The following is a 72089-nucleotide window of genomic DNA, read 5'->3' as shown; positions in this document are numbered from 1 at the left end:
TGTTATTTGTCGTGTAAGTCGCCCAGTGCATTGTCGAAAACTCATTGCGGTCTAGGTGGAGCGGTTTACTTATGTCAGGGGTAAGTTTGAGAACTGGACCCACCATTGCAGAGAACTCATCAATGAAACACACATGAAGGAAATGAAGGCAATTTGAAAAAAAAAACAATTGCTCACTTAATCGCACTGTAATGTTTCCCGAACAGACTAATTAGACAACCCCATTTTCTGGATGAATGCTTTCGGCTGTTGTATTCTCTGAGAGAATTGTCGTCTTCTCTGAGACGGCCAGGTCTGGTAGCCCCATAGTGTGAATTTGATTTGATCATATTTTGTTTGTGTTCTAGGAGTTGTACTGAGCAGAAAGTGAGCCGTTTCACCTCGATCGATATTTTAGTGTAAAGGTAATAAACAATTTCAGGAGAAGGTATTTGATAGGCTGTGTGTGCTTAAAGTTGTTTAGGACCAGACGAGGTGCATCCAGAATACTGAGGGAGGAGAGCAGGAATTGCAGGGACACAGGACACAATTTTGCAATATTCCTTAGACTCGCGGTGGTGACAGCGGAGTGGAGAATTGCTATTGTAACATCCTTGTTCAAACAAACGTGTAAGGATAAGCCCAGAAACTACAGGGCAGTCAGTTTAACCTGGGTGGTGAGCTACCTTTCAGAAAGTAAAATTCCTGACAACATGAAAATTACCTCGGGAAAATGCGCATTAATAAGTAAAACCAGGATGGATTATGTTATGGTCCCAGCAGAGATTACCCTGGGACAAACCTAAACCCAGAGTGGAACCCAGCTTGATAGATTCTAACTTTTATTTGTTTGTTTAAACACGTGGAAAGTTGCTACTGTACAGAGTTATAGGAGTCAGCTGATCAACTTTTAGCTTAAAATAAATAAAACATTTATTCATCGAGAAAAGATGAATCATGTTACAATACTCTTTCACCCTCAATTATAACTTTACAGGTGGAGACAAATTTGTAAGGATAACGCAAGTTGGATAATCTATTTTATTCTTTAAATTACACAGTAATTACACAATCCATGTATCAATAGGCACCCTGTGGTAAGGCACACAAGACCCTGAAACGAAGTGACAGATACCACCTTAACCAAATGCTATGGATCTCTCCTCAACTCCCCACAGAAGCTTGTCAAGCTGTGAGTCAACCAGTTTCACTGCACTCCGCCTTTCACACGAGGATTGAAGCCATTCCCTCTGCCCCTCACTCTTAAATTCATTAACAGGACCTGTTTCAGGTTCCCATCCTTCCTTTGACCAGAACGTCTGTTTTGGACTTACCCCTCATCCACTCCCCTGGATTTTGGGATTTTTCTTTCGCTTGGGACTAACAACCTGCTCCCTTTTCCAGTCTCTCTTGGCAGCAACTTTCAAAAGCCAACCGAGGTCCGCAGCTTCCAAATCAAAACTGCAGTTTCTTTCCTCTGTGTGTGTCTGTGGAAGGGACCTGCCTCTTTGCCTCCCTCTTGCTAGGCAGCAGCCCAATTCTTCTACTGATGTGTTTGCTTAACTTCTTAAGTCGTAAACCTGATTAGAAATGCATGCACCTTTTTAAAACGAAACTAAAACTCCATTTGACCTTTCTTAACACACATACAGAAATACAAAGATAAAAACAAAAAGCTAAAAGCTACTGCGGATGCTGGAAATCCAAAACAAAACAAAAACAGAATTACCTGGAAAAACTCAGCAAGTCTGGCAGCATCGGCAGAGAAGAAATCAGTCAACGTTTCGAGCCTCCATGGCCCTTCGGCAGAACTGCAGCATAGTTTCAACAAGGGAGAAATATAAATATAAATATAAATATAAATTTATATTTCTCCCTTGTTGAAACTATGCTGCAGTTCTGCCGAAGGGCCATGGAGGCTCGAAACGTTGACTGATTTCTTCTCCGCCGATGCTGCCAGACTTGCTGAGTTTTTCCAGGTAATTCTGTTTTTGTTTTGTTTTACAGAAATACAAATCAAACTTAAACTTTAAAGCTAAAACTCATTCCTAACAATTGCAAATACCAATATAACTTCCTGAAACCTCTCTACTTCCTAACAATTTGGTAAGAACAAATCGTGTTATTTAACTTCAGTTAGTTTTTTTTTTGATGCGACAGCAAAGGATTTTGATGAGGGTGAAGCCCTTGACGTGATTTAAATGGACTTGAAAAAGGCATTTGATAAAGTGCTGGACAAAAGACTTCTGAGGAAAGTTAGAGCTCATTGAAAAGAAGGGACAATAGCAGCACAGATGGGAAATGAGCTGAGTGACGGGAACCAAAGATTTGTGGTGAACTGTTGCATTTTGGACTGGAGAAAGTTATCTTGTGGAGCTCCCCAGGTCTCTCAGGGACTTGTGCGATATCGGGAACTGGCGGAAAAATAGATTTCAGGCCCAAGGTCAACCATGATACCATCGAATGGCAGGGTAGGCGCGATGGGCCGTGTGGTCTACTGCTGTTCCTATTTCTTGCGCCCAGTGTCAGGGCCCCTGCCCTTCCTGTAATTGATCAGCCAGATCTTGTTGCAAGCTCACAATTCCAACATTTTCCGGTGATACAAAAGTTAGAAGGACTGTGAACTGTGAGGAGGATAGTCTAGAATTCCAAAGGGATCTAGAAATGTTGATGGAATGGGCGGAAAAATACCAGTTGAAATTTATTGCAGAGTAGCATGGTGTCATTCGTTTTTGTAGGTAGAGCAGGGAGAAGCAACACAAAATGAAGGTTTACAATTCTAATAGGATTGCGGGAACAGAGGGATGTGGGTGTATATGTGCATAAATCATTTATCGTCACAGGACAGGTTGAAAGAATGACCAGTAAAACAGCCAACGTCATGGGCAAAATTAATATAGCATGTTGTACAAAAACAATAAAGTTATGTGAAGCCTGTAGAAAACACTGCTTCGGCCTCAACTGGAGTATCGTATCTAACCCTGTGCTCCACAATTTAGCAAGGATGTGAAAGCATTAGTGAGATTGCAGAAAAAAATCACAAGACAGATTCCAGGAATGAGGAACTTAATTCACATTGAATGATTGGAGTTGGGAATGTGTTTCTTGAAGAGATGGAGTTTGAGAGGAGATTTGATAGAGGTATTCAAAATCACGAGATGTGTGGAATGGGTAAATATGGTTTAATCGTTCCATTGATGGAATGATCCAGAACAAGAGGACACAGATTTAAATTAATTTACAAAAAAAGCAATTACCACATAACAATTTTTTTTCCCCTTGTAGCATATGTTTAGGATGTTGAATGCAGTGTCTGAGAGTGTACTGGAGGCAGGGACAATTGAGGTTTTCAAAAGGGTATTGATCTTGATCTGAAAAGAAAAATGAGCAGTGTTACAGGGAAAAGGGTGTGGAGTGGCAGCAGGTGCGCTGCTCGTTCAGAGGGCCAGCCGAATCCAGACGGGCCGAATGTTCTCATTATGTTCTGTGATTCAATTACCCCATAAAGAATCAGGGAAGTTAGTCACGACTATGATCAATTGGTGAGCAGCAAGTGTCTAAGTGAGGTTTTCAGGGCAGTAAGTGTTGGAATTTCCTGGGACAGGATGTGACTAAGTGGCAGTTTCCTGGAACAAAACATTCGGCGAAATAGAACCATAGAAAAGTTGCAGCACAGAAGGAGGTCATTAGGCCCATCTTGTCCATGCCAGCCCGAGGACACTCAGGTGCCCTTTCTAATCCCAGCTTCCTATGGCAATTCGCCATCAATTAATGGAATTATTTAACAGCACAAAATGCAACATCCATCTGAACCTAACCGATGTAGTTACTTAGTTTAACAGACAAGTTCACTCAAAAACCTTCAATCTTCTGTCAATAGTATAAGACAGGCACTAGAATCACTTGACAGAGAACTTGGGAGACATGGATTTGTTGGTTGATCTATGCAAGTTGCTGATGTTGAGATTGATTCATGTTAATTTCACATAGAAATCAGTTTCAACTCAATGAAATCAAAGCACGTCCCCACTCATTCGGTGAGAGTGCTGTTTTCCTTGCAAACATTGCAGTGTTATTTATTGAAATGCTTCATCTTGCTGTTTTGAAACTTTGTTCTCTGTCATCTTTCTATTTTTAGTTCCTAACAAATCAACAACAGCTATTCACCCTGATAAATTACTTCTACACAGGATGTCTCGGTTGGTGGCATTCACAAGTTTATAGAGCCAAATTTAAATCCAGGGCTTGAGGACCAAAGTCATTATCAACACTCCCAGCAGTGGCTCAAGAAGGCAGCTCACCACCGCCTTCTCAGGGCAAATCTGAACTCTTTCCAATGTAAGTATATTCCCCCTTAAAGAAAGAGACCTAAACAGGACTCAATACTCTAAGTTTTGTACCATCAACGCCCTCTTCAGTTATCACAAGAATGTCCGAGTTTAAACTCCATTCCCCTTTCAATAAAGGCCAACACCACATTAGCCTTCCTAACTGCCTGCTGTACCTGCAACGTAGCTTTGTTTTGTGATACATGTACAAGGGCACCCAAGTCTCACTGCAGCACAGCATTCTGCCATCTCTCTTCATTTAAAGAATATTGTTTTTTTTTAATCTATCCCACCAAAGTGGTGATCCTCACATATTCCCACATTATTGTATCTACCAAACTTCTGTCCACCATCACAACCTATCTTTATTCATTTACAAAGACTTTACATTCTGCTCACATTTTGCTTGCCTACTTAAAGGGCTTTAGTACTTTGAATTGTAAACTTGTGTAAGGGGAGACGGAAAGACAGTATTTGCCATTCTTTTAACAATTACCTTAGATCTGTAATGCCAAGATAAATCCAGTTTTATGATTAAAAATATGAATGATTCAGAGACCAGAACTGAATTCAGAAAACGAAAAAATGATGTTAAGCCACTGACCCAGAAGTCCAGTCTGGCCAGTGAGGAATCTACCCCTGAACCACTGACGTTAACAAATCCGCTCGCTCCATGTGTCCAGATGGAAACCTGTCTGAAGGAACATACAGCCTGACAATGTGCAACAAACGGTTGGAAATTTCAGCAATTTCCTACATAAAAATGCCGAATACACTTGAGAAGTTCTCCAGTGGTTGTCACGCGTCGTTGTGAAATTTTGTGGTTGTCAAAACAGCTGAAGAAAAGCAAACCTTTGTTTTCTATTAGAGAAAACCTATCCAACGCAGGATGTTCCCTCCTTCTCGCTCTTCCACATTCCCTGCACACATTGGAGTCTGATCTCGCAGGCTTAATAGACGCAATCTCGGCTGTCTGTCAAAGGGCTAATCAGAACCTGTTTCTTTATCCAGGTAAACACCTACACAGAAATAACAACAACAACAAAAATATTGTAGGGGCTGATTTATTTATTTATGGGTGTGGGCGTCGCTGGCTAGGCCAGAGTTTATTGCCCATCCATAATTGCCCCCCAGAAACTGGCGGTGAGCTGCCATCTTGAACCGCTGCAGCCCCTGTGGTGTAAGTCCACCCACTGTGCTGTTAGAGAGGGCTTTCCAGGATTTTGAACCAGAGACAGTGAAGGAATGGCGATCTATTTCCAAGTCAGGATAATGTGCCGCTTGGAGGGGAACTTCCACGTGTTGGTGTTCCCATGTGTCTGCTGCCTTTGCACTTCCAGATGGTAACAGTCATGGGTTTGCCTGCCGATTAGGCAGACAATCCAAATGCTAAGAATTCATTACGAGAAAATCTTTTCCATACGTTATCTTTGGTTCCTTTTCGAATGAATTAAAATCTGCCCTGGTTGGTCACTGACCCTTGAGGCAGTGGGAACAGTTCATCTTTATTAACTATCTCTAAACCCTCTTGAGAGTTCTGTCTGTGGAGTGATTAAAAATACCGAAAGCCAGACGTGGGATTTGAACAATGAGGGACTGTAGATCAATGATAAGGGAAGTGATACTTTGATAATCAGATTAGGAAATAGTTTGAAAATTATGAAATCCGTCCAAACCTGTGCATTGCTGGTTCAGGAGCACAATGCGTCACTAGGGCGTGGGAAACTCGGATTAGATTCCCGAAGTTGCCGATTCTGTAACAGCGTCACAGTCCCTAAATTATTTTATTTTCTTCAGGTTACTTTCAGTTTGCTTTCTGTTTTAGTGCAGTGATCTTGTACTTAGGGAAATAAATTGATTTCAGCATGATGGGCGGATTGGTGATTCAGGGGTAGAATTCTTATTTTTCATCAAAGAAACCTGGGTTCGATTACAGTGAATGCATAACTCAATGTCTTCAATAATGGTTCAAGGATCAAATTTCCGGGACAGATAAATACCCATTTTCTCGCTTATCCATCATATATTTGATGAATACAAGTCTATAAAACTGAGATTTAAAATTAAAGTGCTGTTTCCCGATGGGATCTCTGAAATTCCCCTTTGCTGAGAGAGATGTTTCCTAATTTCACACCAGAAACGACTTGTTTTTTGACTGAGCCCCAAAGCCCCCAGACCCCTCCCCCTCCCCCAATTCCAAAATTCCCGCCATCGCTGAAGTTTCTCTCTCTGACACTATCGCCTTAACATGTCGCAAACCGCGATCAAATTGTTCATTAATTCGGGAAGAACGGCTTCCTTTGTTCGTGGTTTATATGAAGGGGCTGTTCTGTGGTTTATTTTCTGGAATTTAGCAGCGGTTGAGGGGAGGCCACGAGGCAGAAAGTGAGAGAGATTCAAAACACTACAGGAGAATGATGAGGAGAGGGTTCTGACAATAGGAACTGAGTTCCCGATCTCCCAATCCTTATTTTCCAACGAAGGACACAGAGTCGAACTCAGACCCTGAGGCCATGGATCTGGGATTCAGCGGATCATCCAAAAATCGAACTGAAAAATATACAGCCACGATATTTATTTACATGGCACTAACATCAGTTCCAGTATTACATTACTTGACTGCGTGGCCTAATGGATAAGGCGTCTGACTTCGATGGTACTTGGTGAGGGTATCAGAAGATTGCAGGTTCGAGTCCTGCCGTGGTCGTTTTATGTAGAAATCTGTTTAACTTCCTGAAAACCGCGGTCTCACTCGTCAGCTGAAGGTTCTGCGTTTCCTTCCTAACATAGCAGGGCTCTTTCTCAAAATGTCTGCTCTTGTTAATTTGTGCATTCATTTCTAACTGATTTTGTTTAACTGATCACGTTCGTTAAATTATTGATGTGTCCAACTGGAACAAAAGCTGTGCATCAATCGGTTTAATAAAATGCTTTGGGAGAACTCCAATCTTCTCATGAAGCGGCTCGATCATTAGCTGAATCTGCTGTCACTGGACTAACAATACAGAGGTGCCAGACTAATCTCTGCGGGCACGGGTTTAAATCCCAACAGAGCAGATTTAAATTAAAATATTTCGTAAATTTGGAATTAAAATCTCGGCTCAGTAATGGCGGCTATGAAACTATCATCGATTGTAGCAAAAACCCAACCGGTTCACGAATGCCCTTTACGGAAAGAAATCATCCGCCCTTCCCTTACCTGTCCTACATGTGACTCCAGACCCACAGTAATTTGCTTCACTCGTAACTTCAAGGATAATGTGAGATGATCAACAAATGCTGGGCTTGCAAAAGACGCCCATAGACTATGAAAAAATAAACAAGTGGGAAACAGACACGACATGACTTTCAGGATGTCTACCTTTTCCCTTGAAGAATGAAGACTGGAGGCTGGTCTCATACAGGTTTTTAAAATTATGAAAGATTCTGGGAGGCTGAATTTAGGGAAAATGGAGCAGAGAAGAGTAGATAAGTATGTGTCTCGCTCTCACAAACAAGACATAGGCTGACGGGTCGCATACAACGTTATACTAATTAACTGCGCATCGGCAACTCATAAGAGCGGTAGATAAATTCCATCCGCAATGTCTCCGCGGCACCCTCCAGATTCCGTGGGAGCACTGCCGAACAAACTGTAGTGTCGTTCTTGAAGGCAGCTCCACCAGCATTCAGGCCAAACTACTGAAAAATTAAGATAAAAGCAAAATACTGCGGATGCTGGAAATCTAGAACAAAAACAAAAATACCTGGAATAACTCAGCAGGTCTGACAGCATCTGCGGAGAGGAATACAGTTAACGTTTCGAGTCCGTATGACTGTTCAACTGATGAAAAGTCATTCGGACTGGAAACGTTAACTGTATTCAGACCTGCTGAGCTTTTTCGGGTACTTTTGTTTTTGTTTCTGAAAAATTAACTTGGATGGACTGCGCACTGTGTCCGGATAATCGAAAAGCGTCGCATCCGCCAAGTCCTGTTTCCTCAACTCTCAAATGGACAACATGCCAGGGGAGGACAAAAAAATGCTCCAAAGACACTCTGAAACGTTAATTCAAACGCTGCAGCATTTATATTAATGATTGCGAGGAACTTGCTTCTCACCATTCAAAATGACCAAAACCTGCCCCCCAAGCTGCAGCGCGCTGTGAGTCCCCAGGTCTTCATGATGAGGCAGAACGGCGGCTAAGAAGAAGTAACAGGAAGCAAATCTTGCACTCTGGATCTCACTACCTCGTGGGACATCCTGTCCCCATGTGTCCAAAGGTCTGTAGGCCGAGAATTGACCTGTTCACTCTCATGAAGACCCATGGCAGAAACTCACGGTCCTGAGTGGATGTCATCATCGTATCGAGGGACAGACGATAACCACTGCTTGTTACATAATACATATAAGAAGAGGTCATCTCCATCCATAGTATTTCTACAACTGTCCCTTCCCGAATAATATGAACAAGTCTCCTCTGTTGTCTCTGATCTGTCAACTTCACTGTATCAGAATGTGCTGCCATCTACTGGCCGCAACAGAGCGGTAGAAATTCACATTGTCAGTGTCGCGGAAACAGGTCAATGTGAGGAATTTGTGATGTGATGTGATGGGGCAGACATAGAAATGCAAATATGAAATACAATTTAGGAAACACGATTAATTAATTTATTCCCATTGAATCGGCAGCAGTTACAGGCCAACTATCGCATGGAACAACTGAGACGATTAGATAAACTGCATTTAAGGGAAGTCTAGATAAGTAAAGGAGGGAGAATGAATTTCAGGGATAAACAGAGAATGTTACATGAAGTATTCTAGGTGGAGGATCTTGTCGGGCAGTTTACCTGTTAGAACAAATGGCCCAGTTTCAGTGAGGTATATTCTGGGTTGAATGAATCCAGATTTGCAAAGTGTCTCAGGGACTGACAGACACGTAATGAGTCCCACACTCAAACTGTGAACAAAAGACAGAGAGATCCAGAATGAATCATTAACTCAGGCCTGGCATCAGTGACTGACTGATACACGTTGAATCGCACACTCTCACAGTATTCAATGGACAGAATGATACAGAATGATTCATACACACAGGCACATCATCAGAAACTGACAGATCCACGATTAATCCCGAAAACAAATCCTGTCCCATGGACAAGGTGATAAAGAATGAATCTACAGAGACCGACAGATGAACAATGAATTCCACACTCAAACCCTGTTCCAGAGACAAAGTGGTCCTGAATGAACCTCACACACATGCACATAGAATAGCTACAACAGAGAAGGGGACTATTCGGCCCTCTGTCTCTCCTGAGATGCTTCAGCAGAAACTCAGCTATCCCAGTCCCCAGCCCTGCCTCCATAGCCATGTAAACTTTTATCTTCAGGTGGCTGTCCAGTTCCACTATGAAAGCCCCGATTTTATTTTGCCTCTACCACATATCTCAGACAATGCATTCCAGATCCTCACCACTCACCAGGGAAGATGAATCCTCATGTCCACATTGGTTCGTTTAAAACCGGTGCTTTGCACCAATAGAAACTGTTTCTCACTGTCTAATCTGTCTCAATCTGTCGCTGCCTCGTCGTCCTGTATTCTCGATCGTCAAGCATTGTTTCTCAGTCTGACCCCATCCCTGCAACTTCGGAAAATCTCTTGGCCAACCCCTGCTCTTTGTTCGTATGTTCCATCAAATTACTCGATTAATCGGGATGAAGAACTTCCTTAAAGAAGCAGTCATTGGTTTAAATGAAGGGACCGAGCTGTGATTTAATTTCTGGAACCAAGTAGGTCCTGGAGGGAGCTCAAAGGCCAACGAGAGTTATAGAGAGCAGAAACATTCAGGGGAATGGTGAGAAGAGAGATAGCGAGCAATTGGGGCTGAGTTTCCGATCTCCATTTCTAAAAGACAAGAGGGCCTAACATAAAATTTGAGCTAAACCGATCGAGGGTGATATCAGGAAGGTTTCTTCACACAAAGGGCCGCGCAAATCTGCAACCCCTCTCCTGCTTTTGAACCTGGGGGTCAATTCGAACATTTAGAAACTGCATCTGTTAGTTTTTGTTTGTTTGTTTGTACAGTAAGTATTTTAAGGATTATAAAAACACGATAGATGGATGAAGTTCAAATACAGAACAGTCCTGAGCTGAACAGGATTGAGTGGAGAACAGTCTCCGTCCGTTCCTATATTCACATCTTCCTAATCCTGCACCAAACAAATCATCACCCATTCTATTTTTTCTTAACAGTCAAAGTTAATTTCTCCTCCCATCTTCATAACGAAAAACGAATTCTGGAGGGAACTGAAACTAGGTGCATTCCTTTGTTGAGAACATTTTCCTCTCACGATTAACGATTTCAGATTGAATACTAGAACCCCATCCACCGGTCAGTTACCAGTAACTGCTACTGACCCACAGAGAATCCTGTCACCCCTGCATTCTCTATATTTCCCCAGCTGCAAATTCTTCCATCAGCTTTGGGGAATATTTATCCTGAAAAATCAGTCAGATGATGATTTTGTTAAAAATAACCACATCCAATCAACCGGGCTTTTCCCTCTCTGTTATCCTCTTTCTCGGTGGCTGCATATCTTACTGATTGGACACAGGAGTTGATCTTTCATCAGTCCAGTGGCGGACAGACCAGCCGAATATTAGAGCAATTTCTGATATGGTTTAATTTCAAATGCAGTTCATTTATCATTTTGCGAATATATCAAGAGATTCAAACTAGTTCTGTTAAAGCAGAATGACAGTGAGTTTAGTAAGAAAGGTTTACAAAGTACAGCAATTTCTTTCTGCTCACTGTACAAACATATAGCGAATTGTTTCAAATTGCAGGAGTGGAAACCGCAGCCCGCAGTCTTCATGTTAGCAATGACCTGAATTTCACTTTTGTGGGTAGAGGGGTACAGGGAGCGCGGATGTTATTGTGAAAACTGAAGTCACTTTTCCTGTGAATGGAGCCGGTTAAAGAGTTCGGGCCGGCCTGAGGCCGGGGTCAGTGGGTAGCCTGGGGTTAAAACAGGCCCCAGAGACAGGAAATAAGATTTGAAAGAGAGAGGGGGTGCGGGCGGGGCGGAGCGGGACGGGGTGATGCGGGGAGGGGGAGGGAGAGCCGGGGAGAGAGTTAGGGTGGGAGACAGCGAGGGAGAGAGGGAGGGAGTTAGAGAAGGGCGGAGCTGCAGGAAGAGAGGCAGCGGGCGGGAGGGAGGGAGGAACTTGAATTTTTTCACCACATTTTGCAACCTCAGGAAGACCAAAAACCTCACGGCCAATGGTGCGTGAGCGGAGGTGTGTCTTGGTAAGTGAGATTGCTGCTTGAATGTGCAGAGCAACATCTCACCGCAGCAACCTGATCAATGACTGTATAATCTGGTTCAGAGACCCTGGTTGAGGGATTAATATTGATCCCAGGACTCCGGGTAAGACTCCGCTTGTCTTGTTGTAAATAGTCTGGTCGGATTGTTCACATCCGTCCGAAAGGGGAAATGGGGCTTCGGTTTAAATTGTGATTTATGAGTGAAATAGTCATGTATCTTTATTGCCCCTCTGTGGGGCATTACACAATTTGTGAAACTTATTTGCCTCTTCTAGAATTTCAAGCAGTTGGAAGCACTGAAGAAATCCTGGTTCTATCTTTACTAATTCACCTGAACTGTGATAATGAAATATAACATCTTCCAGGCAGTGGAGATATAATATAGGCACCAAAAATACTCACACTCCACAGCGGATGTTGCCTTTTTTCCCTCAGGGAGACTCGGTTGAAGAGTTTCCCTTTTTTGTTACTCTGAGATTCTCAGTGTTGTAATGCTGTCTGCTTCATTCCTGGGAGACAAGTGGGACTCAGAAATGATCACTCCCTCCCTGTGTGACTCCGACTGATACAGTTGTTATCATTAAGGTCAGTCAGTCTCTGACCCCTTATCAGGTCCAATATTTGACCCAAAGTTAACTTTTTTTGTTATCCACACTGGGAATCGAAATTCCTGCTGCACTCTCTATCCCTGCCGTGATAAAAAATCCGCCTCTTTCAACTGTGGGTGTCTATCTCTCATTGTCTGTGACACCTCTTCAATTAACAATCTACTTCTGCTTCTCCTTACAGAGTGCAATCTCTTCTGTCTTTTTTTCCCTATGCAGTGAACTATGATTCAGTCAGCTGCTCCCTTGCTTTTTACAATGAGGAGGTTGTGAGTTCAAAACTCATTTCCGAATCCTGACCACAAATTCAGGCTCACGCTCTAGAAAATTCTTTGCTGTTGCTGGTGCCAGCTTTTAGACGATATGTTGAACTGAGCTGCCATCTGCCTTCTCACGTAAAATATACCAAGGCACAATTTCGGAGAGGGGCGGGGGAGTTATTCCATGATGTCGGAGACATTCAAAACAGATCATATTGCCTTCAACACATTGCTGTTCCTGGAAGCTGACTGTGTGCAAATCCTTTGAAAAATTGTTCAAAAACATGATGACTGAATTCCTGTTAGGAAAACTCAAGTTATTATTGAAAATTCTGCTGAGTGAGCTTCACTGGACAGCAGAGACAACAAGTGAGGAATTCGAGTAAATGGACACCAGAGAACAAGTCACCGTCAAAACTGGATCAACTCTTGCGAAGATCAATGAGTAAAAGCGGAGAGTTCCGCGCATCATCAGTTTATTAACCAGAGACACTCACAGAGTGTTTTGTACAATGTGTCTCTAATGCAAACCTGAAGGAACGAAGCCTTACCAGTTCATGGTGATCTTGGGGATGGATATCCATATATTTAATAAATGAGTAAGAATGAATAAACATAGGACTCCAAATAATGATTATCTGTGTCTTTGACGTGATGCTCTTCCCGTTATGCTGATAATCTTGTCCTTCTCGATGGTACATGTATCAGGGAGGACGCTGCTGTCCAAATACGCATAGGAATTAATGCAGGTGTCCTGTAGATCGGACATACTGCAGCTAATATGTATAATCTCCGCAACAATGTTTCCGCCTAAGAGATTTGTTTTGTTATTTTTTTCGATTCAGATCATCTTGGGGTGATTGAGAACAAGGAAAGGACATTCGGAACATGGCCTGAAATGGGCTGAGAGAAAGAGGAAATACTCGGCTGGTGTATTTTTGTAGCATTTACTACTTCTGTCCGTGTGAGAATAAAAACGATTTGAGAGGTTGGTTGCAGATTGAAGTGTTTACTGCAAGTAAGACGCTGATACAAATTCACTGTACAGAAAAAGCCAGGTATGTTTTTCGGTCGCGGACAGCTGGTTATTTTTGGTGTGAATAAGATCAAAAATAGCAGAAGATGGTTTGGATTCATCGGCCTCTGTGCTGTGGGCTTCGCTGCACCGCCCTGCGACGGAGCCGTAATTCCTTCCTGCCGCTGAATACTTTACGGTAGCCAAGCAAATATTGACTTCTTACTTATTTTTAATCAAGAGCACACGTGATGAGAAGCTCACCTTGGCTGCGCAATTACACTTCACACCACTCCGAATGCAACAGACAAAGACAGACACATAGATAAGCAGTAGAGACGATCAGGACACACACAGTGACAGACAGGAAAAGGTGCGCAAACCAGCAAGATACCGCCCCCACCCCACAAACTCAACCCCCCGCCCCCTCACAGCTGGATGAGGGAAAACAAGCCCAAGAGAGACAGGGGGACCACCCGCTTTCTCGGCCACTCACTTTAGCCATCACCATCCCAGCGGGACCAACGGAGAGGCGCCACTCCCTGTGGGATAGAAATGGCAGGAATTCCCGCAGCTCCAGTAACTGGACCTCCTAATGGATCTGGAAGGGACACCAACTTCCGTCCATCTTAAGAGAGTCACAGCTCCCTGTATGTGAATGTGGATTAACCCCTTATATTCCCTCACAGACTCTGTGATCCCCGGGCCCTTGTGAATTCCGAAAAAAAAAACGCTAAGAAGACCTGAGAGCTGAGCAGGCGGGAGGGGGGATGGGAGTGGGGCGCGGGACTGGGGACAGAGAGGGAGGTGCGGAGGGTGGGGGTGGTGGATGGTGTGTGGTGGTGGGGGTTGAAAGCCATGGCGCAGAGTGATGAGTGTGAAAACAGCCGACTTTAAAGGCCACAGGAAAGCGGTGCCTGGAGCTGCCCCGAGAGACAAGCTTTGGGTTGTCAGTAAAAAGATCTCCTGTAATGAAGGCACAAAATCAGAAACAGGAAATGCGGGGAATATTCAGCAGATCCGAAAGCAGCTGTGGAGAGATATTCCTGTCGCCAGGATGTAACTCTCCAATTGGATACTTCACCTCGCTCAGATCTTACACTCTCAACACCTTCGTGTGAGGAACAGGTCGGGCGGGAATTGGGTCTTTGTTGATTTGAGCAAACAGAGCAATGCAGCAATGAGAAGCTCCTCACCCCCCGGCGGCTTGGGGAAGGATGGGACTCAGATACAGGAACCTGACAGGTGCTGAAAAAAGGAAAATCACATCGCGTGTTTTAAAGCAGTGACGATGAATGTGAAGTTCAAAATCATTTACGCAGAGGAGCGTAGCAGAGTCAGGATGGCCGAGCGGTCTAAGGCGCTGCGTTCAGGTCGCAGTCTCCTCTGGAGGCGTGGGTTCGAATCCCACTCCTGACATTATTTTTTCCTTCAGCACCTTCCAAACCCGAGACCTCCACCACTTGGAAGGAAAAAGGCAGCAGATGTATGAGAACAGCAGCAAGCTCCCCTCCGAGCTACACACCACCCTGACTTGGAACTGAATCGCCCTTTTAAATCCTGGAACTCCCTTCCTAACAGCGCTGTGGACGGTCTTACACAATATGGGCTGCAGCAGTTCATGAAGGCAGCTCACTGCCAGTTTCTCAAGGGGAATTGCGGTCGGCCGAGCCAGACTCGAGGTAACCGGATCCCCTGAAAACAGCTCATAAAGTAAACTGGATACAAAAGCAACATACTGCGAATGCTGAAAATCAGAAATAGTAACAATCAGAAAGTGCTGGGAATACACAACAATTATACAGCATCTGTGGAGAGAAATTTAGAACTAGCATTTCAGGCCGGTGAGATCATCATTTCCTTCTCTCTCAGTGTGAAATCCTTGACTCAGTCAATATCCCCTCCCCTTTTAATGACACCTTCCTATCCAAAGCCTCAAATACGCCTTGCAAGTGAAACAGTGATGCACTTGTTCTTCTTTCAGTTTAATGTGCTGCATTTGCTGCCGCAATATGTTCTCATCTGCTTCAGGTGAGTGAGCGCTTTGAGGAATCTCCATTCAATCCGCAAGCCTGACTCTGAGCTTCCTGTCACTTGTCATTTCAATTCTCCACCTTGCTCCCACTCTGGCCTTTCTGTCCTTGGTCTGCTGCAGTGTTCCAGTGAAGAATAACATAAGCTCGAGGAAGAACACCTCACCCTGCACATTTCTGGCCTCAACGTCGAGTTCAAAATTTTTAAATTATAAACTCAGCCTACCTCTTGTTTCATGTGTTTCTTTCAGGATTATCATTTTATTTTCTGTTTCTTATTTAATTCCTTCACTTTGCAATTGGGCGGCTGATCTTTAGCCATTCTCACCTCATCTGGACCCACATTTTGTTTTTTGCCTGTTCCAGTCCTTTGGCTTTGGCGCCGTGAAACCTTTTGTAATTGAATCTCTCCGGGCCCCGAAACCATTACAAACCTGCGCTTTTGTTCAACCTCTTCCCAGAGCCCGGACTGGTCCCTTGCTCCAAGCCTATTACATTCCTATATTCCCTCAGTTCAGATGAAGGGCCACCAACCTGAAACATTAATTCCTTTTCTCTCCACAGTTGCTGCTGAGTATTATCAGCATTTTCCGTTTTTATATTATAGCCTGTTCATTGACTGATAACACATCCCTTTTAAGCAAAGCGTCAATTATCTGGAATTCGTAACAAGCCACTTTTAAACAGACAGAGTCATATTTACACAGTTTCGATTCCCTGACAAAATACAGAATTTTACCGATTCCATTCTGTGCCCACGGGATCAATTCCCATGCCGGCTTCTCACACCCTTCCTGCTCTACAGAATGTAGGACTGATTTCTATCCATAAATCATAGAATGCTAAAGGACAGAAGGAGCTCATTCCGCCTGCGTTGGTTCTTTGGTTGAGCGATATAATTACTCCGAGATCCGGGATCTGACCCCATTGCCCTGTATTACCTTCTTTCAAGTGTTTTTTTCCCTCCAACTCTCTTTTGAAAGTTAATCATTTATCTGCTTCCATCACTCCCCAGGTAGCTTCCATTTCACAATGAGCTCACTGTGTAAAATACATTCTACTCATCCCGTTCCTGGTTCTTTTCCCAATCAGCTTCAAACTGTGTCCTCTGGTTAGCGACCCTCCTGTCAGTGGAAACAGTTTCTCCTTATTTACTCCAGTAAACTGGTCAGCATTTTGAACACCTCATAGGAGATGTTTTTTTCGATGCAAAGCAAGTGGTGGGAATAAAGGTGAATCTTTAAGAAGATTGAAGCTGTATGTGAATTTCTCCAAATTCGAGCCATTCCAGCAGCAGCGCCGTGATTTAACAAAACTCCCCAAAGCGCTTCAAAGGAGCTTGATCAAGCAACATTCGACATCGAGTCAGATATTTGGCCAGATGAACAAAATCTTAGTAAAATTGATAGATTTTAAGAGGGTATTAAGGGGAAGAGTGAAGTGGGGATGTTTCTAGAAGGAATTGCAGCGCTAAAGGCTCAGACAGCTGAAAACGTGGCCGCCAATGATGAAACAATGCAAAGTGTAAATGAGCAAGAGGACAGAGATGGATTCAGAAAGAGAAATGTCTTGGAATGGAACTGGAACTCCAGTCCGGCCAGTGAGAAATCCCCCCTGAACCACTAATGTTCACACAGCCGCTCATTCCATGTGTCCAGTTGGAAACCTGTCTGAAGGAACATGCAGTCTGACGCCTGTGATAATCCTCCACTGTCTGATCTAAAGCTGTATCAGGAGCTGTTCATTACAGCTGTGATAACCGTGTTGGTCTTGGTATTCAGTGGTGCAGATTCACATCATCCTTGTTTCGAGCTGTCTGTCAGGAACAGTCTGGAAAGATGACTGAGCAGTAATGGGAAGCAGTTTCCGCGGTGGCTGTATATGTCCAATTTTAAATCATTCTGAGGACTGAGCAGACTGACTCTGGTCAGCATCTTTCAAAGGTTTTTGTTTTGTCCTCAGACGATGATGAGATTTCGCCTGTTCAGTGGTTCAGATGGGAAAGTGGGGAGTGACCTGTATAGAAGTTCGGGACGGCAGTTTCCCTTTTCTGAGAACATTGATAAACCTCTTGCTGACTTTCTTCAATACTTATCTAAAGCATTCCAACCCACAACCTTTAAATGTCTCTGTTTATACCGACCGCAAGTCCAACGCGCTATCAGTTGCGCCACAGATTTACACCAATGATACTTGTTTCTCCTCTCAACATAGAAATTTCTGACATTGACGAACAGTCTGTTCAAAATTTCAGCAATTTGAACAGTGACTACATTTCAAAAGTGCTCATCGTCCGTAAAATGTTTTTGGACGTCCTGTGGTTGAGTAAAGAGCTATAGAAATTCAGTAGAATTTCAAAACGACATGGGCAGGTTGGTGGAATGGGCGTTTAAGCGGCAGAGAGAACCACATAACCCTACAAAAGTGACGGCGTAGAAAGAGGTGATTCAGCCCATCATGTCTGTGCTGGATAGAAAAAAGATGAAGAAGAAATTGGCCGCTCATTCTAAACCCACTTCACAGCACCTGATCCGTAGCCTTGCAGGTTACAGCGCTCCAGATGCAGATCTAAGTACATTTTAACTGAGTTGAACAGGTTCAGGCAGTGACATCCAAATGCTCGCCACCCGCAGCGTGAAATAGCTTTCCTCGTCTCCCCTTTAATCCTTTTAACAATGACCTTAAATCAACGCTTCCTGACAATTGACACCTCAGCGAGGGGAAACAAGTATTTATTGTCCACCCTATCTAGGCCCCTCATCATTTTGTACATCTCAATTAGGTCACCTCTCAGCCTATCCAATCCTTCCTCGTAGCTGCAATTTTCAAGCTTTGGCAGTATTCTAGTAAATCCTCTCTGTGCTCTCTACAGTGCAATTATGTCCTTCCTGTAAGGTGGCGACTAGAGCTGTACACAAAATTCCAGCTGTGGACTAACCAGCGCTTTTTCAGTTGATTTCCTTTTCCAGGGAAATGTGAAAAGATTAATTGTGGTCGGAAGAAAGCAAAGAGGGAACATTAAATAAAGCGTGTACACCCAAAGGGCGTGCAAGAGCAGGGAGAAATTGTGGGCATATTCATAAATGATTGAAGGTGACAGGAAAACTTTTATTCATTCATGGGATGTGCGCTTCACTGGCTGGGCCAGCATTTATTGCCCATCCCTAGTTGCCTTTGAGAAGATGGTGATCAGCTGCTTTCTTGATCCGCTGCAGTCCATGTGGTGTAGGTAGACCCACAGCACTGCGGGGAAGGGAGTCCCAGGATTTTGACTGAGCGACAGTGAAGGAAAGGCGATATATTCCGAAGCCAAGATGGCGTGTGTCTTGGAGGGTAACTCTCAGGTGGTGATGTTCCCATGTAGCTGCTTCCCTTGCCCTTCTCGACCGTAGTGGTCGTGGTTTTGTAAAGTGCTGTTTAAAGAAGCTTGGTGAATTCCTCTATGTATCTTGGAGATGCGACGGAGGTGGAGGGAGTGAATGTTTATGGGTGTGGTGTAATTCAAGCTTTCTCCTGGATGATGCCAAGCTTCCTGATTGTTGTGGGTGCTGCACTCCACCAGGAAATTGGCGACCATTCCATCACACACCTGACTTGTACCTTATAGATTCTGGACAAGCTTTGGAGAGTCAGGAGGTGAGTTACTCGTCGCACAATCCCTCGCCTCTGACCTGCCCTTGTAACGACAGTGTTTATAAGGCTAGTCCAGTTCAGTTTTTGGTCATCAGTAACCCTCAGGATGTTGAGAGTGGGCGATTCAGTGGTGGTAACGCCATTATACGTCAAGGGCCAGTGGTTAGATTCTTTCTTGTTGGAGATGGCCATTGCCTGGCACTTATGTGACATGATTGTTACTTGTCATTTTTCAGCCCGAGCTTGGGTATTGTGCGGGTCTTGCTGCATTTGGATATGGACCGCTTCAGTATCTGAGGAATCACGAATTGTGTTGACCATTGTGAAATTATAAGCGAACATCCCCACCTCTGATCTTTTGATGGAAGAAAGGTCGTTGATGAAGCAGTGCCAGATGGTTGGGCCGAGCACATTACCCTGAGGAGCTCCTGCAGTGATATCCTCCAGCTGAGATGACTGAACGCCTTAGGCAAGACTCCAAACTAATGGAGTTTTCCACCTGTTTCCCATTGACTCCAGTTTTCCTAGCGCTCCTTGATGCCACACTGAGGCAAATCCGGCCTTGATGTTATGGGCAGTCACTCTCACCTTTCCTAGGGATTTCAGCTCTTTTGCCTATGTTTGAAAGAAGGCTGTAACGATGTAAGGAGCTGAGTGGCCCTGGCGGAACCCAAACTGTGAGTCAGTGAGCGGGTTGTTGTTAAGCAAGTACCGCTTGATAGCACTATTGATGACACCTTCCATTACATAACTGATGATCGAGAGTAGACTGATTGGGAAGTAATTGGCCAGGTTGTATTTGGCATGCTTTCTGTGTACAGGAAATACCTGGGCAATTTTCCACATAGCCGGGTAGATGCCAGTGTTGTAGCTGTACTGGAAAAGCTTGGCTCGGGGCGTGACAAGTTCTGGGGCATAAATCTTCACTACTATTTCCAGAATATTGTCAGGGCCCATAGCCTTTGCACTACCCAGTGCCTTCAGCTGTTTCTTGGAATCGAATTGGCTGAAGACTGGCATCTGTGATGCTGGGGACCTCTGGAGGAGGCTGAGATGGATCATCCACTCGACACTTCTTGTAGCACATGCTTATCGCTAGTGCTGATGTGCTGAGGTCCTCCATTATTGTGGATGGGGATATTTGTGGCGTCCCTTCCTGTGAATTGTTTAATTGTCCACCACCATTCCCAACTGGATGTGGCAGGACTGCAGAGTTAATGTCTGCCCGTTGGTTGTGCGATCGCTTAGCTCTGTCTATCACTTGCTGCAGATACTGTTTGGCACGCAAGTAGTCCTGTGCTATAGCTCCACCAGGTTGACAACTCATTATTAGGCTATAACTGATATAAGGCGGGTGCAGCTCCTGGAATGCCCTCTTCACTCTTCATTGAACAAGGGTTGATCACCTGGCTTGATGGTAATGATATAGTGGGAGATATGCCAGCCCATGAGTTTACAGATTGTGTTCGAGTACAATTCTGCTGATGCTGATGGCTCCCAGTGCTTCATGGATGCCCTGTTTTGAGTTGATCGATTTGTTCAAAACCTATCCCATTTAGCACGGTGGTAGTGCCACACAACGCGATGGAGACTAACTCAATGTGAAGTTGGGACATCGTCTCTGCAACTTCTGTGTGATAATCACTTCTACCGATAGTGTCGCAAACAGATGCATCTGCGGCAAGCGGATTGGTGAGGATAAGCTCAAGTATGATTTTCCCTCTTGTTGGTTCACTGAGCACCTACCACAGACCCATTCTAGCAGCTATATCATTTAGGACTCGTCCAGCTCGGTCAGTAGTGGTGCTAACGAGCCACTTTTGGTGATGCACATTGAATCCTTCCACCCAGAGGCCATTCTGTGCCCTTGCCATCCTCAGTGCTTCCTCCAATTGGTGTTCAACATGCAGAAGCACTGGTTCCTCAGCTGAGGGAGGGCGGTACGTCTTAATCAGCAGGTTTCCTTGCCCATGTTTGACCTGATGCCTTGAAACTTCATCGGGTCCAGAGGTGATATTCAGGACTTCCAGGGCTACTGCTTCCCGACTGTATACCACTGTGCCGCCACCTCTGCTGGGCCTATCCTACCGGTGGGACAGGGCATATCCAGGGATAGTGATGGTGGAACCTGGGACATGATCTGGGAGGATGACTATGTCAGGCTGTTGCTTGCCTAGTCTGTGAGGCAGCTCTCCCAATTTCGGCACTAGCCCCCAGATGTTAGTAAGGAGGACTTTGCAGGCTGGACAGGGCTGAGATTGACGATGCCGAGATCGATGCCGCATGGTCCGTCCAGTTCTATTCCCTTTTTTTGACTTTGTCACGGTGTGTTACAAGTGAGAGGCTTGTTAGGCCATTTCAGAGGGCATTTAAGAGTCAACCACATTGCTGTGTCTTCGACAGTGCGAGCAAGTGGCGCTAACTCACCAATCACCTGCTCACTGAAGTTCAGTTTGGTTTCCGCCAGGGCCACTCAGCTCCCGACCTCATTGCAGCCTTGGTCCAAATATGGACAAAAGAGCTGGACTCAAGGCGTGAGTTGCAAGTGACCACAGTTGACTTTACAGAAGCATTTGGCAGAGTGTGGCACTGAGAAACCCAACAAAACTGAATTTAAATTATACAAGGAGGGAAACTCTCCACTGGTTGGAGTCGGCCCCGGGATTTCTAATACATTCCAAAAGATTTCCAGCATCCACAGTATTTCGCATTTTGTTAATTTCCTGTGGGCGGCAATGAAAGGATATGTTGATTGCGGTTTTTGTAGCGCCTGGCTCATTGGTCTAGGGGGTCTGATTCTCGCTTTGGGTATTTGTAGTGAACTAATATGCGAGAGGTCCCGGGTTCAATACCCGTACGAGCCCCACCGGCATTTTAATACATTAATTCGTGTGCTCGAGGCGGTGCCAGTTGGGGAAATCAGGACCAGGTTTGAACATCCGGGAAATCATTGCGGAGAATAAATCACAACACAGAAAATGAACGCAAAGTTTCTCCTAATGCATCGAATACGGCAACTCTCTCCTTGTGAGCTCTGTCGGATGCTGATTGCTGTCAGTTACAGTCTTGAGTGAGAAACCACATTTCAGTTGTGTTCCGGTACTTGCTGTGAGTCGGAAGGAGTTTCTTTATTCTTCCAGATGAATGTATGTTTCGGACTTTCCGCGATGGGTTTTCACACTGTCTAGAAACATGTTGAAGTGTTGAAGTGATTCACATTAGTCGATTTACAACAGTTCATATCTGATGTGATGGAAATGTATTTTATTGACAAACTACATGAGACACCTGATTGATTATTCAGGACCTGAAACAAGCAGTTCATGAATGCAAAAAAGTACGGAAGGATGTTTAATAAAGGAGCTACTCGTGACGAGGTGGCCGAGAAGTTAAGGTGATGGGCTGTTAATCCATTGTGCTTTGCACACGTGGGTTCGAATCCCACCTTTGTCGTCAGTTTATTAACTGGTTCTTCGTGAACGCGGTGCTTTTTTCAGAAGGCATGTCTGAAATCACTGATGTAATCTTTCCGAGGCCAGGTTTACAGAGGAGGTGGCGTCGGGATAATGTCGCTAATCACTCCATGATTATCTGAATTTAAGGCTGCTCATCCACTGTGCTTCCCACGCGTGAGTTTAAATCTTGTTTCTTTATGGGACGGCGTTATGCAGAAAGGAAATCTGAAATTACCATTGTTGTATCAGACCCAAGTTATGACGTTTCCTGTAATACCGTGAATATCAATGTTTCAGGGTCGATCTGATTGAAACTATTACGATGATTAAATAACATTCTAGCTTCGTTTTTTAGTCTAGCGGGCAGTGTGCAAACTATTTAGCTTGTTCTGGGGTGTTGCCAAGAAGCATTGGGAATCGAAATTCCTGCTACAATCTCTCACCCTGCCGTGAGAAAAAGTCGGTCTCTTTCAACTGTGGGTGTTTATCTCTCAATGCCTGTGACATTTCTTCAATTAACAATCTACTTCAGCCTCTCCTTGGAGTGAAATGTCTTCTGTCGTCTTTCCTTTGCTGTGAATTATTATTCAGTCAGTTGTTCTCTTGCTTTTCACAATCAGCAGGTTGTGAGTTCAAAACTCACTCCAGAATCCTGAGCACAAATTCAGGCTGACGCACTAGTGCAGTAATCAGTGAATGCTTCACTGTTAGTCGTGCCAGCTTTTAGATGATATGGTAAATTGAGGTGCCCTCTGCCTTCTCAGGTACAGTATACCAAGCACCATTTCGGAGAGGGGCGGGGGAGTTATTCCGTCGTGTCGGAGCCCACATTCATCCCTCAATTAAAATCACTTTATAACAGATTATATTTTCTTTATCACATCGCTGCTCCTGGAAGAATTTTTTTTAACAAATTGTTCAAAAACATGGTGATTGAAATCCTGTGAGGAAAAAATCAAATTAATGTTGAAAACTCTGCTGAGTGAGCTTCATTGGACAGCAGAGAAATCAGGTGAGGAATTCGAGTAAATCGACACCAGAGGAAAAGTCAACGTCAAAACTGGATCAACTCTTGCGAAGATCAATGAGTAAAAGCTGAGATCTCCGCGCATCATCCGTTCATTGACCAGAGACACTCATAGAGTGTTTTGTACAATGTGTCTCGAATGCAAACCTGAAGGAATGAAACCTTCCCAGTTCATGGTGATATTGGGGATGGAATTCCATTTTTTAAATAAGTGATTAAGAATGAACAATCATATCTGTCAAAACAATAATTATCTGTGTCTTTGACGTGATGTTGTTTCCACTATGCTGATAATCTTGTCCTTCTCATGGTCCATGTCTCAGGGTGGACGCTGCTGTCCAAATAAGCATGGGAATTACTGCAGGGTGTCCTGTAAATCGGATATGCTGAAGGTAATATATATAAACTTCACTATATCGGGTACAAATAAGATATTTGTTTTCTTTTTTGTTACTCAGATAATCATAGAGTGATAGAGAGCAAGGGAAGGCCCTTCGGACCATGGCCTGAAATTGGCTGAGAGAAAGGGGAAATCCTCGGCTGGTGTATTTTTGCAGCACTTCTGCTGCGTTCGTGTGTGAAATAAAACGATTTGAGAGATTGGTTACAGATTGAAGTGTTCACCGGAAGCAAAAAGCTGATGTAAATTTACTATGAAGCAAATTCAGAGGTGATTTTGTGTCGCAGACAAATTTTTTTTTGTGTTAATGCCAATTTAAATCAACTGAATACGGTTTCAATCCATCGATCGCTGGGTTAGGAGGCCAGCACGCTTCTGCAACGCGTCTCCTCCAAAGCAACATTTTTCTTCTGTCTATTACTGTTGTTTGGTAGCCAAACACCTATTCCCTTCCTCATTACTTTTGGGAAGTTCACCCAAGCTCCGCAAATCCACTTCCGCTACCACGAATGTATTAGACAGAGAAAGACACACAGTAAAGTAGTAAGAGACTTTCAGGAGAAACACAATGGCTGACAGGAAAAGGTGCCGAGCAAACTAGAAAGATATTACGATGGAGAAACTGATCATTTACGAGAAGGTATTTCCTGCTGCATAAAGATAGGACCTGTTTTAAATGTAATTCCTATTGTGTAACTGTGCTCCCTGCTGTAAAACTGTTCCCAGCGGCTTCAGTAAGCAAAAAAAAAAATCTATCATGCCAAGTCAGGAATTGTTTGGAACGGAGCAGTGTGAAACATTTCCTCACCATTTATTTTTTATCTAATCATTGGTTTTCAAACATTCCATCAATGGGAAAAATATTGCTTAATGTGTATAAGAAATGAATACCTGGGCTGATATTAAATACATCGGCTAATCTTAAATATCTGTACTAAATCTCCCCTTAACATTCACTCTGATAAGAGCATCTTCAGTTTGTATTTTTCAGTCCATCCACATACGGAATCCCTCAACACTGATCCCATTCCAGAAAAGTTCCACTGAACGCTCTCCAAGGACTTGGTGTTCTTCCTAAAGGTTTTCCCAAGCCCTCACCAAGATCTTATATTCCACATTACAACGTGCTGCCCCTCCAATTCATTGAATCCTATCTATCCACCTTATTTTTATAAACTTAGCTAATGATTCCTTATGGATGAAGACAGGCTTCCTTCAACATTAATCTCCTTAAAGATTTGGAAAAAATGACCTTCCAATCTCCAATCAATAAATCCTAATGAAATTCTCCAGTCAGCCCATGAACAGCCCGCCCCCTTCATTCCACTTATTGTTACTTTTATTTTCCCTGATCCCACTTCTTCAGCACAAATGCTTCGCTCCTCTCCTTTAAACCCTCTTCAATAAGGGGGCACAAATCCTCCATCTGCAATTTTCAAATTACTTCTTTAACATATAACTCGTGTTAAAGAAGAGATACGAGAAGGTCTGGCTGTGCTAAATGTTGATAGGTCAGTGGGACCAGATGGAATGCATCGGAAAATGCTGAAAGCTGTAATAGTGGAAACTGTGGAGGTATTGGACTGAATCTTCTAAATTTTATTTATTTTTTTTACAGTTACAAACCACTTTGTTACTCTAGGATGCAGAAATGAATAAAAGTGAATCAGTGTTGAACAGATTCTGAAATCCCACATCTCCATTTTATTTTAAATGGAGCAACTTGTCCTCAGTGTAAGTGTGTTGCTCTAAGAATGAGATCACCACGTCCTGGGAATATAGCAGCAATCCCGCCAAGGTCTGATCTGCAAACTTGAAACTCAGTGAAAGGTTGTCACCCTCCTCTCCGAATCTGATCGCCACCTCAAGCCCAATATTCAGCTTGGGTGGGCAAACAAAACAACCTGCTTCCCCTCTTCCTCCAACGCAAACTGAACTCCAGAGGTGAGGTGAGAGTGACTGCCCTTGACATCAAGGCAGCATTTGACTGTGTGGTATTATGTATCCCCAGCAAAACTGGAGACAATGGGAATCGGAGGCGAGGGGTGGGGAGCTCTCTGCTGGTTGGAGTCATACCCAGCACAAAGAAAGATGATTGTGGTTGTGGAGATCAATCATCCCAGTTCCAGGACATCACTGTGGGAGTTCCTCGGTGTGGTGTCCTAGGCCCAACCATCTTCAGCTGCTTCACCATCGACCTTCCTTCCAGCAGAATTGGGAATGTTCGCTGATGATTGCTCAATGTTCAGCACCATTTTCAACACCTCCGATTCTGAAGCAGCCCATGTCCAAATCATCACCCACCCTCTGTCCAGAAGACTCGGGACTGGAAAAAACTCTAAGAAATCTCCTCTCAAATTCCTCGTCTCCAAGGTAAATATCCCCTACCGCTACAATGTATCGAAGTAATTTAAGTTCCTCGCCGCCAAATATTCTCGTGAAACTTTATTGCATCCTCTCCACTGCCTTCACATCTTTCCTAAATTGTGATGCCCGGAACTGTGCGCAATACTCCAGCTGTGGCCGAAATACTGTCTTTTCCAAGTTCAAAACAACCGCTTTGCTCTTGTATACTATGCTCCCATTCATAAAGCCGAGGATATTGTATGTTTCATGAACTATTCTTTCAACCTGCACTGCCTCCATCAATGATTTATGCAGATGTACATCATTTCCCGCTGTTCCGGCACCGTCTTTGGAATTGCAAACTTTATTTTCTCTTTTCTCCCCGTGTTCTTCCGACCAAAATGAATCGCTTCACCCTTTTCTGCCAAAAAAATCAGCCGCCCTATTTTCCAACCTGAATATGTCCTTTTGAAGGAAATTGCTCTTTCACTCGAATTTCTATCGGTCTCTTCACAACCACAGGACGTCCAAAACACTTCACAGGCAATGAGTGCTCTTGAAATGTCGTCATTGTTCAAATGGAGGAAATTGCTGACCGTTTGAACGTTTTGTTCTTCAATGTCAGAAATTCCCTTATGTGGAATAGGAAATGAGCTCTATATGTTCTGTGCTCTGTGGCGCAACGGATAGCGTGTTGGACTTCTAGCTGCTGTTGTACAGAGATTCAAAGGTTGTGGGTTCGAGTCCCACCAGAGTTGACTTTTAGATAAAAACAAATCAGCAACTGGTTCATCGGAGAAGGGAAACTGCCATCACCAACCCCTCTCTGTACAGGTGAATCCAGTCACACCCCACTTTCCAATCTGAACCACTTAACAGGAGAAAACTCGCCACCGAATAGTGAAACAGTTGGCGAAAGGAGTAGAGCCGCTTCGCCGATACAAGGATACAGAATTGGCTGAGTGGCAGGAAACAGAGGTTGGTGGTAAATGGATGTTTTTCGGCCTGGCGGAAGGGTTGGGACCTTTGCTGTTCCTGATCAATATCAATGACCGAGGCCTTTGTGCCCAGGACAAAATTTCAACGTTTGCGGAGGATGCAAAGCTTGGAAGCATTGCTGAGAGTGTGGAGGATAGTGTAGAACTTCAAATGGACTTGGACCTGTTGGTGGAAATGGGGAGACAGGTGGCAGATGAAGTTCAATGGAGAGAGGTTTGGTAGGAAGAACTTGGAAAGACAATATAAAATGAAGGGTATAACTCTAAGGGAGGTGGAGAAGCAGTGGGACTTGGGTGTTTATGTACGTAAATCATTAAAGGTGGTAGGACATCTAAACGCAGCGGCAGAGTCATGGAACGAAAGTACATGGCCCCTTTTTACAACATTAACTGCCATATTCTGGTAGTTTAAATATCGAGTCATTGACCGTGCGGGAGCGCATATATGACTGACTGGATGAGCTAGTGACTGACTGAATGGTTAGGTGAGTGACGTGTGTAGGTAGATAGCTGGCTGAGTGAATGAGTTTGGTGGGTGAGTGCGTTGGTGGGTCAGATGGTTTAAGTGCGTGAACGCGTCAACATACAGGTTGGGAGCAAGTCAAGAGATCCGCGGAGAGGTCAGCTGGTCGGATCGGGGCGACTGAGTATTCGGTTGCGCAGTAACCCAGGTGATAGACCAGAATTTAAACTGTTTAACCTTTCCTGGGCATCTAGTAAGCTAATTGTTTGGGATTTGTCCCAAGTTTCTGACTCTAGTTCAGAGTCGGAGGCATTCGAGGAGGGTCCACGGCAGGAGGGGTAAATGTAAACTTCCCGGGAAGTTCTCACGTTGGTCCACATGGGAAAGACCTTTCGGCTGAGTTTGTTGACACCGGAACAGCAGAGAGCACGCGCTCCACACGTGGAGTTTCAGTGTCTGTGACGTCAAAGCCAGTGACGCTCCAGGTCACTTTCAGCAGCGGAGATGGTGCAGATCAAACTCAGCCCGAAATGAACACTGTTTTTGCTGTGTTCCGCTCGCTGGCCCACTCCCGAGCCGGAATTCACTCTATAAATGTTTATAAATATTTATTTAAGTGCGTGTTGGTCCCGCAGATGGTGAGACTGCGGAATTAATAATGGAAAACAAGGAACTGGCAGAACTGTAGAACGGGTATTTTGTTTCTGCCTTCACTGTAGAAGAAGGGCATATAGAGTGTACAGAGCGATTTAGATTGGTTGGTGAGTAGACAATAATTGGCAGATGCAGAAAAACTTGGTAAAATGTGAACTTGTCCACTTTGGCAGGAAGAATTTAAAAGCAGTACATCATGTGAATGGAGAAATGCTGCAGAACTCTACAGTGCAGAGGGTTCTGGGGGTCCCGGTTCATGAGCCTCAAAAAGTTGGTATAGAGATGCAGCAAGTGATTAAGAAGGCGAATGGAACGTTGGCTTTTATTACAGAAGGAATCGAATATAAAATTATGGAAGTTTCCCCACAGTCATACAGGGCGTTGGTGAGGCAGCATCTAGTGGACTGTGGACAGCCTTAGTCTCCTTAGTTAAGAAAGGATATAATTGCATCACAGCAGGTCAGAGAAGATTCATTCGACTGGTTCCTGGAATGGAAGGGTTTTCTTTTGAGGAAAGGTTGATGAGGTTGGGCTTATACCCATTGGAGTTTTGAAGAATGGGAGGTGATCTTATTGAAAGATATAAAATCCTGAGGGGACTTGACAGGGTGGCTGCTGAGACTATGTTTCCTTTTGTGGGGGACTCTACAATCAGGTGACTCAGTTTAAAAATATCGGCCTCTCCCATTTCAGACTGACAGAAGGTCATTTGTTTTCTATCTCTCTCAGTGGGACATTAATCTGTGCATTTCTCTTCCCCAGAGAGCAGTGGAGGCTGGGTCATTGAAAATGTTCACGGCTGAGTTGGAGAGATTTTTGAGAAAGGAATGAGTAAAGAATTATGGGGGGCAGACAGGAAAGTGGAGTTGCGGCCACATTCAGATCAGCCATGCTGGAGCAGCTTCAAGGGGCTGAATGGCCTGTTACTGCTCCTGATTTTCGTGTTCTTCTTCTTGTGTGCCTCTCTCGGCACTGCTGTCCCTGTCCTGCTCACCCTTTCGCTTGCCGGACTGCTCGGCGCCTCAGTAACCTCCCGCTCTCCGACCTGCTCCCTACCCCTCACCGCCTCACTTGCTGTTCTGCTTGTCACCATCTCCTCAGTTCTTGTGGTGAGAAGAGCGGCGACAGGGGTCAGGAGGGAGGTGCCGAGTGGGAGGTGAGCGGCTTGGTAGTCGGTAGCGAGCGGTGCGGCATAAGTGTTGGCGTGTAACGCAGCGAGCGAGGCGGCGAGGGCCTGGGGTCAGGGCACCTGGCATTCGGGAGCAGGGGAGTGAGTGGGAGGCAGCAAGTGGGCGACCGTTAACGGATGAACAACGAGGACGTCAGCGGTGGGAGGAACGGCGCACGCACCGGCAGACTGAGTGGGTGCCGAGTTCCTGTTCCAGCTCGGTGTCAGGAGTTACAGTGTAAAACTGATCACAATTCTAGCATTGCTGAGTTCTGATGAAATGTCATCGACCTGAAACGTGAACACTCTTTCACTGCCCACGCTGCTGCCTGCCATGAGGTGTAATTCTTAATTGTTTTCTGGTGTTACGACAGAAATCCAAAAGGAGTGTTGACGCACTCTGGAGGACAATGAATGTACATAGCGGTTATCTCGCTCAACTGTGAAAGGCTCGTTGGTGTAGAGGTAAGATTCGCGCTTCAGGATGTTTGTTGTGCGAGAGATCTCGGTTTCATAATCCCGGACGATCCCTCGTGTGTCGCCACTTGAAATCCAAATTTCTTTGCGATCCAAAGGGCGGATTTTACTTAAACCGGGGCGAGGCTTCAGAACCTGAGAAATCATTACAGCGAAATTATCACTGCAAAACACGTGGAGTAAATGGAGGAACTGTTGCTCATGTAATTGGACTGTCAATTTATCCTAATAAGAGAAGTTTAAGAGTTAATTTATCCCAAGAAGAGAATGAGTGTAACTGAAGCTTGAGTTTTCTTCCCACCTCTATGGATACTGCCTCGCCTATAGTGTTTTTCTTTAATGGTCTCTTTTACCTATAGCGCTCTGAACGAATGGCTGATCTGTTTTGGGAGCCAATGAAAGTCTATATTGGCTGAGTTATATACATGCAGTTACATTATTGGTCTCGCGGTGTGGTTCTCGCTATTTGACGTTTCATAAGTCAGAATGTGAGCGGTCACTGTTTCAAATATCAAGCGAGCTCTCACGTGTTGTTATTTGTCGTGTAAGCCGCTCAGTGCATTGTCGAAAACTCTTGCAGTCTAGGTGGAGCGGTTTGCTTATACTAGCGAAATGAGCCCACCATTGCAGAGAATTCATCAACGAAACACACATGAAGGAAATGAAGACAATTTGAAAAAAAAAACAATCGCACTGTGGTGTTACCCGAACACACCAATGGCACAAACCCATTTTCTGGATGAATGCATTGGACTGTCGTATTCTTAGGGAGAATTGTAGTCTTCACTAAGAGAATTGTAACCTTCTCTGAGAGAACTGTAATCGTCTCTGAGAGAAGTGTAACCTTCTCTGACAGAATTGTAAACTTCACTGATAGAATTGTAGCCTTCACTGAGAGAATTGTAGTCTCTGAGAGAATTATAATTTTCACTGAGAGAATTGGAATCTTCACTGAAAGAATTATAATCTTCACTGAGAGAATTGTAATCTCCTCGGAGAGAATTATAATCTTCACTGAGAGAATTCTAATCTTCACTGAAAGAATTATAATCTTCTCTGGGAGAACTGTAATCGTCTCTGAGAGAATTGTAACCTTCTCTGAGAGAATTGTTACCTTCACTGAGAGAATTGTAATCTTCTTTGAGAGAATTGTAATCTTCTCTGAGAGAATTGTAATATTCTCTGATGGAACTGTAACTTCTCTGAGACTGCCAAATCTGGTAGCCCCATGGTTTGATTTTGATGTGATCATATTTTGTTTGTATCCTAGGAGTTGCACTGAGCAGAAAGTGAACCGTTTCACCTCGACCGATATTTTAGTGTAATGGTAATAAACGATTTCAGGAAAAGGTATTTGATAGGCTGAGTGTGCTTAAAGTTGATTAGGACCAGACACAGACGAGGTGCATCCAGAATACTGAGGAAGGAGAGCAGGAATTGCAGGGATGCTGGCCACAATTTTCCAATATTCCTTAGACTCGGGGTGACAGCGGAGTGGAGAATTGCTATTGTTGCATCTATGTTCAAACAAATGTGTAAGGATAAGCCCAGAAACTACAGGGCAGTCAGTTTAACCTGGGTGGTGAGCTACCTTTCAGAAAGGAAAATTCCTAACAACATGAAAAGTACCTGGGAAAATGCACATTAATAAGTAAAAGCAGCATGGATTATGTTATGGTCCGAGCTGAGATTACCCCTGGATAATCCTAAACCCAGAGTGGAACCCAGCTTGATAGATTCTAACTTTTATTTGTTTGTTTAAATAGGTGGAAAGTAGCTACTGAACAGAGTCACAGGAGTCAGCTGATCATCTTTTAACAAAAAATAAATAAAACATTTATTCAAAGAGAAAAAATGATCTATGTTCCAAAACTCTTTCACCCACAACTATACCTTTACAGGTGTATACAAATTTGTATGGATAACGTAAGTTACAAAAGCTATCTTATACTTTAATTTCCACACTAATTACACAATCCATGTATCAATAGGCACCCTGTGGTCAGGCATGCCAGACTATGAAACCAAGTGACAGATGCCAACTTAACCAGATGCTATGGATCTCTCCTCAACTCCCTCCAGATGCTTGTCAAACCGTGAGTCAACCAGCTTCACTGCACTCCGTCCTTCACATGAGGATTTCCAATCTCTGCTTTCCACACTTCGCCTTGGAATCTTTTCCCAAACCAATGCTTTCACTCTGACGCCTTCCGCAACAGTTCAGCTCCAGGGTTTCGAACTGTCCTTGCAATGTTCCTCTCCCATGGGTTACCACATGCATACAAGCTATCTTCCCCACTCTTTCTCTCTCATCGACTCAGCTGTGAACAGTACACTGCTGCTTCACCTGCCCATGGCAAAGATTTAAAGACCTTCAGTAGTCTCTTTGGGCCTTCTTTCCCCTTGCCAGTTGTTCTCGCTTTAAATCTGTTTCCTGCAGCTTTTGTCTCTTTAACTCTGAAACTTAGAGCCTTTTGCTCTGCCCCTCACTCTTAAATTCATTAACAGGACATTATACAGGTTCCCATCCTTCCTTGGACCAGAAGGTCTGCTTTGGACTTTCCCATCTCCCACTCCTGGATTTTGGGATTTTTCTTTAGCTTGGGACTAACTATCTGCCCCCGTTTCCAGTCTCTCTTGGCAGCAACTTTCAAAAGCCAAGTGAGGTCTGCAACTTCCAAATCAAAACTGCTATTTCTCTTCTTCTGCGTGTGTGTCTGCGGGAGGGACCTGCCTCTCAGCCTCCCTGTTGCTATGCAACAGCCCGAATTGATGTGTTTGCTTCACTTCTTAAATCGTAAACCTCATTAGAAATGCAAACACATTTTAAAAACGAAACTAAAACTCCTTTTGACCTTTCTTAACACACGTACAGAAAAACAAATCAAACTTAAACTTTAAAGCTAAAACTCATTCCTAACAACTACAAATACCAATATAATTTACTTAAACCACTCTATTTCCTAACAATTTGATAAGAACAAATCGTGTTATTTAACTTTGGTTAGCTTTTTTTTGATGCAACAACAAAGAGTTTTGATGAGGGTGAAGACGTTGATGTAATTTACATGGACTTGCAAACGGCATTTGATAAAGTGCCGGACAAAAGACTTCTGAGGTAAGATAGAACTCAACAGGACAGGTTGAGAGAATAGCCAGTAAAGCGTAGAACGTCACTGGCTTCATCAATATGGCATAGAGTAAAAAAACAATAAAGTTATATGAAGCCTGTAGAAAACACTGCTTCGACCTCACCTGGAGTATTGTATCTAATTCAATTGAAGGGATAGTAGCAACACAGATACAAAACGAGCCGAGTGACGGTAACCAAATATTTTTGGTGAACTGTTGCATTTTGGGCTGGAGAAAGTTATCTTGTGGAGCTCCCCAGGTCTCTCGGGGCCTTGCGGGATATCGGGATCTTGCGGAAAAATAGAGTTGAGGCCCAAGGTCAACCATGATAGCGTTGAATGGCAGAGTAAGCACGATGGGCCGTGTGGTCTACACCTGCTCCTATGTCTTGTGTTGCTATGTCCAGTCTTAGGGCCCCTGATTTTCCTGTTACTTATTAATGACCCAGACCTTGTTGCAAGCTCACAATTCCAAAATTTGCCGATGATACAAAAGTTAGAAGCATTGCCAACTGTGAGGAGGACAGAGTAGAACTCCAAAAGTATCTAGATATGTTGATGGAATGGGCGGACAATTACCAGATGAAATTCATTGCAGAGTAACCTGGTGTCCTTCGTTTTGGGAGGAAGAACAGAGAGAGACAACATGAAATAAAAGTTAAAGTTCTAAAGGGATTGTGGGAACAGAGGGATGTGGGCGTATATGTTCATAAATCATTTATCGTTACAGGACAGGTTGAGAGAATAGCCAGTAAAGCGTAGAACGTCACTGGCTTCATCAATATGGCATAGAGTAAAAAAAAATAAAGTTATATGAAGCCTGTAGAAAACACTGCTTCGACCTCACCTGGAGTATTGTATCTAATTCTGTAACCCAATTTAGTAAGGTTGTGAAGGCATTAGTGAGATTGCAGAAAAGATTCACAAGACAGATTCCAGGCATGAGGAACTTCATTCACATTGAATGATCGTAAATTTTGGAAATGTGTTTCATGAAGTGAGGAAGTTAGAGAGGAGATTTGATAGAGGTATTCAAAATCACGAGTGGTCTGGACAGAGTAAATACGGGTTAATTGATCCATTGATGGAATGATCCAGAACAAGAGGGCACAGATTTAAGTTAATTTACAAAATAAGCAATTATAACATAAGGATTTTCTTTTTCATGCAGCATGTGTTTAGGATGCGGAATGTACTGCCGGAGAGTGTGGGAGAGGCAGGGACAATTGAAGTTTTCAAAAGGGAGTTGGATCTTGATCTGAAATGTAGAATGTGCAGTGTTAGAGGGAAAAGGCTGTGGAGTTCAGTAGGTGAGATGCTCGTTCAGAGGGACAGCAGAGTCCAGACGGGCCGAGTGTTCTCATTATGTGCAGTATCATGATTTCAGCATGATTGGTGAGTCAGGAGTAGAATTCTTATTTATCATCACAGAAAAAGGGTTCGATTACAGTGAATGCATAACTCAATGTCTTCAATAGTATTTCAAGGAGTAAATTTCCGATACAGATAAATACCCATTTTCTCACTGATCCATAATATATTTGATGAATACAAATCTATCAAACTGAGATTTAAAATTAAAGTGTTGTTTCCCGATGGGATCTCCGAAATTCTAGTATCCTTTTTTGAGAGTTGTTTCCTAATTTCACTCCGGAAATGTCATGTTTTTTGACGGCGCCCCAAGGCCCCCACACCCCTCCCCCTCCCCCAATTCCAAAATTCGCAGAAGATTCTCTCTCTGACAATATTGTCTTAACATGTCATCATTCTCCTGCAGTGTTTTGAAGCTCTCTCACCCTCTGCCTCGTGGCCTCCCCTCTACCGCTGCTAAATTCCAGAAAATAAACCACAGAACAGCCCCATCATATAAACCATTACCAAAGGAATAAAAACAAAAAAAACTACTGCGGATGCTGGAAATCCAAAACAAAAACAGAATTACCTGGAAAAACTCAGCAGGTCTGGCAGCATCGGCGGAGAAGAAAAGAGGTGACATTTCGAGTCCTCATGACCCTTCAATTTGTTTTTATCTCTATGTTTATTTGACTGCCACACCCCTTCAAGAAATGCCTACCTTGAAGAAGTACTGCTCTGCTCTCCGACAGGATTTTCGTATCCCTCTTCTGCCTTGTTCACCTTCATTGCTTACCAAAGGAAGCCGTTCTTCTCGAATTAATGCCCATCTAGACGGTGACAGTCGAGGGTTTCCCTGCCGATTAGGCAGTCTACCCAAATACTAACAATTTACTACGAGAAAATATTTTCCACACGTTGTCTTTGGATCCTTTTTGAATGAAATAAAATCTGCCCTATTTGATTACTGACCCTGGTGCCAGTGGGAACAGTTCATCTTTATTTACTTTCTCTAAACCCTCTTGACAGTTCTGTCTGTGGAGTGATTAAAAATACCGAAAGCCAGACGTGGGATTTGAACAATGAGGGACTGTAGATCAATGATAAGGGAAGTGATACTTTGGTAATCAGATTAGGAAATAGTTTGAAAGTTAAGAAATCCGTCCAAACCTGTGCATTGCGGGTTCAGGAGCACAATGCGTCACTAGGGCGTGGGAAACTCGGATTAGATTCTCGACGCCTACATACAAGTTGCCTATTTTGTTACAGCATCACAGTCCCTAAATTATTTTATTTTCTTCGAGGTCGGGTTACTTTCAGTTTGCTTTCTGTTTTAGGGCAGTGATCTTGCAGTTAGGGAAATAAATTGATTTCAGCATGATTGGTGATTCTGGCGTAGAATTCTTATTTATCATCATAGAAACCTGGGTTCGATTGCAGTAAATGCATAACTCAATGTCTTCAATAATATTTCAAAGAACAAATTTCCAATACAGATAAATACCCATTTTCTCACTGATCCATCATATATTTGATGAATACAAATCTATCAAACTGAGATTTAAAATTAAAGTGCTGTTTCCCGATGGGATCTCTGAAATTCCAATCCCCTTTGCTGAGAGAGAAGTTTCCTAATTTCACCCCGGAAACGTCATGTTTTTTTGACTGCGCCCCAACGCCCCCACACCCCTACCCCTCCCCCAATTCCAAAATTCGCAGAAGTTTTTCTCTCTCTGACACTATCGTCTTAACACGTCGGAAACATAGATAAAATTGCTCATTAATTCGGGAAGAACGGCTTCCTTTGGTAATGGTTGATATGAAGGGGCTGTTCTGTGGTTTATTTTCTGGAATTTAGCAACGGTAGAGGGGAGGCCACGACACGGAATGGGAGAGCTGGCCGCGTGGCCTAATGGATAAGGCGTCTGACTTCGGTGGTATTGGCTGAGGTTATCAGAAGATTGTAGGTTCGAGTCCTGCCATGGTCATTTTATGCTGAAATTTGTTTAACTTCCTGAAAACCGCGGTCTCACTCGTCAGCTGAAGTTTCTGCGTCTCCTTCCAAACATTTCAGGGCTCTTTCTCACACTCTCTGCTCGTGTTAATTTGTGCATTAGATTCTAACTCACCTTTGTATTTTGTGTAGTTCCTAACAGACCCACAATATCTGATCAAGTTCGTGAAGTTATTGATGTTCCTAACTGGAACAAAAATCTTTGCATCAATCGGTTTAATAAAATGCTTTGGGATAATTGCAATCTTCGCTTGAATCTGGATTAGCTGAATCTGATGTCACTGGACTAACAATACAGAGGACCAGGTTAATCTCTGCGGGCACGGGTCTAAATCCCAACAGAGCAGATTTAAATTAAAATATTTCCTAAATTTGGAATTGAAATCTCGGCTCAGTAATGGCGGCTAAGAAACTATCATCGATTGTAGTAAAAACCCACCCGGTTCACGAATGCCTTTTACGGAAAGAAATCATCCGCCCTTCCCTTGCCTGCCCTACATGTGACTCCAGACCCACAGTAATTTGCTTCACTCGTAACTTCAAGGATAATGTGAGATGCTCAACAAATGCTGGGCTTGCAAAAAGCGCCCATATTCCATGAAAAAATAAACAAGTGGTAAACAGGCACGACATGATTATCAGGATGTCTACCTTTTCTCTTGAAAAAGGAAGGCTGAGGGGTGGCCTCATACGGGTCTTTAAAATTATGAAAGATTTTGGGAGGCTGAATGCAGCAATAATGGAGTGGAGAAGGGGCGACAAGCCTGTATCTCGCTTACACACACAAGACAACGGCTGACGGGTCGAATACAACGTAATAATTACTTAACTGTGCATCGGCGACTCATAAGAGTGTTGGATAAATTCCATCCGCAATGTCTCCGCGGCACTCTCCAGATTCCATGGGAGCGCTGCCGAACAAACTGGAGTGGCGTTCTTGAATGCAGCTCATCAATCATTCAGGCCAAACTCCTGAAACATTAACTTGGATGGACTGCAAACTGTGTCCGGATGGTCGAAAAGTGTCGCACCCTCCAGGTCCTGTTTTCTCAACTCTCAAATGGCCAACATTCCAGGGGAGGACAACGAAAACGCTACAAACATTCTCTGAAATGTTCTTTCAAGCGCTGCAGCATTCATATTAATGACCGCGAGGAGCTTGCTTCTCATCATTCAAAATGACCAAAACTCATCCCACAAGCTGCAGCACACTCTGAGTCACAAGGTCTCAATCATGAGGCAGAACGACGACTGAGGAGAAGTGACAGGAAGCAAATCCTGCACTCCGGATCTCACTACCTCTTGGGACATCCTGTCCCCATGTGTCCAATGATCTGTGGACCGAGAATCGGCCTGTTCACTCACATGAAGCCCCATGGCAGAAACTCACGGCCCTGAGTGGATGTCATCATCGTATCGAGGAACAGACGATAACTATTGCTTGTTACAAAATACATATAAGAAAAGGTCATCTCCATTCTCATAGTATTTCTCAAACTGTCCCTTTCCAAATCGTGTGAACAAGTCTTCTCGATTGTCTCTGATCTCTCAACTTCACTATATCAGAATGTGCTGCCATCTACTGGCCGCAACAGAGCGGTAGAAACTCACATTGTCGGTGTTGCAGAAACAGGTCAATGTGAGGAATTTGTGATGTGATGTGATGGGGCAGACATAGAGATACAAATATGAAATACATTTAAGAAAACATGATTAGTTAATTTATTCCCATTGAATCGGCAGCAGTTACAGGCCAACTATTGCCTGGAGCAACTGAGACGATTAGATAAACTGCATTTAAAGGAAGTCTAGATAAGTCTAGGAGGGAGAATGAATTTCAGGGATAAACAGAGAATGTTACATGAAGTATTCTAGAGGGAGGATCTTGTCGGGCAGTTTACCTGTTAGAACAAATGGCCCACTTTCAGTGAGGTATATTCTGGGTTGAATGAATCCAGATTTGCAAAGTGTCTCAGGGACTGACAGACATGTAATGAATCCCACACCCAAACTGCGAGTAAAAGACAGAGAGATCCAGAATGAATCATTAACTCAGGGGTGGCACGAGACACTGACTGATACACATTGAATCGCACACTCTCACGGTGTACAAGAGACAGAGCGATACAGAATGGAGAATGAATTCCACACTAAAATCCTGTTCCAGCGACAAAGTGATACAGAGAGAACCTCACACCCGTACAAGTGGAAAAGTTACAGCAAAGAAGGAGACCATTCAGCCTTTTGTCTGTCCTGAGATTCTTCAACAGGAACTCAGCTATCCCAGTCCCCTGCCCTCTCTCCATAGCCATGTAAACATTTCTCTTCAGGCAGTTGTCCAGTTCCACTATGAAAGCACCGATTTTAAGCTGCCTCTACCACCTATCCCAGGCATTGCATTCCAGATCCTTACCACTCACCAGGGAAGATGAATCCTCATGTCCCCACTGATTCGTTTAAAACCTGTGCCTTGCACAAAGAGAAGCTGTTTCTCACTGCCTAATCTGTCTCAATCTGTCGCGGCCTCGTCGTCCTGTATTCCCGACCGTCAGGCATGGTTTCTCAGTCTGACCCCATCCCTGCAACATCGGAAAACTTCTTGGCCTACCCCTGCTTCGTATTCGCATGTTCCATCAAATTACTCTATAAATCGGGATGAAGAACTTCCTTAAAGAAGCAGTCATTGGTTTAAATGAAGGGACTGAGTGGTGATTTAATTTCTGTAACTATGCAGCTTCTGGAGGGAGCCCAAGAGTCAAAGTGTGGAGTGTGGAGGAAGTGAAGCTGGATAGAAGGTCAGCGATAGTGGGAAAAAATGACAGATTGACAAAGGTGCCTTGAAATAATGGACAAAGGTAATTTTGATGGTAGCAATAAGGGCTTAAAAAAAGGTGTTGATAGTGATGTAAAGGTCAGAAAGCAGAATGTGATAATAGGAAACACGGGTAGCATTGTGTGAAAGAACAACATGCAACAGGTAACAGGGGACCCTTTGGGGGATGGGGTGGGGGTGGGGTCGGTGGTGAGGAATAAAAAGTTAGAAAATGAGATAGAAGGGGGTAAAAAGCGGATTAAGTTGTGGATAAACGAATAAAAATAAAACTAAGTGGATAAAAATTTTTAAAAAATTTAGGAAAAAAGGGGACTAAAAGGGGGTGCGAATAGAGGAGAGAGTTCCTGGTCTGAAGCTGTTGAACTCAAGATAAGTCCGGAAGGCTGTAAACTGCCTAATCGCAAGATGAGTTGCTGTTCCTCCGGTTTGCGTTGGGCTTCACTGAAAAATTGCAGCAGGCCAAGGAGGGACATGTGGGCATGAGAGCAGGATGGTGTGTTGAAATGACAGGTGACAGACATGTCTGGGTCATGCTTGCAGACAGACCAAAGGTGTTCCTCAAAGTGGTCACACAGTCTGGGTTTGATGTCCCCAATGTAGAGGAGGCCGCATTGGGAGCAGCGAATGCAGTCGACCAAATTGGAGGAGGTGCAAGTGAAGCCCTGCTTCACCTGAAAGGAGTATTCTGGCCATTCGATGGTGAGGAGGGAGGAGATAAAGGGGCAATTGTTGCACCTTCTTCGATTGCATGGGAAGGTGCCATGGGAAGGGGATGAGGTGTTGGGAGTGATAGAGGAGTGATCCAGGTTGCCCCCGAGGGAACGGTCCCTCTGGGATGCTGACGGTTTGGGGGGGAGGGGGGGAGGGGGAGGTGGTCGGGGAGGATGAGGGGAAGGTGGTGGCATCATGATTGAGTTGGTTGAAATGGCGGAGGATAATCCTTTGAATATGGAGTTTGGTGGGGTGGAATGTGAGGACAAGGGGGACCCTATCGTGGTTCTGCGAGGGAGGGGTAAGTGTGAGGACTAGAGGCGCGGGAGATGGGCGGGACATGATTGAGGGCACTGCCAAACACAGTGGGTGGGAAACCTGGATTTAGGAAGAAGGAAGTCATGACAGAAGCGCCGTTTTGGAAAGTTGCCTCATCGGGACACATGCGAAGGTGCTGAAGGAACTGAGAGAATGGGATGGAGCCCTTACAGGAAGCGGGGTGTGAGGAGCTGTAGTCGAGGTAGCTGTGGGGGTCAGTGAGCTGGATTTGAATATTGGTGGATAGTCTATTACAAGAAATGGAGACAGAGATGTCAAGGTAGGGAAGGGCAGTATTGGAGATGGACGATGTGAAGGTGATGGAGGGGTGGAAATTGGAAGCAAATTTGATATATTTTTCCAGGTCCGGATAGAGCATGAAGAGTCACCGAAGTGAGTTCACCAGAGTTTGCTGGAAGTTCATCAGCATTAATGTACCCATTCAATGCATTTACGTGCTGATTGCCATTACCTCAGTCCTAGAGGCTTTCTTAAGTTTAAACACAGCCTGAGAGTCCCACAGTTTGATTTTGATTTGGCCGGATCAGGGTGCGTTGTCCAAGAGGTTTTTCAAACTTCTTTGCGTTCGAGATGGTGACATTTATTTAAATCAGGAGCATGTTTAAGAGCCCGGGAAATCATTGCAGACAGTATATCACTGCAACACACGTGAAGAAAATGAACGCAAATGTTAAATAAAGTTTGTCCATGTAATGGGAATCTGGATTGATCCTGATGCTGAAATCAGTCGGTTTCAATCGTGCCTGAAAGAACATAGAAACCGACGGAACTGGAGTCCCGCAGTTTAATTTGATTTTATCCACACTTTAACTGTATTGTGGTATTTACACTGAGACGAGTTTGAGCCTTTTCTTGTGTTTGAGCAATCCGGTTCAGAGGGAATTAACAATCAGGGATTTGAACAGGAATGAAATAAATTACTCAGCAGAATGTGACTCAGGGACACAGTAGGACAGTAAATGTTGGAGTTGGAGTATCTTTGGACAGAAGCTGTCGGAGTGTCAGTTTCTCGTGACAGAATTGATACCCAAGTTCCGCCGATAAATCAGCAGGAACTCGATCCAACTCATCCACACAGTCAAGCTGGTGAAACAAAATGACTGGCGGCCTGGCTCTTCCGCAGATCACTCGGCTCTCGGCCTCCTGCAATGTTCCTATGAAGCTCAGGTACGCTCGAAGAACAGCGCCTCATCTTTCAATTAGACACTTTCCAGCTTTCCAGTGAGATCATTGAGATCAACAATATCGCTCTGGAAAAGTGTCCCCAACCCACCCACCCATTCTCCCTCCCTCCCGCGCCCCATTTTGACTTCGCTTTTCCTTTTTACAGAGGTTATTTCGAGATTCCTTTTCCACGTGTTTTTATTTTCGGATGGCAGTTGTTCATCAATCTGCCATTCACTCCTCCTCCAGAAACATCCTTTGTTTCTTTACTTGGTCCATTGATCTTACAGAGAGTTTTCAAGGACACGACGGGCCTCATTTTGTGCTGTTGAAAATCAAAGAGCTTATGTTTCCCTCTCTCTGGCCATGCAGCATAAACTATTTTCTCATTTTTTTAACCGGCTTCCAAAATATCACAGGCTGTCGCTTTTGATTTTTTTTTTCTTTCCTTACACTGGCTTACAACTAATTACAAAACTAACTTTTCCCAGTTCTGGTGAAAGGTCATCGATGTGAGACATGGACCCAGTTTCACATTCTCTGTCAATACCTGAGCTGTGGTGTAACTCTTGCATTTTCTGACTTAACAATTGTGATGTGACAGGTTGGTTAAAAGGATTTGGGAGACAATGAAAGTTATCTTTGGTTCATGTAGCGTCACTGGCTGCCTCGTTGTTCCAGTCTTTAGTGGTATTATTCTCTATTAGGGGTGTTCTTTAAATTAGTTTGCTCGAGTTGTCAGGTTTAATTCCCGGACGAGCCCTCCTGAGATGTTGAAGATATTGGTGCACTTTTCAACCTCAGAGACTCGTCTTCACTCACTCTAAGTTGGACATTCCATCCCTGCCTGGATCCCTGTGTTAGGCGCAAGTTCAATGTCGTTCATTTTATAAAAACAGTAAAATTCACTCTAATTATAAAACAGGAGTTTTAAAAGTACCGCAGCTGAAAATATAGCTATAAAAGCGGGAGAATCCGATCATGTCAGTGATTATCTGTGAAGTGTGATCCTGACGTGAGTGCCCGAGTCTAGAATGACGGGGATCCATGGAGACAGAGAGTGTCTGAGCCCAGAGTTCCGGGTATCTGTGGAGGGACAGGAGAAGGTCATTCAGTCCCTCCTTCCTGTTCCAACACTCAGTTAGACAATGGCTGATCTGCGTCTTAGCTCCATCCAGCTGCCTTGATTCCATATCCTATTATACTGTTGCCTCGCAAAAACCTATTACTCACGGATTTGGAATTATTCATTGAGGCAGCATTTACTGCTTATTAGGGAAGACAGTTTCACACCTCTATCTTTGCGTGAAACACTATTTTTAAAGTCTCTCCTGAATGGCCCGGCTTTGTTGACATTCTGAAATAAAAACAAAGAAGCTGTTGAAAATAACTCGGCAGCTCCGGCAGCATCTGCGGCGAGTGAAACAGAGCCTCCCGGAACTGGCGAAGAAGTCACATTGGAATCGAAACGTTCGCCCTGTTCCAGGTCTGGCAGCATCAGTGGAGAGAGGGACAGAGTTAATGTTTGATTCTTCGCGAGAGATACTGCCAGACCTGATTCCAGAGAGCGGGGCCGGGAAATTATTCTGAATAAAACCAAAAAACTACTGCGGATGCTGGAAATCCAAAACAAAAACAGAATTACCTGGAAAAACTCAGCAGGTCTGGCAGCATCGGTGGAGAAGAAAAGAGTCGACGTTTCAAATCCTCATGACACTTCAATAGAACTGAGTAAAGTTAGGAGAGGGGTGAAATATAAGCTGGTTTAAGGTGGGGGATGGGGGGAGAGAAGTTGGGCGGGGAGTGGTAGTAGGGACAAGCAAGCAGTGATAGGAGCAGATAATCAAAAGATGTCACAGACAAAGGAACAAAGACATGTTAAAGGTGGTGCTATTATCTAAGAGAATGTGCTAATTAAGAATGGATGGCAGGACACTCAAGGTACAGCTCTAGTGGGGGTGGGGTGGAAAGACTGACAGGGCATTATAGGTATATATTTAAAAATAATGGAAATAGGTGGGAAAAGAACAATCCGTATACATTATTGGAAAAAACAGAAGGGAGCGGGAAGAAACGGAAAGGGGGTGGGGATGGGGGAGGGAGTTCAAGATCTAAAGTTGTTGAATTCAATATTCAGTCCAGAAGGCTGTAAAGTGCTTAGTCGGAAGATGAGGTGCTGTTCCTCCAGTTTGCGTTGGGCTTCACTGGAACAATGCAGCAAGCCAAGGACAGACATGTGGGCAAGAGAAGAGGGTGGAGTATTAAAATGGCAAGCGACAGGGAGGTTTGGGTCTTTCTTGCGGACAGACCGCAGGTGTTCTGCAAAGCGGTCGCCCAGTTTACGTTTGGTCTCTCTAATGTAGAGGAGACCGCAATGGAAGCAACGAATGCAGTAGACTAAGTTAGGGGAAATGCAAGTGAAATGCTGCTTCACTTGAAAGGAGTGTTTGAACCCTTGGACGGTGAGGAGAGAGGAAGTGAAGGGGCAGGTGTTGCAACTTCTGCGTGGGCATGGGGAGGTGCCATAGGTGGGGGTTGAGGAGTAGGGGCTGATGGAGGAGTGGACCAGGGTGTCCCGGAGGGAACGAACCCTAGGGAATGCCACCAGTGGGGGGTGAAGGGAAGATGTGTTTGGTGGTGGCATCATGCTGGAGTTGGCGGAAATGGCGGAGAATGATCCTTTGAATACAGAGGCTGGTGGGGTGATAAGTGAGGACAAGGGGGACCCTATCATATTTTTGAGAGGGAGGAGAAGGTGTGAGGGCGGATGCGCGGGAGATGGGCTGGACACGGTTGAGGGCCCTGTCAATGACCGTGGGTGGAAAACCTCGGTTAAGGAAGAAGGAGGACATGTCAAAGGAACTGTTTTTGAAGGAAGCATCATCAGAACAGATGCGACGGAGGCGAAGGAACTGAGAGAATGGGATGGAGTCCTCACAGGAAACTGGGTGTGGGGAGCTGTAGTCGAGATAGCTGTGGGAGTCGGTAGGCTTGTAATGGATATTGGTGGACAGTCTATCAACAGAAATTGAGACAGAGAGGTCAAGGAAGGGAAGAGAAGTGTCAGAGATGGACCATGTGAAAATGATGGAGGGGTGGAGATTGGAAGGAAAATTAATCAATTTTTCCAGGTCCCGATGAGAGCATGAAGCAGCACCGAAGTAATCATCGATGTACCGGAGAAAGAGTTGTGGGAGGGGGCCGGAGTAGGACTGGAACAAGGAATGTTCCACACACCCCATAAAGAAACTGGCATAGCTGGGGCCCATGCGGGTACCCATAGCCACACCTTTTATTTGGAGGAAGTGAGAGGAGTTAAAGGAGAAATTGTTCAGTGTGAGAACAAGTTCAGCCAGACGGAGGAGGGTAGTGATGGATGGGGATTGTTCGGGCCTCTGTTTAAGGAAGAAGCTAAGGGCCCTCAGACCATTCTGGTGGGGGATGGAGGTGTAGAGGGATTTGACGTCCATGGTGAAGAGGAAGCGTTTGGGGCCAGGGAACTTGAAATTGTTGATGTGACGTAAGGTGTCAGAGGAATCACGGATGTAGGTGGGAAGGGACTGGACAAAGGGAGAGAGAAGGGAGTCAAGATAATGAGAAATGAGTTCCGTGGGGCAGGAACAGGCTGACACGATCGGTCTGCCGGGACAGTTCTGTTTGTAGATTTTGGGTAGGAGGTAGATGCGGGCCGTCCGTGATTGGGCGATTATCAGGTTGGAAGCTGTGGGAGGAAGATCTCCAGAGGAGATGAGGTCAGTGACAGTCCTGGAAACAATGGCTTGATGTTCAGTGGTCGGGTCATTGTCCAGGGAGAGGTAGGAGGAAGTGTCTGTGAATTGACGCTCAGCTTACGTGAGGTAGAGGTCAGTGCGCCAGACAACAACAGCACCACCCTTGTCAGCGGGTTTGATGACAATGTTGGGGTTGGACCTGAGAGAATGGAGTGCTGTAAGTTCAGAGAGACCGGTTAGAATTGGTGAGAGGAGCAGAGAAATTGAGACCACTAATATCACGCCGACAGTTCTCAATGAAAAGATCAAGAGAAGGTAAGAATCCAGAGGGAGGGGCCCAGGTGGAGGGAGAATCCTGGAGGTGGGTGAAAGGATCCGTTGAACGGGTGGAGGACTCCTGCCCAAAGAAGTGAGCACGGGGACGAAGGCGGCGGTAGAAGAGTTCAGCATCGTGTCGAGCCCGAAATTAATTGAGTTGAGGGTGTAAGGGTATGAAACTAAGTCCTTTGCTGAGCACTGAACGTTCAGCGTCAGAGAGGGGAAGGTCAGGGGGTATAGTGAATACACGGCCGGGGCTGGGATTGGAAGATGGGGTGGGGACGGAGGGACAGGCAGGGGTGGAGGGTCCGAGATGGGTGTTGGTGTCGATGAACATGGTGAGAGTTATTGCAAAACAGTTTATCAATCAGTAACAAAATGTCAAAGATATAGTGTGTTTCGCGGTACTATAAATGCTGACTGTGATGTAAAGAAGTGTGCGATGGTGGTATAGTGGTGAGCATAGCTCCATTCCAAGCAGTTAACCCGGGTTCGATTCCCGGCCATCGCAGCAGCGGTGTATTTTTTAGCCTTACCCGTGGTCAGACCACAATTCCGGACGCGTGGAGGTAATCTCTGTGGTTTCCAAAATGAGATAAAGAACAACAGAAAGTGTGGGGAGATTTCCAACAAGGAAATAAAGGACTAACAAAATAAAATACTTCAAACGTTTTCGTTATCACGTTTTTCGAACGTAAAATTCGGGCCTTGGTTGGAAAGACGCCTCACCTCCTCCCTCTCGCCTAATTCCGATATGTGGATGATACGTTTGCTATATTTATATCCGCAGTTGCATGTAACAATTTCCTTACATGTCTTTATGGGCTCCATCCTGCGCTCAAATTCACCTATGAAATGGAGCAGTCAAAATAACTCCCCTCCCTTGACACACTAGTTGAGGAATCTTCCAGAGGATTCTCTAGCAGGTTTACCGCAAGCCGACCTTCACTGGTCAATATACGCGTTGGGATTCTTATAGTTCCACGCTCTGTAAGATTGGTCTTATCGGCAACGTTGTAAATAGGACCCGAGCCATTTGTTCACCGTGCAAGCTTGATGCTGAAACCGGGCTCATCAAAGGCATCCTGCAGGGTAATGGCTACCCTGATCAGATCATTTCGCGCTGTGTATCACACAAGCTCATGACCGGGCCTAAGACCGTCACTTTCCACCCTGAAGTATATTCTCTATCAGTATAAATTGTTGTCTTCCCCTTGTATTGGTTTTCTTGGGAGTGTCCTGTTGAGTACAGAAGGAAAAGCTTTGACATGTCTCTTTTTTCAGCCATTTTCAAATACATTGGCGCTTATTTTCAATTTGAAAACCCGTTTCCGCTCTGCCAGTTTGGTTCAGTCAATCTCCGGCCCATTTTCTCATTGATCTTTGAAAGTTGATGAAATAGGCTGCACTCTGATTGGTTCCAAAAGCCACCCAACGAGATTCCGAACACATTGACCATTCAGAAGTGGCCGACTGCATTCCCCAGAAGATCGGGGAAGGGTGAGTGCGGGAGGAATTCTTCATTCGTGGTGTAAGTGTGTGTAAGATTGTAGAAAGACCGGCGGTAGAGCCCAGGACAAAGCCAAAGTCAAGTCTCGCTCCTCCCGGGCTGGACTGCAGCTCCCCGCGGGACGTGTTCACAGGCTCCTGAGAAAGAGCAGCTATGCTGAGCGTGTGGTTGCTGGAGCGCTCCGCTCTTCAGATTGTAACATTCCCGGCCGCTTTCAGGGGACAGGATCAGAAATCAGCCGTTTCTCTCTGTCCCAATGAAGCCTGTGTGAAGGAGTCGGTTGGTAACCTATAGTATTGCGTTTCCAGTGAGCTGAGATTGGCTCTGTTTTAAATCGCTGCTTTGTTACAGCCGGTTACAGATAACAGATTGACACATTTAATCTGTTCCTAAAATAGCGCCAGGATTCTGTGACGCAAAATGCAATATTACAGCTCCTAAAGTGTGAGATTAAAATTGCCAGGAAATTAAGCCGTTTGGCTATTACCTATTTTTCCCTCAAATTGGCGGGCTTTTCGAGTTTGAAAATATAAGCCAATCGGCACTTCCAATTCCTGCTACCTGGCTCTCCGATTGGTTGAAGATTTAGATTGAGAATGGACTGACCAATCAGAGCTAGAGCCTGGCTAAAGCCTCTCAAACCATTCACAATGATTATTTATAGAGGTCAAACTGATGGAATCTGTATCTTCCACCCCACCTGCACTTGAGTCCTAAAATAAACTTTTTTCCAACAGGCAAATAATCGAAGGAACCAGAATAAATATGGTGTTTCCTCCAGCCAAGCTAGAATGAAGATTCCCGCCAGCTCCTCCCAAACAGTCCGTACATTATCACTGACAGAGCGCAGAGACACAGACAGGACATCAATTTCACAGTCTCAGACAGCAGAAATAGTTCCAGAGTCACACTTTCCATCCATCAATCAAACAGCGCAGGAGAGATAGACGTTGTTCCAATGTTATCTCGACTCAGTACCACAGACGGGTAATCCACATTCTCACCCACGATACAATTTGCACCAGGCCAATCCCACAATATTACAGCCTTAGCTACAAACTAAATGTCAAATAAAACTGATGCATGTTTCCAATTTCAAGTTTACAGTCTTAACCTTAATAATGTACACTGAGATTCATGTTATGCAACGGTCCAATATTTGCACACATCATTAGTTTATAAATTGCATTATTAATTCCCACATTGTGTTCTGACACATACATTAGATGCAAATCCAAACCTTAAGTGCATTATCAGTTTGAGATATTATGAAAGTGAGTATAACCTGAGATCCAAACTCAGATTCTAGTTAAAACTCACCCTGATTAAGAAACTGAGATACAATATTAATTTGATGAGTATGAATTGAGCTATAAACTTCATGCTAATTCTCAATCCTCACACAGTGTCAAATTAAAGATACTTTACCAATTCAGGACTGAGCTCCATTTTGCATTTGTGTGGAAATTCTGACTCAGAATCAGACACAATGCCACATATCAAATCGTTTCGTACAAGCTGGAGTTACACTTGCGGACCACTCCAGGATCAGATTAAAGGATACATTATCTTTCACAATTGTATGCACAGTGACAGATATTTAATACCATTGTTTGCTTTAAAGCTACCATATCAGTGGCCTTTTTCTCTGCTGGAAATGTATGTGGAATGAATACAAAAATAAAATTAGTCCCAGAGACTGAAGGTTATATAATGAATCCCACACTCACACAGAGAATAATTCTCAGGCACATTTTCAGTGCCAGATGCTGAAAGATACAGGCTGTTCACTGCACGCACTCACAATAGCTGAATCTGAGTGATACTAAAGAAATATGACACACCAATTGTACCACTGAGAGATTTAGAAAGAGTCCAAGCATCACATAGAGTAACAGATGCTGACAGATACAAATGGGAGACCACACACTAGCACACACACTATAAACTCCACTTTCACATACAATACCAATGATTGAAAAACACCAATTGAACCTCACTATTTTTTATACCAAAGTTTGACAGACCTGATTCAGAATGAATCTCATGCTCACAAACAGATCCAAGTGATGAAAGAAACATATGATTCCCTCACTTCTTTTACAATATCACAGATACAGAGTGCCATTGACAGATCTGTATTGAATCTTATACTCACACACGTTACGAGAGTCTGACATGTATGTAACGGATAGAGAATGGATACTACACTCAAAATCCTGACTTGGAAATATATTGCTGTTCCTTCACTCACTGGGTCAAAATCCTGGAACTCCCTTCCGAATAGTACTGGGGATGTACCTACACCACATGCACTGCAGTGGCTCAAGAAGGTAGCTCACCACCAGCTTCTCAAGAGCAACTAAGGATGGACAATAACTGCTGGCCTAGCCAGCGAAGCCAACATCCCACGTATGAATAAAAAAAGGGCACCAAAGACTTCAGATTCAGAATGACTTCGACGTTCACATGCAGAAGTACTGATTGATAGAGTTAAACACACACACATCATTAAAAGATTCAGAATGAGTCCCAAACTCATTTGCATTTCCAGAAAGTGATTGAGTACATAATACTTGCACACCTGCAGTTCTACGGGAAGGCTCAAAAAGTGTCCTCATACAATACCAGAAAATACAATATGCAGTCTGAATATGACACAGGTATATTGTACCAGAGAATGAGAGACACAGAAAGACTCCAACACTCACTTTCAGCACCAGAAGCTGACTGATGGAGCAAAATCCTTCCACATACAGTTCCACTATCAGTTTCAGAATGTAAACCACCTCTCTCAGTATCAGAAAATACTGATACAGATAGGAATGGAATATAACACAAATATACTGTCCAAGAGAGTGACTGTTACAGAATAAATCCAAACATATTGGCAGATCCACTGACAATGTCTCCACACTCACATACAGTAACCAGGACTGACAGCTTCAGAATGTCTCTCAGTTTCACACAGTACCAGTGAGTGACATAGATATTGAATCCCACATTTACAAAATGGGCCAGAAAAGGCCAGTGAAGAATGTATCTCACTCTCAAATACAAAACTACAACCTGACGGTTTCAGCACAACATTATAACTTCTGCTTGGTATAACAAAATATTATGAAATGTCATCTTCACCGTTAGTAATTACAAATACCTCCCTTCGCCGTCCAATAAAATATGAACGGTTCTTCTCTGTCCTGTCGCTCTCTGAGTGTGCTGACATCTACTGGCCAGAGCTGAGAAGTGCACAAGAGCGGAACTTTTTTAAAAATTCAATGGATACGAGATTCGCTGGCTCGGCCATCATATTTGTACAACCGGGAACACGTTTGTACTACAGGGAAGCATTTTGCACAACAACAAAGAACATTTCTCAACACCAGAGAGCACAATTCCACAGCAGGAAATATATTCTAAACATGTGAAACACTTTAAAACTATAATGGAACAGTAGACATTAAAGACCAAGCAGCAGAGTGGCGCAGCGGAAGCGTGCAGGGTCCATAACCCAGAGGTCGATGGATTGAAACCATCTTCTGCTATTAACATTCTCATTAATGCCAAAAGGGAGCATTTTCTGTTGCCCACAAGCATGCCCGTTATTTGCATGAGCTTAATGCAAAAATTCAATCTTGAACATGGTGTTTAGTCACAGACGGACACAAGCTGTAAATTCTGTGAACACATCCGAGCCAATTCCCTCAGCCCATTGACCCCAAAGAATTGGCACAGACGCAAATGGCCGGTGTGGCCACCTACTATTCACTATCATATTGTTAAGTCATTCGAAATTCCAGTGAGTCTCGATCCAACCTGATCAACTCTACTTCATTAGAAAACCCCCTCAGTCGAGGGGATACCCCAGTCACCTTTCTCGGGAACTGCCTTCAATGCAAGTTATGTCCATCCTTCAGTAATCAGGCCAAATCAACACCAATTATTCTAGGTGTGGTCTCGCCAATGCCCTGTACAGTTGCAAAAAGGCTTCTCCGCTTTTCTATTCCAGTCCCCTTGCAATTAAGACCAACATTTCGCATGCGCTCCTAAGTATTTGACGCACCTAAATAATAACTTTTTATCAATGATTCTTATACAGAGGCACCCATATCCATCTGTACTGCAGCATTCTGCAATGTCATCTAAACATTTTTTGTAATTCTTGTACAAGGATGCCTCTGTACCACAGGATTATGCAGTCTCTCTCCATCTAAGTAAAATTCCTCTCTCCTATGCTTCTTGCAGAAGAGACATTTCTGACATTTTACTACATTGTACTTGCATTTCATCCCCACTCACTTGAACATCTACATATCTATGCAGACTCTTTCTCCGCCCTCCGGTCTCACTCAGCTCTCACTCTCAGCTCCTCTGGCATATTCCCAAGATTCTGACTGTTTAGGAAATTCTCGGATCTTTCTTTAGTTCAAGATGGATGACCTCACACTTCCCAGTGATGACCACCACCGACCACAGTTTTATTCACTCACTGAATCTGTCAATGACCCTTTGAAACTTGCTACTCCCACATACGCTACTAACCATGTCACCTAACCTAGTGTTATCAGCAAACTTGAATATAGGCTGGAAGTTATTAAAATGTACAATAAAACAGAAAATTCTGTAAAAACTCAGCAGCCCTGGCAGCATCTGTGCAGAGAGAAACAGAGTTAACGTTTGAGTCCATATGACTCTTCTTCAGAGCTCGCCACAACTTTACCCTTTATGTCCCTTATTCAATTTTGTATCCATGCTGTCGCTGCCCCTTTAATCCGAGCTGCTGGAATTTTACCAAGTTCATTATGTGGGACTTGTTCAAATCCCTTTGGAAGTCCAGACACACTTCATCATGCTCACGTCCCTGGTCAATGTTCTCTGACACGTCATCAAAGAGCTGTATTAAGTACTTCAGTGCTGATTTTCTGTTAACCAATCTGTGCTGGTTATCATTTATCAACTCATGTTCTACCGAGCGACAATGAATTTTGTTCTGGATTATTGTCTTTAAACATTTCCCCACCACCAGCATGAGACTAACTGCTCTGTAGTTACTGGATTTATCCCTCTCCATTTTAAACACGGATGTAACATGAACAATCTGCAGTTGTTTGGCTTCACTCCCATCTCCAAGGAGGATTGAAAGATTGTGGCTCGAGTCTCCGCTATTTCCACCCTTCATTCCCTCAGTAATCCAAGATGTATCCGATGTTGATTGAGCAGCTTTTCTACTGTGAGCGGTGCCAGCCTTGTGATAGCTTCCACTTCATCTATTTTCACCCTATCCAATTTCCCCACCAATGACATTAGCAGCATCCGCTTGTTTTGTGATGACAGGTTTAGTGCAAAGTTTACGAGGCAAATACCAGGGATGGGCCGGTTGTCTTATGAAGTGAGATTGAACAGGTTAGGCTTGTATCACATGGAGTTCAGGAGAGTAAGAGGCAACTAGATTCAAACCTTTACGATCCTGAGGGTCTTGACAGGGTGGAGGTGGAGAGCACGTTTCCTGTTGTAGCAGAATCTGGAACTAGGGGTCACTGTTTACAAATAAGGGGTCGCTCATTTCAGACAGAGTTAAGAATTTCTTTTCTATCTGAGGGTCGAGCGTCTTTGGAGCTCTCTTCCTCAAAAGCTCGTGGAAGCAGAGTCTTTGAATATTTTAACGGCAGAGTTAGATAGATTCTTGAATAACAAGGGGGGGAGTGAAAGGTTATTGGGGGTAGGAAGTAATGTGAGGCTGAGGTTACAATCAGATCAGGCAGGGTCTTAATGAATGGTGGAGAAGGATCGAGGGGCTGAGTGGCCTACTCCTGCTGCTAATTAGTTTGTTTGTATGTTCTCATTTAGTACATCAGCCATGCCCTCTCCCCAGACAGGATCTCCAAATCAGCCCCACTTAAAGTGACTGCCCTTATGCTGGTAAAAAATCTTCAGTGTTTTCGGTTGTTAACTGCAAATCTTTTCTCAAACGCTCTCCCTTCTGATCTAATTTCCTTTTTCCATTTCTCCTCTGCACTTTCTGTATTCTGCTTGGTTCGCTAATGTATTATGAATCTGACTATTATCATCAGACTTATTTGGAGTTCCCACAGAGCACAGGATGTGTAGGCAACAGCTCTCAGCTGTCCCAACATTTCACTGAAATGAGTTGTCTATTTAAGTAAAGTTTTCGTTATTTAGAGAGTTCCACTCCTTCCCTCTTGTACTTTTGCTGCAGTATCTCGGTTAAGATTACACAGCAGCTCCTTCCCCCTCTGCACTTAACCCTCACATGCAAATAATTGAATTTTTTAAGTCTTCACTCTGAAATTTACTCTCTCTGTGTTTGAGCTCACAGGTCACTTGAGTTCTTGTTTGTAATATTATTGCTCCACGTAATTTACCTGAAAGTAAGATTTGATTTTGAATATCAATTCATTTGCACTGTAATTCCAGTTTATTTCAATTCAATATATCAACAAACTAGAAGTTTGCTCCTAGTTTCTATGTTTTCCAGGGAAAATCTAGAGGTGACTTATTTGTTCTGCAATAACGTGCCTGCTCAACTCAGGTCAATAAATCCTGTTCTAAACAGAACGCTTTATCCAGACAATGCATCCACTTGATCAGCTGATGGTGCACGGAGCACTCAGCTTTTCCTCACTGATCTTCACAAGAGTTGATTCAGTTTTGATGTTGACTTGTTCGCTGGTGTCGATTTACTCAGACTCTTCACCTGATTTCTGTGCTGTCCAATGAAGCTTTCTCAGCAGAGTTCTCATAATAACTTGACTTATCCTCACAGGATTTCAAACTTAATGGTTTTTGAACTATTTTATCAAATGATTTCGTTTTGTAAACGTCACAATCGCTCTCATGATCAGGCAGAAAGTTTAACTGCTGTGATTTCAAGCAGCCGACAGCATTATTTGAGATGTCATTGAGACAGGATTTTGAGTTTGAATCCAGTCACAAAATCTTCCAATGAAGCTCAAGGTTCGCTGGAGGAACAGCGGCTCATCCTTCAATGAGGAACTTGACAGCCTTCCAGTGTGAACATTCAGCTCAACAATATCGCTCTGTAAAAACTGCCAACATTCTGGTGTCCTTCTGTTCCAGATGTGGGTTTGAGCCTCGGTTTCACTGAGATGTTCTGAATTGATCTTTTTCTTGACGTCACAAAGCGCTTTATTATTCAACACGTCTGTCCATTACAGGGGCTGATGGAAGATCCAATCAGTGAGGTGCGCATTCACCCTTTTAAAACATTATTTCAGGGGCTGTGAGCGTCGCTCGCAAGGCCAGTCTTTGTTACACATCCCAAAATGTCCTTGAACTCAGTGTCTTTCTCAGCGGGCAGTTAGGAATTAACCTCATATGTAGTCCAGACCAGGGAAGACATCCGAGAACCACCACTGAGATTAGCGTTTAATTGCAGGTTTTAATTAGTGAGTTTAATTTCCATCAGCAACTATGGTGGGAAATGAACCCACGTCCCCGGAATATTTCCACTGCTCCAATGTTTGACCTTAGAGAGAGATGGAAATATCATGTCGAAAGGACTCTCAGTCGGATCTCCATGTTATTGTGAACAAAAGTATCGAATCCAAGATCTTACAAGGAAAGCCGAAGCAAGCTGGCCTCATAACTTGGGTTGGAGAATCACATCAGTGATTCCAGGCGAGCTTCTGCAAAATCACCGCAATAAGGCGGAAACAGTTGATAAAGTAACGACGAAGGTGGGATTCGAACCCACGCGTGCAAAGCACAATGGATTAGCAGTCCATCGTCAGATACTCTCAGCCGAAATAGCTCAGTTGGGAGAGCGTTAGACTGAAGATCTAAAGGTCCCTGGTTCAATCCCGGGTTTCGGCAACAAGTTGCAAATCCTTTTAACTGGGCAGCTGCTGCTCGTGTTATTTGCCAGCTGATAGTGCCATCAGTTTTTGGGGATACCCAGTGCAGCTTCTGAGGGGAGGGGAGACTTGCCCTCCTCCAAAGCACACGGGCAGCTCTGTGCCCGCTGGTCCACGTTACTGGAATAAAGCTCGGTTTCACCTTTCTTGATAAAAACATATGACAAACCGCTGGTCAACTCAGCTCCCATTAAACTATGCTAACAACCGTGCAACTCTCATATGTTCCCAGCTTCTGGTCCATCGATCGGTCATTGGGAATTTAACTTCCTGAAAATCCGTCTGTTGATCCATTGCAATGGTGCTTCTTTTAACATTAACCAGGGGACCGTAATTGGAATCAAATTAATCCATTGTTTCCCTCTTGTTTATTTTTATTTCTTTGTGTCTGTGTCTCTCAGTGATTAGGTCGAGAAATGAGCTCGCCTCTGTCATGCGGCGGACGGAGCTCATGAGTATTACAAATATTTACCCTTTCCTTTTAAATTCAGATCCGAATTTACCATTGAAACACAGGAAATGCTGCTTAACCTGCTCTAAGGGCACTTCTATGACTCACTGAAAAAACATAATTTGACCTTTCAGTAGAGCTCTTTGTGTGCAGCCGTTTCTGGGGGTCTTCGTCAGTCATGGATATTTGTATCGGATCTTAGTTTTCTGCATGTTTAGTGAGAAGCCCAATATGTCATCTGCTTTACAGAAGGAGTCGACAGTGACCTGGAGCTAAGTTTCTTAGTGAGCGCCCTGTTACGAGCGGGATGGGAGGAGTGTGCCGTTGGTCTAGTCCCACTACTCCACAGGTCGCAACATTAGCTCAAATGTTCATTTCACTCACCAAAATGGCCAATTATTTACCTTCACCAGTGTTCCCGAGAATAAAATAGGTTTAAAAGTGGATTATTTCAATTAACCATAAATTTGTCTGTTTATTATAAAAAAAGGTATTTAGAATAGAAAAATAAAGCTTATGAACATTCAGTATGGATCTGAAATTATGCGAATTAATCTTTCGAGATACCATAAGTCACACACACACACACATACACACACACACGCTCTCCCTCTCTCACAAACACACACACACACACACACGCTCTCCCTCTCTCACAAACACACACACACAAACACACACACACACGCTCTCCCTCTCTCACAAACACACACACACACACGTTCTCCCTCTCTCACAAACACACACAAACACACATACACACATACACTCATAATAGAAAACCACGATATTAAAAAGAGAAATAGGGGAAATTAAAGCAAAATGATGGGGATGTTGAAAATCAGAAACAAAAACAGAAAATGCTGGAGAAAATCAGATGGTCTAACAGCATCTGTGGGGAGAAATAAATACAAAGTCAACGCTTCGAGTCCTTATGACCCTTCTTAGGAAAGGGGACAATTTTGCCAAACATTAAACGTCAATGGTTCAAGGCAAAGGTCAGGGTGTGCAGTCCTTGAGATGGGGTCAGTGTTCCACAGTAACTCCCCCAGCACTGATCCGTGACAACATCAAGCAGTTGGTCCTTCTCTTCTCAAAGGAAAAAAAAGTCCACTTTTTAAAACAGTCTCCGAGGTATGTTTTCTTTCAGAACCATGAAAACCATGTGACCCTATTTGAACACAGCCCTATCGGGTTGAAATGTTCACAGCCTGATTTCAACATGGAGTTGTAGGCTTGTCTGAAAGAACATTCAGACTGGCAGAACTGGGGGTGTCTGTGGGGCCGGGGTGGGTGGAGTGGTGGGTCCGGGAGGCGAGTGTGGTGGCAGTTGGGGGGATGCACTGAGGGGAGGGACGTGTTGTGGCGGCGGATGTTGGTGGGTTGGGCGGGAGGGTTACAGCTTCATATTACTTGACCATATTTTAGCTGTGTTATAGGAGTTGCAGAAATTCAGCTTTAATTCGACTTAGTAAAGAAGCTCAGGGGGAATTAACGGTCAGGGAAGTTAGGCAGTGCTCACTTCAATTACTGGTCATCACATGTCTAAGTGGCAGTTTCTCAGGGCAGTAAGAGTTGAGATGGGGTTACTTTTGACAGAAAGTGTTGAAGTGGCATTTTCCTGCGACAAAACTGATAGCCAAGAATGTGGGTTAAGTTAACAGAAAGTCCAACAACTCATCCACACAGTCAAGCTGGTGAAACGAAATGAATGGCGACCTGGCTCTCACCCTGATCACTCGGTTCTCGGACTCCTGCAATGTTCCGATGAAACTCAAGGTTCGCTCGAGGAACAGCGCCTCATCCTTCAATGAGGAACTTTACAGCCTTCCAGTGTGAACATTCAGCTCAACAATATCGCTCTGTAAAAACTGCCAACATTCTGGTTTCCGTCTGTTCGCAGATGTGGGTTTGAGCCTCGGTTTCACTGAGATGTTCTGAATTGATCTTTTTCTTGACGTCACAAAGCGCTTTATTATTTAACACGTCTGTCCATTACAGGGGCTGATGGAAGATCCAATCAGTGAGGTGCGCATTCACCCTTTTAAAACATTATTTCAGGGGATGTGAGCATCGCTCGCAAGGCCAGTCTCTGTAATACATCTCAAACTGTCCTTGAACTCAGTGTCTTTCTCAGCGGGCAGTTAAGGATCAAACTCATATGGAGGCCAGACCAGGGAAGACATCCGAGAACCACCACTGAGATTAGTGCTAAATTGCAGGTTTTAATTATTGAGTTTAATTTCCATCAGCAACTATGGTGGGAAATGAACCCAAGTCCCCGGAATATTTCCACTGCTCCAATGTTTCTCCTTAGAGAGAGATGGAAATATCATGTCGAATGGACTCTCAGTCGGATCTCCATGTTATTGTGAACAAAAGTATCGAATCCAAGATCTTACAAGGAAAGCCGAAGCAAGCTGGCCTCATAACTTGGGTTGGAGAATCACATCAGTGATTCCAGGCAGAGCTTCTGCAAAATCGTCGCAATAAGGCGGAAACAGTTGATAAAGTAACGAGGAAGGTGGGATTCGAATCCACGCGTGCAAAGCACAATGGATTAGCAGTCCATCGCTTTAACCTCTCGGCCACCTCGTCGCAAACTGCGGTCTATTAAACCCCCTTCTATACTTTTTGCATCCATGAACCGTTGAAATAAATGATCCCCTTTGGTAAAAGCACTGAATATTCGGCCAGATGTGTAAAGATGGAAACGTAGTTTATGTCATTAAAATAAATGTGCATCACATCAGATCACGGACTGTTGTAAACCGACTGATGTGAAACGCTTCAACACTTCAACCTGATATCCAACATGTTTCTACACAGTGTGAAAACCCACCGCGGAAAGACCGGAACATACAAGCATTTGGTAGCAAAAAGAAACCCCTCCCAGCTCACTGCAAGCACCGGAACACAGCTAAAATGAGGTAAATTAAAATGAAACACTGGGGTTCCCAGCTCTGCTTGTCCTTTCAGTCAAGATTGAAACTGAGTGCAATCAGTCTCCCACATGAATCCACAAGTAGACAGTTCCCTCATTTGATGCATTAGAATAAATTCAGAGTCTCATGGCACGGAGAAACGCTCTTTAAACTTGGCATTCATTTATATCAGGTGTGTTGAGGTGATGCATTCCCTGCAATGACTTCCCGGGTGTTCAAACCGGGTCCTGATTTCCGGAACCGCCACCACCTCGAGCACGAAATAAAAATGCTGCATTAAGATGGGCTCGTCCGGGATTTGAACCCGGGACCTCTCGCATATCAACTCAACGAAAATCCCAAAGCGAGAATCATGCCTCTAGACCAACGAGCCACCTGCCTAAGAAAACGCAAACAAGGAATCCTTTCATTGTCATACAAAGTGCATCAAACATAAGCGAATTACAGTTCATGCTGGAAATATTTTCCAATGTTTTAGAAACTCCGGGGTCACTCAGCTCCTGACCTCATTGCAGCCTTGGTCCAAACCTGAATAAAACTGCCGAACTCAAGACGTGAGGTGCAAGTGACTGCACTTGAGTTCAAAGAAGCATTTGACCTAATGTGGCATCAAGGAACTCCAGCGAAACTGAAGTGAAAGGAAGTAAGGCGGGAAACTCTCCACTGGTTGGAGTCGTCCCCGGGGTTTATAAAACATTGGAAAAGAATTCCAGCATGTACTGTAATTCGCTTATGATTGATGCACTTTGTCTGACAATGAAAGGATTCCTTGTTTGCGCTTTGTTATGCAGGTGGTTCGTTGGTCTAGGGGCATGATTCTCGCTTTGGGACTTTCGTTGCATGAATATGCGAGAGCTCCCGGGTTCTATTCCCGGACGAGCCCATCTTAATGCAGCATTATCTTTACGCTCGAGGTGGTGGCAGTTCTGGAAATCAGGACCAGGTTCGAACACCCGGGAAGTCATTGCAGGGAATGCATCACTTCAACACACACGATTTAAACGAATGCCAAGTTTAAACAACGTTTCTACGTGCCATGAGACTCTGAATTTATTCTTAGCAGGTGTGGCAGCATCGGTGGAGAAGAAATCAGTTAACGTTTCGAGCCTTCACGGCCCTTTGGCAGAACTGAAGCATAGTTAGGAGAGGGGTGAAATATAAGCTGGTTTAAGGTGGGGGTGGGGGGGGGGGTGGGAGAGAGAAGTTGAAGGTTTGGTGATTGTGGAGATAAGTAAGCAGTGATAGGAGCAGATAATCAAAAGATGTCACAGACAAAAGGATCAAAGAGGTGTTGAAGGTGGTGGTATTTGCCTAAGAAAAGTGCTAATTAAGAATGGAGGACAGGACACTCAAAGTACAGCTCTAGTGGGGGTGGGGTGGAAAAGACTAACAAGGTTTTAGTTTTAGATTTAAAAATAATGGAAATAGGTGGGGAAAGAAGAATCTATATAAATTATTGAAAAAAAAAGGTGGGGGGGGAGAAACGGGGTGGGGATGGGGGGAGGGGGAGTTTAAAATCTAAAGTTGTTGAATTCAATATTCAGCCCGGAAGGCTGTAAAGTGCCTAGTCGGAAGATGAGGTGCTGTTCCTCCAGTTTGCGTTGGGCTTCACTGGAACAATGCAGCAAGCCAAGGACAGACATGTATCAGAGATGGACCATGTGAAGATGATGGAGGGGTGGAGATTGGAAGCAAAATTAATCAATTTTTCCAGGTCCCGACGAGAGCATGAAGCAGCACCGAAGTAATCATCGATGTACCGGAGAAAGAGTTGTGGGAGGGGGCCGGAGTAGGACTGGAACAAGGAATGTTCCACACACCCCATAAAGAGACAGGCATAGCTGGGGCCCATGCGGGTACCCATAGCCACACCTTTTATTTGGAGGAAGTGAGAGGAGTTAAAGGTGAAATTGTTCAGTGTGAGAACAAGTTCAGCCAGACGGAGGAGAGTAGTGGTGGATGGGGATTGTTCGGGCCTCTGTTCAAGGAAGAAGCTAAGGGCCCTCAGACCATCCTGGTGGGGGATGGAGGTGTAGAGGGATTGGACATCCATGGTGAAGAGGAAGCGGTTGGGGCCAGGGAACTGGAAATTGTTGACATGACGTAAGGTGTCAGAGGAATCACGGATGTAGGTGGGAAGGGACTGGACAAGGGGAGAGAGAAGGGAGTCAAGATAACGAGAAATGAGTTCCGTGGGGCAGGAACAGGCTGACACGATCGGTCTGCCAGGACAGTTCTGTTTGTGGATTTTGGGTAGGAGGTAGAAGCGGGACGTCTGAGGTTGGGCGACTATCAAGTTGGAAGCTGTGGGAGGAAGATCTCCAGAGGAGATGAGGTCAGTGACAGTCCTGGAAACAATGGCTTGATGTTCTGTGGTGGGGTCATGGTCCAGGGAGAGGTAGGAGGAAGTTTCTGCGAGTTGACGCTCAGCCTCCGCGAGGTAGAGGTCAGTGCGCCAGACAACAACAGTACCACCCTTGTCAGCGGGTTTGATGACAATGTTGGGGTTGGACCTGAGAGAACGGAGTGCAGTGAGTTCAGAGAGAGACAGATTAGAATGGGTGAGAGGAACAGAGAAATTGAGATGACTAATGTCACGCCGACAGTTCTCAATGAAAAGATCAAGAGAAGGTAATAATCCAGAGGGAGGGGTCCAAGTGGAGGGAGAATATTGGAGATGGAAAAATTTATTAATTTTGCTTCCAATCTCCACCCCTCCATCATTTTCACATGGTCCATCTCTGACACTTCTCTTCCCTTCCTTGACCTCTCTGTCTCAATTTCTGATGATAGACTGTCCACCAATATCCATTACAAGCCTACCGACTCCCACAGCTACCTCGACTACAGCTCCTCACACCCCGCTTCCTGTAAAGACTCCATCCCATTCTCTCAGTTCCTTCGCCTCCGTCGCATCTGTTCTGATGACGCTACCTTCAAAAACAGCTCCTCTGACATGTCCTCCTTCTCCCTTAACTGAGGTTTTCCATCCACGGTCGTTGACAGGGCCCTCAACCGTTTCCGGCCCATATCCCGTGCATTCTCCCTCACGCCTACTCCTCCTTCCAAGAAACATGATAGGGTCCCCCTTGTCCTCACTTATCACCCCACCAGCCTCCGCATTCAAAGGATCATCCTCCGCCATTTCCGCCAACTCCAGCATGATGCCACCACCAAACACATCTTCCCTTCACCCCCCCTGACGGCATTCCGTAGGGATCGTTCCCTCCGGCGCACCCTGGTCCACTCCTCCATCACCTCCTACTCCTCAACCCCCACCTATGGCACCTCCCCATGCCCACGCAGAAGATGCAACACCTGCCCCTTCACTTCCTCTCTCCTCACCGTCCAAGGGCCCAAACACTCCTTTCAAGTGAAGCAGCATTTCACTTGCATTTCCCCTAACTTAGTCTACTGCATTCGTTGCTCCCAATGCGGTCTCCTCTACATTGGAGAGACCAATCGCAAACTGGGCGACCGTTTTGCAGAACACCTGCGGTCTGTCCGCAAGAAAGACCCAAACCTCCCTGTCGCTTGCCATTTTAACACTCCACCCTGTTCTCTTGCCCACATGTCTGTCCTTGGCTTGCTGCATTGTTCCAGTGAAGCCCAACGCAAACTGGAGGAACAGCACCTCATCTTCCGACTAGGCACTTTACAGCCTTCCGGGCTGAATATTGAATTCAACAACTTTAGATCTTAAACTCCCTCCCCCCATCCCCACCCCGTTTCTCCCCCCTCCCCTTTTTTTTTCAATAATTTATATAGATTCTTCTTTCCCCACCTATTTCCATTATTTTTAAATCTAAAACTAAAACCTTGTTAGTCTTTCCACCCCACCCCCACTAGAGCTGGACTTTGAGTGTCCTGTCTTCCATTCTTAATTAGCACTTTTCTTAGACAAATATCACCACCTTCATCACCTCTTTGATCCTTTTGTCTGTGACATCTTTTGATTATCTGCTCCTATCACTGCTTGCTTATCACCACAATCACCACACCCTCAACTTCTCTCCCCCCCCCCCCCCCCCCGCCCCACCTTAAACCAGCTTATATTTCTCCTTTCTCCTAACTATGCTTCAGTTCTGCCAAAGGGCCGTGAAGGCTCGAAACGTTAACTGATTTCTTCTCCACCGATGCTGCCAGACCTGCTGAGTTTTTCCAGGTAATTCTGCAATTAATTCTGCATCTGTCAGTATCTGGAACTGAAAAGGACTATGGGATTCATTCTGTATCTTACAATCTCTGTTAATGAATGTCAGTAAAATTCATTTTGTGTGCATTATTTTCCGTTACTGGAATTGATGGCGGGATTTAATATTTAACTTTTATTCCATGGTACTGCATGTGAATTTGTGTCACATCCTGTATCAGTCACTATCTTTGTGTGTGTCTGTATGTGCATGCAGGGCTCATTCTGTATTTGTCAAAATCTGGTACTGAATTGGAATTTGGAATAATGTATTTTAATATATGTCTACATCTGGGGCAGAGAGTTACTGTGGGATTAATTGTATATCACTCGGTTACTGGGACTGTGTATGTGAGTGGGATTCGTACTCTATGTGACTTGGGAGCTGTATGTGAGGGTACTTTTCTTCCATATCTGTGTTTAATAGGTATCTCAAGAGTGGTCAGCAAAACCATTTATTTCACATTGTAGACTGCAGTTCAGGGTTAACCTGTTTATTGTGATTGGTTCTAAGATCACATGTAAACCTAATTGGGTAAGGATTGGGATGAGAGGTTTCCTTCCTGACAGGTATTAAGATGTGAATCATTTACAACACCATGCCTGAGATAACTATTGAGTACAGATCCAGAATTAATCCCAGAGTCATAAGCAACATCAAAGATTGAGAACAATAAAATAAACCCCACATTCACACACAAAACTGGACATGGTGAACTACTGGACAAACCCTATACGTTACCAGGCACGGACAAACTGCCCAATACACAGACAGCACCAGAGACTGACACATGCAGAATGAATCCCACATCTCACACAGTATCACTGACCAGTAGATACGGAATGAATTTCAAACTGTCTGAGATGTAGAAATAGAGAATGAATCAGACTTTCACACAGTAGCCCAGACTTACAGACACAGAGGAATCATGAGCAGACGTTCAGAATCAAAGCCTGATAGAGACAGAATGAATCCCACAGTCATTTGGTTATCTCCTCCTATCACTGCTTGCTCGTCCAAACAACACCACCCTCTCCCCCGCCCCCTTAAACCAGCTTATATTTCACCCCCGTCCCTATTTTTACTTAGTTATGTTCAAGGGTCATGAGGACTCGAAACATCAACTGTGCTCCTCTCCGCCGATGCTGCCAGACCTGCTGAGTTTTTCCAGGTATTTCTGTTTTTGTTACAGGCCTTTTCCTGTCTCGATGTGTCCACAGAAACAGCAGGAGCCAATTTATTGTGGACTGGTGCCGTCTGCTGGCTGCATGTGAGACGTGCAAAGAGGTAACTTCTATGGGGACATTTTAAATGAATGTGAAACGACATAAACATGGTGAGAATTATTGCAAAACAGTTTATCAATCAGACACAATATGCTAATGATATAGTGTGTTTCGCGGTACTATAAATGCTGACTGTAATTAAAGAAAGTGTGCGATGGTGGTATAGTGGTGAACATAGCTGCCTTCCAAGCAGTTGACCGGTGTTCGATTCCCCGCAGTTGCTGCTTATTTTTCCGCCTTACCCGTGGTCAGACCACAATTCCGGACTCGAGGAGTTAATCTCTGTGGTTTCCAAAATGAGATAAAGAACAACAGAAAGTGTGGGAAGATTTCCAACAAGAAAATAATGGACTAACGAAATAAAATAATTCTAACATTTTCATCACTCACGTTTTTCGATCGTAAAATTCGGGCCTTGGCTGGAAAGACGCTTCACCTCCTTCCTCTCGCATATTTCCGATATGTGGATCATACGTTTGCTATATTTAAATCCGCAGCTGCATGTAACAATTTCCTTACATGTCTTTATGGGCTCCATCCTGCGCTCAAATTCACCTATGAAATAGAGCAGTCAAAATATCTCCCCTCCCTTGACACACTAGATGAGAAATCTTCCAGAGGATTCTCTACCAGGTTTACCGCAAGCCGACCTTCACTGGTCAATCTACGCGTTGGGATTCTTACAGTTCCACGCTCTGTAAGATTGGTCTTATCGGCAACGTTGTAAATAGACCCGAGCCATTTGCTCACCGTGCAAGCTTGATGCTGAAACCGGGCTCATAAAAAACATCCTGCAGGGTAATGGCTACCCTGATCAGATCATTTCGCGCTGTGTATCACACAAGCTCATGACCGGGCCTAAGCCAGTCACTTTCCACCCTGAAGTATATTCTCTATCAGTATAAATTGTTGTCTTCCCCTTATATTGGTTATTTTGGGAGTGTCCTGTTGAGTGCAGAAGGAAAAGCTTTGACATGTCTCTTTTTTTCAGCCATTCTCAAATACATTGGCGCTTATTTTCAATTTGAAAACCCGTTTCAGCTCTGCCAGTTTGGCTCAGTCAATCTCCGGCCCATTTTCTCATTGATCTTTGAAAGTTGGTGAAATAGGCTGCTCTCTAATTGGTTACAAAAGCCACCCAATGAGATTACGAACATTGACAATTCGGAAGTCGGCCGACTACATTCCCCAGAAGATCGGGGAAGGGTGAGTGCGGGAGGAATTCTTCATTCGTGGTGTAAGTGTGTGTAAGATTGTAGAAAGACCAGCAGTAGAGCCCAGGACAAAGCCAAAGTCAAGTCTCGCTCCTCCCGGGCTGGACTGCAGCTCCCCGCGGGCCGTGTCCACAGGCTCTTGAGAAACAGCAGCTATGCTGAGCGTGTGGCTGCTGGAGCGCTCCGCTCTTCCGAATGTAACATTCCCGGCCGCTTTCAGGGGAGAGGATCAGAAATCAGCCGTTTCTCTCTGTCCCGGCGAAGCCTGTGTGAAGGAGTCGGTTGGTAACCTATGTTATTGCGTTTCCATTGGCTCTGTTTTAAATCGCTGCTTTGTTACCGCCAGTTACAGATAAGAGATTGAGAAATTTAATCTGTTCCTAAAATAGCGCCAGGATTCTGTGACGCAAAATGCAATATTACAGCTCCGAAAGTGTGGGATTAAAATTGCCTGGAAATTTCAGCCGTTTGGCTATTATCTTTTTTCCCCCTCAAATTGGCGGGCTTTTCGAGTTTATCAGCCAATAAAATATAAGCCAATCGGCACTTCCAATTCCTTCTACCTGGTTCTCCGATTGGTTGAAGATTTGGATTGAGAATGGACTGACCAATCAGAGCTTGAGCCTAACTAAAGTTTCTCAAAACATTCACAATGATTATTTATAGAGGTCAAACTGATGGAAACTGTATCTTCTACCCCACCTGTACTTGAGTCCTAAAATATACTTTTTTTCCAACAGGCAAATAATTGAAGGAACCAGAATAAATATGGTGTTTCCTCCAGCCAAGCTAGAATGAAGATTCCCGCCAGCTCCTCCCACACAGTCCGTACATTATCACTGACAGAGCGCAGAGACACAGACAGGACATCAATTTCAGTCTCAGACAGCAGAAATAGTTCCAGAGTCACACTTTCCATCCATCAATCAAACAGTGCAGGAGAGATAGACGTTGTTCCCATGTTACCTCGACTCAGTACCACAGACGGGTAATCCACATTCTCACCCACGATCCAATTTTTAGCAGGTCAATCCCACAATAGTACAGCCTCAGCTACAAACTAAATGTCCAATAAAACTGATGCATGTTTCCAGTTTCAAGTTTACAGGCTTGACATTAATAATGTACATTGAGATTCATGTTAAGCACCGGTCCAATATTTGCACACATCATTAGATTATAAATTGCAGTATTAATTCCCACATTTTGTCCTGACACATACATTAGATACAAATCCAAACCTCAAGTGCATTATCAGTTTGAGATATTATGAAAGTGAGTATAACCTGAGATCCAAACTCAGATTCTGGTTAAAACTCACCCTGATTCAGAAACTGAGATACAATATTAATTTGATGAGTATGGATTGATCTATAAACTACATGCTAGTTCTCAATCCTCACACAGCGTCAAATTAAAGATACTTTACCAATTCAGGACTGAGCTCCATTTTGCATTTGTGTGGAAATTCTGACTTAGAATCAGACTGAATGCCACATATCAAATCATTTCGTACAAGCTGGAGTTACACTTGCGGACCAATCCAGGATCAGACTGAAGGATACATTATCTTTCACAATTGTGTTCACAGTGACTGGGATTTAATACTCAGCCAAAGCTGACACACATTGTTTGCTTTAAACCTACCACATCAGTGACTTGTTCTGCTGGAAATGTATGTGGAATGAATCAAAACTTATAATTAGTCCCAGAGACTGAAAGTTATATAATGAATCCCACACTCACCGAAGCAGAGAATAATTCTCAAGCACATTTTCAGTGCCAGATGCTGAAAGATACAGGCTGTTCACTGCACTCACTCACAATAGCTGAATCTGAGTGATACTAAAGAAATATGACACACCAATTGTCCCACTGAGAGATTTAGAAAGAGTCCAAGAATCACATAGAGTAACAGATGCTGACGGATACAAATGGAAGACCACACACTAACACACACACAATAAACTCCACTTTCACAAACAATACTGATGATTGAAAAACACCAATTGAATCTCACATTTTTTTTATAATACCAAAGTTTGACAGACGTAAAATTAATCGCACCGACAGATACAGAATGAATCTCATGCTCACAAACACAACCAAGTGATGAAAGAAACATATGACTCCCACACTTACTTTACAATATCACAGATACAGAGTGCCATTGACAGATCTGCTTTGAATGCTGTGCTCACACACGTTACGAGAGTCTGACATGTATGTAACGGATACAGAGTGGATACTACACTCAAAATCCTGACTTGGAAATATATCGCTGTTCCTTCACTTTCACTGGGTCAAAATCCTCGAAATCCCTTCTGAATAGTACTGAGGATGTTCCTGCTCCAAATGCACTGCAGTGGTTCAAGAAGGTAGCTCACCACCACCTACTCAAGGGCAATTAAGGATGGACAATAACTGCTGGCCTAGCCAGCGAAGCCAACATCCCATGAATGAATAAAAAAGGGCAACAAAGACTTCAGATTCAGAATGATTTCCATGTTCACGTACAGAAGTACTGACTGATAGAGTTAAACACACACACACACACACCATTATGAGATTCAGAATGAGTCCCAAACTCATTTGCATTACCAGAAAGTGACTGAGAACAAAACACTTGCACACCTACAGTTCTACTGGCAGGCTCAAAAAGTGACCAGACGCTCATACAATACCAGAAAATGCAATGTGCAGTCTGAATATGACACAGGTATATTGTACCAGAGAATGAGAGACACAGAATGACTCCAACACTCACTTTCAGCACCAGAAGCTGACTGATAGAGCAAAATCCTTCCACACATACAGTTCCACTGACAGTTTCAGAATGTAACCCACCTTTCTTCAGTATCAGAAAACACTGATACAGATAGGAATGGAATATAACACAAATATACTGTCCAAGAGAGTGACTGTCATAATAAATCCAAACACATTGGCAGTTCCGCTGACATTGTCTCCACACTCACATACAGTGACCAAGACTGACAGGTTCAGAAAGTTTTTCAGTTTCACACAGTACCAGTGAGTGACATAGATATTGAATCCCACGTTCAAAAAATGGGCCAGAAAAGGGCAGTGAAGACAAAATACAAAACAACGGTCTGAAGGTTTCAGCACAACATTATAAATTCTGCTTGGTACAACAAAATATCATGAAATGTCATCACCACCGTTCGTAATTTCAAAAACCTCCCTTCGCCGTCCAATAAAATGTGAACGGTTCTTGTCTGTTCTGTCGCTCTCTGAGTGTGCTGACATCTACTGGCCAGAGCTGAGAAGTGCACCAGAGCGGAACTTTTTTTTAAATTCAATGGATAAGATTCGCTGGCTCGGCCATCATATTTGTACAACCGGGAACACGTTTGTACTGCAGGGAAGCATTTTACACAACAACAAAGAACATTTCTCAACACCAGAGAGCACAATTCCACAGCAGGAAATATATTCTAAACATGTGAAACACTTTAACACCATAATGGAACAGTAAACGTTAAATACAAAGCAGCAGAGTGGCGCAGCGGAAGCGTGCTGGGCCCATGACCCAGAGGTCGATGGATCGAAACCATCCTCTGCTATTTACATTCTCATTAATGCCAAAAGGGAGCATTTCCTGTTGCCCACTAATCGTCTCTGTTATTTACATCAGCTTCCTGCAAAAATTCAATCTTCAACAAATCTCTGAAATGGCATTTAGTCACAGACGGACACAAGCTGGAAATTCTGTGAACTCATCCGAGCCAATTCCCTCAGCCCATTGACCCCAAAGAACTGGCACAGACACAAATGGCCGGAGTGGCCACCTCCTCTTCACTATCACTATGATTATCTGAATAGAAAAAAACATCCTCTTAGATGGAAGCAACATCGTGAAGTTCATATGTTTTAAAGTTAATTCACGGGATGTTGGTTTCGCTGGCTGGGCCGGAATTATTTGCCCATCCCGAGTTGCCCTTGAGAAGGTGGTGGTGGGCTGATTTCTTGAACCGCTGCGTTCCGTGTGGTGTAGGTACACCCACAGTGCTGTTAGGAAGGAAGTTCCAGGATTTTGACCCAGCGACAGTAAAGGAACGGCGATATATTTACATGTCAGGATGATGATTGACTCGGAGGGGAACTTAGCCGCAGGTTTTCCGATCTATAGGACACCCTGCAGTAATTCGTCATCTTTATTTGAACAGCAGCGTCCTCCCTGTGACATGAACCACCGAGAAGGACAAAACTATCAGCATAGCGGAGACAGCATCGCACCAAATACACAGTTCATCATTATCTGGACAGAAATTGTCATTCCTTCTTAATCACTGGTTTAATTTATGGAATTCCGTCCCCATTATTAATAATATTAACCATAATAATTAACCATAATTATCATGAGTTTCATTCCTTCGGTACAGATTACACTAAATTATTCTTTGAGTACCTCTGATTGTTTCCTGTCTTGTTTTACCTGTTAATAGCTGATGGGAATTTAACGTCCTCAGTTTACCGCTAAATTCCATCCTTATTGGCCTTACTTGAGGTGATAACTATCATGTATGCGACCTTTCTGCTCGAACTGAATGTCTGTCTCTAACATATTGCGTTCACCCATTGCCAGATGCTCATTCACTATCATATTGTTAAGTCATTCTAAATTCGAGTGAGTTTAGTTCCAACCTGATCAACTCTTCCTCATTAGAAAACCCCCTCAGTCAAGGGAATATCCCAGTCACCTTTCTCGGGAACTGACTCCAAAGCAAGTATATCCATCCTTCAGTAATCAGGCCAAATCAGCACCCATCATTCTAGGTGTGGTCTCGCCAATGCCCTGAACAGTTGCATCAAGGCTTCTCCGCTTTTCTATTCCAGTCCCCTTGTATTTAAGATCAACATTCCACCTGCCCTCCTAAGTATTTGACGCACCTAAATGATAACTTTTTTTTCAATGATTCTTATACAGCGGCACCCATATCCATCTGTACTGCAGCATTCTGCAATGTCATCGAAACATTTTTTTGTAATTCTTGTACAAGGATCCCTCTGTACCACAGGATTCTGCAGTCTCTCTCCATCTCAGTAATATTCCTCTCTCCTATGCTTCTTGCAGAAGTGGGCAAGCTGACATTTTACTACATTGTACTTGCATTTTATCCCTACTCACTTTAGCATCTACATATCTATGCAGACTCTTTCTCCACCCTCCGGTCTCACTCAGCTCTCACTCTCGGCTCCTCCAGCATAGTCCCAAGATTCTGACTGTTTAGGAAATTCTCGGATCTTTCTTTAGATCAAGATGGATGACCTCATTCTTCCCAGTGTTGACCACCACCGGCCACAGTTTTATTCACTCACTGAATCTGTCATTGACACTTTGAAACTTGCTGCTCCCACATACGCTACTAACCATGTCACCTAACCTAGTGTTATCAGCAAACTTGAATATAGGCTGGAAGTTATTAAAATGTACAATAAAACAGAAAATGCTGTAAAAACTCAGCAGCCCTGGCAGCATCTGTGCAGAGAGAAACAGAGTTAACGTTTGAGTCCATATGACTCTTCTTCAGAGCTCGCCACAACTTTACCCTTTTTGTCCCTTATTCAATTTTGTATCCATGCTGTCGCTGCCCCTTTAATCCCTGCTGCTGGAATTTTACCAAGTTCATTATGTGGGACTTTTTCAAATCCCTTTGGAAGTCCAGACACACATCATCATCCTCACTTCCCTGGTCAATGTTCTCTGACACGTCACCAAAGAGCTGTATTAAGTATTTCAGTGCTGATTTTCTGTTAAACAATCTGTGCTGGTTATCATTTATCAACTCATGTTCTACCAAGTGACAATGAATTTTGTTCTGGATTATTGTCTTTAAACGTTTCCCCACCACCAGCATGAGACTAACTGCTCTGTAGTTACTGGGTTTATCCCTCTCCATTTTAAACACGGATGTAACATGAACAACCTGCAGTTGTCTGGCTTCACTCCCGTATCCAAGGAGGATTGAAAGATTGTGGCTCGAATCCCCGCTATTTCCACCCTTCATTCCCTCAGTAATCCAAGGTGTATCCGATGTGGATCGAGCAGCTTTTCTACTGTGAGCGGTGCCAGCCTTGTGATAGCATCCTTTTCATCCTATCCAATTTCCCCACCAATGACATTAGCAGAATCCGCTTGTTTGGTGATGACAGGGTTAGTGCAAAGTTTACGAGGCAAATACCAGAGATGGGCCGGTTGTCTTATGAGGTGAGGTTGAACAGGTTAGGCTTGTATCGCCTGGAGTTCAGGAGAGTAAGAGACAACTAGATTCAAACCTTTAAGATCCTGAGGGTCTTGACAGGGTGGAGGTGGAGAACACGTTTCCTCTTGTACCAGAATCTGGAACTAGAGGTTACTGTTTAGAAATGAGGGGTCGCTCATTTCAGACAGAGTTTCTTTTCTATCCGAGGGTCGAGCGTCTTTGGAGCTTTCTTCCTCAAAGCTGGTGGAAGCAGAGACTTTGAATATTTAAAAGGCAGAGTTAGATAGATTCTTGATTAACAAGGGTTGGGGGGGGGGGGAGGGGGTGAAAGGTTATTGGGGGTAGGCAGGAATATGAAGTTGAGGTTACAATGGCGGAGCAGGCTCGAGGGGCTGAGTGGCGTACTCCTGCTGCTAATTAGTTTGTTTGTATGTTCTCATTTAGTACGTCAGCCATGCCCTCTCCCCGCACAGGATCTCCAAATCAGCCCCCCTTTCAGTGACTGCCCTTATGCTGGTAAAAAATCTTCTGTGTTTTCGATTGTTACCTGCAAATCTTTTCTCATACGCTCTCTCTTCTGATCTAATTTCCTTTTCTCATCTCTCCTCTGCACTTTCTGTATT

At 44.1% G+C, this 72089-nt stretch overlaps 9 non-coding genes across 9 annotated transcripts; 7 read left to right on the top strand and 2 right to left on the bottom strand.

Annotated features, from left to right (window-relative positions):
- The first annotated feature begins 6924 nt into the window (after nucleotides 1–6924).
- On the top strand, nucleotides 6925–7014 carry trnar-ucg (transfer RNA arginine (anticodon UCG)). The gene is given in 2 exon segments: nucleotides 6925–6961; nucleotides 6979–7014. It is a non-coding gene; the product is annotated as a tRNA-Arg (tRNA).
- Nucleotides 7015–14833: 7819 nt separating this feature from the next.
- On the top strand, nucleotides 14834–14916 carry trnal-cag (transfer RNA leucine (anticodon CAG)). Its single transcript has one exon. It is a non-coding gene; the product is annotated as a tRNA-Leu (tRNA).
- Nucleotides 14917–22534: 7618 nt separating this feature from the next.
- trnan-guu (transfer RNA asparagine (anticodon GUU)) lies at nucleotides 22535–22616 on the top strand. The gene has a single exon. It is a non-coding gene; the product is annotated as a tRNA-Asn (tRNA).
- Nucleotides 22617–27059: 4443 nt separating this feature from the next.
- On the top strand, nucleotides 27060–27149 carry trnar-ucu (transfer RNA arginine (anticodon UCU)). Its single transcript is given in 2 exon segments — nucleotides 27060–27096; nucleotides 27114–27149. It is a non-coding gene; the product is annotated as a tRNA-Arg (tRNA).
- A 9384-nt stretch (nucleotides 27150–36533) lies between these two features.
- Nucleotides 36534–36623, top strand: trnar-ucg (transfer RNA arginine (anticodon UCG)). Its single transcript is given in 2 exon segments — nucleotides 36534–36570; nucleotides 36588–36623. It is a non-coding gene; the product is annotated as a tRNA-Arg (tRNA).
- An 18413-nt stretch (nucleotides 36624–55036) lies between these two features.
- Nucleotides 55037–55109, top strand: trnaf-gaa (transfer RNA phenylalanine (anticodon GAA)). The gene has a single exon. It is a non-coding gene; the product is annotated as a tRNA-Phe (tRNA).
- Nucleotides 55110–58117: 3008 nt separating this feature from the next.
- trnas-gcu (transfer RNA serine (anticodon GCU)) lies at nucleotides 58118–58199 on the bottom strand. Its single transcript has one exon. It is a non-coding gene; the product is annotated as a tRNA-Ser (tRNA).
- A 630-nt stretch (nucleotides 58200–58829) lies between these two features.
- On the bottom strand, nucleotides 58830–58919 carry trnap-ugg (transfer RNA proline (anticodon UGG)). Its single transcript is given in 2 exon segments — nucleotides 58830–58865; nucleotides 58884–58919. It is a non-coding gene; the product is annotated as a tRNA-Pro (tRNA).
- Nucleotides 58920–68754: 9835 nt separating this feature from the next.
- On the top strand, nucleotides 68755–68826 carry trnam-cau (transfer RNA methionine (anticodon CAU)). Its single transcript has one exon. It is a non-coding gene; the product is annotated as a tRNA-Met (tRNA).
- The last annotated feature ends 3263 nt before the right edge of the window (nucleotides 68827–72089 follow it).

This window comes from Cetorhinus maximus, chromosome 31 (genome assembly GCF_964194155.1).
Source record: "Cetorhinus maximus chromosome 31, sCetMax3.hap1.1, whole genome shotgun sequence".
NCBI lineage: Eukaryota > Metazoa > Chordata > Chondrichthyes > Lamniformes > Cetorhinidae > Cetorhinus > Cetorhinus maximus.
Note: the sequence above shows the minus strand (reverse complement) of the source record. Positions and strands in the feature narration are given on the sequence as shown.